Source organism: Bos taurus, unplaced genomic scaffold, assembly GCF_002263795.3.
Source record: "Bos taurus isolate L1 Dominette 01449 registration number 42190680 breed Hereford unplaced genomic scaffold, ARS-UCD2.0 Leftover_ScbfJmS_1072, whole genome shotgun sequence".
Classification (NCBI taxonomy): Eukaryota; Metazoa; Chordata; class Mammalia; order Artiodactyla; family Bovidae; genus Bos; species Bos taurus.
This window is the reverse complement of record NW_020190183.1, coordinates 16,000-84,175: the sequence shown is the minus strand read 5'-3', so window position 1 is coordinate 84,175 and position 68,176 is coordinate 16,000. Positions and strand designations below refer to the sequence as shown.

Genomic DNA, 68,176 nt, shown 5'->3' with positions numbered 1-68,176 from the left:
CATACTCAGACGTGGAAATGCTGAGTCGTACGATAGTTACAGTTGTGATATTCTGAGGAACCTCCACACTGTTTTCCATAGTGGCTGTGCCAATTTATATTCCCAGCAACTGTGTGCAAAGGTTCCCTTTTCTCAACACCCTTGCCAATGCTTCTTATCACTTGGCTTTTTGATAATAGCTCTCCCAACAGGTATGAGGCGATCTGTTATTGTGGTCTGGATTATCATCTCCCTGATGAATAGTGTTGCTGAGCCCTTTTTCACATAGCTGTTGGCCATTTGTATGTCTTTTTTGGAAAATATTTAAGTTCTTTGCTCATTTTTTAAGTTATTTTTAATTAATTATTCTGTTATTGAGTTGTATGACTTCCTTTCATGATTTAGATATTAATTTATCAGATATATGGCTTGAAAATATTTTCTGCTATTTCACCTTTTCATTTTGTTGATCGTATCCATTGCTATACAGAATCTTTTAATTTGATGTAGTCCAACTTATTTTTGTTTTTCTTCCTTGGGTTTATGCTGTCAAATTAAAAACAAATGAACAACAACAAAAAACAAAAAAACACCCAGAACTTTGCCAAGACCAATGACAAGGAGCTTTCCCCCATGTTTTCTTCTGAGAATTTTATGGTTTCTGGTCTCATTTTTAAGTCTTGAATCCATTTTGCATTTTTAAAAAAATATGATGTAAGATAAGACTCCAGTTTTACTCTTTTCATGCAGATATCCACATTTCTGCACACTCTTGGTTGAGGATGTAGGTTTTTTCAAACGTTGTGTATTCTTAGTGCCTTTGTCAAGGTTTACATGCCTATATATGCATATGTTTATTTCTAGGCTCTCTTCTGTTCCGTTAGTCTGTGTGTCTATGTTTATGCTGGTATCACACTGTTTTGTACTATAGTTCAAGTCAAGAAGTACCATGCTTCCACATTTGCTCCTCTTTGTCAAGATTACTTGGTCTATTCAAGGTCTTCTGTGGTTCCATATGAATTTTAGCTTTTTTATTTCTCTGGAAAATTCCACTGAAATTATGACACACATTACATTAAATCTGCAGATCACTTTGGGTGGTATGAATATTTTAACAGTGTGAATTCTTCTAGTCCATATACTTGGGACATCTTTTTATTTGTGTCTTTTCCACTTTCTTCCATCAATGTCTTGTTGCTTGTAGTGTACAGCTCTTTCACTTTCTTTGTTAAGTTTATTCCTAAGTATTTTACTCTTTTTGACATTTTTGAAATAGAACTGTTTTCTTAATTTCTTTTTCAGATAGTTTGTTGTTAGTGTTTACAAACACAACTCTTTTTGTGTGTTATTTTGTGTCCTGCAGCTTTCTTGAATTCATTTCTTAGTTCTAACATTTTCCTGGACACTCAACACATTCACCCCACTCTCACTTTCCCCCACCAAGAAAGGTCACAATCTCTCTTGTTACTAAGCTCGGCCATCCTGAGACAGGGCCTGATGCCAATAAAGTCAAATTGCTGTTCTTACCCATTTCAAGTGCAGCTGATCCAGGTTATATGCTTATGTGTGGTACTGCAATTTCTTAATTGCATTCTGGACGGTTACTTGTACAATTTTAAAATCTGGGTTGCTGTAGGTAAAGGGGCTGGGAATTCCTGTTCCACTGTATTGCAGATGCCACTCAGTCAAGATCCTTTTATTTTCTGATACCAACTATTTTACTCAGTGTTCTTTCACATTGGCAAGAAAACCCCAACTCTCTTGACATGTCTTGTTCTAAGCACAAAAGGAGATCCAAGGATTTCTGATTCATTATATAAAATACCAAAACTTTTATACCTATACTGAAATACAGCAATAAATGGGATATACTTTGTTCATAAACACAGATATGGATGTCAAATAAACCTTCAATTATAAGGAATAGTATTTTAAGAGTATCAGAAAGAAAGCCCTAAACAGAAAAAGATACATCCCCCAGTTACTGAGGTCAAGCAAGAACAAAAAAAGACATAGAATGTGTTCCCTTCAGCTCCACCTTGGCACTCAGCTACTTGGAATACTTACTTCTCTTTTCAATCACAAGATGAAGGATCTGCCCTGGATGTCACTATGTGGGAGGAGCTGGAGGACTTGGTTCTGGAATGTGTCCTACCCATGGCAGTAGCACTCTGTCTTTCTCAGCTCTCAAGGCCTCTATCTTCCTCATCCTATGATGGAATTCAGGACCTCCAAGGGCTGATACTGGATGCTACAGAACCCCAGTGGTTCTGGGTGGCTATTTCTTTCACTTCCTTTGAAGGGGCTTCACATATATATCTGACAATTCCTTCTGTGACCGGAGATTGCCCTCCTTAGACCTAAGGTCTCAAACCCTGACAACTATACTGTGACAACACAGCAAGGAGATATTCAGTTTGAGAGCTCTGCCTGAAGCCTCTTACACCTAATATTCTGGGGCGTTGCATTCCTCGGTCCAGGTGCACGGTGTCCTCCTATAGGCCCTTGCCCCTTAGATTAGAGGCTTCTTGGGAAATGCCGCATCCCTGAAAAGCCCTGATCAGCTTCCCTACTCCAAACCTTGCAGGGGAGTCCCTGTCCTACAAGTGATGAGAGATGGGAAAATCCATGGCATAAGTAAGGGGGTCCAGGTAGAGACCTGTGAGGGAAACAAAACGTGGTAACCTGTCCCTTCTCTCTTTCAGCCAGGCTTCTCAGGGAACCTCTATTCTAATAAACTTCATATTTTAGATCTAATAGATGTCTTTATACAAAGAAATGGCTGTGAGGTGATTTTTTTTTTTTTTCTGAATCCTGATCTTGTGAGCTTATCTGAATCTTTAAAGCTTTCAGATCTTTTAAGCTTATCTGAGACCTAATATGTATGGATAGATGATCAGCAAATAATATCTCTTTTTTTCCTCTCTTAATATGTCACATATATTTTGCTTTTATTATTGCTCTGGCTATGTATTACAATACAAGAGTTGGACATGAGAGTCCCTCTTATTATTGCTTCAGACACATTTCATAGTAATGCGAATAAAAAGGGAATTAGGAGCATAAGGTCAGCTCAGGCTTGCAGGAGTGAGAGGGTGAGCTTTAGACTAACTCAAATCAAGGGCCTATGACCATCACTGTCACTTACCAGCCATGGGAAGTTTGTCACGTTATTAAACTGAGAGTGCCTCAGCTTTTTAACTGTGAATTGAGTGTGCTAAGCCCGGTCTGGAAGGACTGGTGGCCTTGGTGCTAACTGTAAATAAAGTATCTGCCACAGTGCCTAGCAGGCACCATAACCCTCTCTTTTCATGACTGGTGGCTGCACTTTCCAACAAAGATCTGACCTTCCTTATGCCTGATACAGGGCTCAATGTATCAGGCATAAGGTGGCTCAATGGTAGAGTATCCGCCTGTGGTACAGGAACCGCAGGAGACACAGATTTGATTCCTGGGTCGGGAAGGTCCCCTGGGGGAGGAAATGGCAACCCACTTCAGAATTCTTCCCTGGAAAGTCTCATGGACAGAGGGGTCTCGTGGGCTACAGTCCATGGTGTCACAAAAGTGTCAGACATGACTTAGCAATTCAGTAATAACAAAAAGGTGTGATATAAAGAAGTTAGGGAGAGTGCTGACAGCCATGCTCTAATCTACTAGAACTGACTTCACAGGGTAGGGCATGACTCTCTTTTGTCCCCTCTATTCAAGGATGGGTAGTCTCCACTCAGGCTCCACAATTTGAATTCTGGTGGGGCCTGGGGAATCCCCTCCTTCTTGAACTCCTCTTAGTAAGACCGATACCTCCCTGTGAGCCTGAAAGAAATAAGGGTGGCCTTAACTAGCCATGCCTGCCAATAGTCTCACAACGATGAAAGCTCTGGAAGCTGCTTGAGGACGACAGATGGTTCCCCTCAGGGTCCCAAATTTGACTCTCAGCCAAGCCCAAGATTCCCTCTTGTTAACATGGGACCACCACCATCAGATCAAAACCCTAACTTTCCTGCTACTCCTCGGTCAGAACTGAAGGGCCCCTTGGCCTGATAACTCTGCCTGGGGCCTTGTAGCCTGACAGTAGGGAGGATTCTGTGTGGACATCCTGGTATGTGTGTTCCCACATTCTTTATCATCCTCAATTTGACTTGGAAATAACCTGGAAATATTCCCTGAATTGCCTTAACGCTTCCCCAATCAGGCCCACAATTCCCTGAGACTCTCAAGGTAGAAGTGCAATTTGCCTCATGGGCCACTCAGCACATGGTCTTCCAAGGCTAACAGGAGTGGAAGGAATATGTTCTGCCCTCACTGTTTTGAGGCAGGTAGTCTTTTCAGTCTTCAGTGTCCTTACCTTGACTTCTGGCACAACCTGGAAATCATCCTTCTACTGAGCTTTGGCTGCTCCCTTTGATCAGGATGAGGTTCCTTACCTCCATGTAATCCTCTGGGAGGAAGTGAGTAGGACTCACCATGTCACCAGGCCTAAGTGGCACAGTCTCAGGCCTGACAACAGGGACAGTGCCCTCTGTAGCCCCCTTCTTTCTGGGAGAGATCCTTCGCTGTCAGTCAGTATCATCAGTTGACTCCTGTTAGGAAAGGGGTACCCTTCCTCAGCTGATAGAGGCTCCCTCCATTAGCCCAAGGACTTTAAGGCACTGAAGCCATTCACCTTCAGAAAATACGGAATAAACCTAGTCTGAAAGCCCTGCCTGTTCCCTCCCAGGGCCCATTACATTTGTAGGACTTTCTAAGAATTTATCTGTAATGGCGTAGTTGGCTGACACACTCCTCATACAGGACTGTGCAAATGTCATGCCTGGGATTTCCACTCTCTGATGAAGAGCCAGCCTATAAATCAATGTCCACATCTCCTTGACACCCTCCAGGCAGAAGTCAGGGGCCCCTTGAGCTGGCCAGCACTTATGCTTCCCAGGGCTAACTGGACAGGAGGGACTAAGTGTAGCCCTGTCGGCTGTGGATTGAGGGGCTTCCATATCCACACCCTGGGTCTTCAATTTGCACCCTTCCTGGGGGTCTATGGCACCCCACTCCAGTACTCTTGCCTGGAAAATCCCATGGACGGAGGAGCCTGGTAGGCTGCAGTCCATGGGGTTGCTAAGAGTCGGACACGACTGAGCGACTTCACTTTCACTTTTCACTTTCATGCATTGGAGGAGGAAATGGCAACCCACTCCAGTGCTTTTGCCTGGAGAATCCCAGGGACGGGGGAGCCTGGTGGGCTGCCGTCTATGGGGTCACACAGAGTTGGACACGATTGAAGTGACTTAACAGTAGCAGTGGGGTTGTATTGTCTGCTGAACTGAGGCTGAGGACTCTGCTGATTCCCAGTGTCCCACCTTCCTGGGACTTGGAGTGAAGCCATTAACCACAGCAGCCTGGATTTTTCTGGACTTTTTATGGGCTTGCAAATGAGGACAGGTCTATACAGGTTGCTACCGTTGTGGCTGGGTCTTTCTATCACCCCCATTCACGTTAATCACCATCAATTCTGAGAGACTGATCGTCACTCCTATCCAACCTCAGAACTCTGCCCCAACACCAAGTTTCTTAGGTCTCTGAGAAGCCTTAAGAATAAGCGAGGCTATGCTTTGCCTAACAGTTCTGAGATCTTCTGTGTCTGAGAGCAGTCGGGAATGCTGTTCCAGTGACCACCCCCTCCTTTTCTGGGGTGCTGCTCTCCTTAATCCTCCTGCATGGGGTCCTCCCCATCTTGCTTGCTGTGTCTTGGATTAAAGGCTTCTGGGGAAATTATACATTTCTGCAAACTCTTGAGCCGTGTTTGCTCTGCAGTGCTACAGAGAATGGGTCCCTGTCCTAGGAGTGATGGGAGATGGAGAAGCTATAGCCCAAGGCAGGAGTCCCAGGACAGGTGGTCACCCATCAGGGAAAAAAGTACATTAACCTATCTCCTCATCAGACAGGTGAAGATTCTCATGTTATTTCTGATAGATATACTTTCTACCTGGAGAAGGCAATGGAACCCCACTCCAGTACTCCTGCCTGGAAAATCCCATGGATGGAGGAGCCTGGTGGGCTTCAGTCCATGGGGTCCCTGAGGGTCGGACACGACTGAGGGACTTCACTTTCACTTTTCACTTTCATGCATTGGAGAGGGAAATGGCAACCCACTCCAGTGTTCTTGCCTGGAGAATCCCAGGGATGGGGGAGCCTGGTGGGCTGCCATCTATGGGGTCACACAGAGTCGGACACGACTGAAGTGACTTAGCAGTAACAGCAGTATACTTTCTACAGGCAAGAGACTGTAAGCATGATATGGAGAGCCCTTGGTCTTCAGAGGTTATCTAACATGGCCAACATACATGCTTATGCTGGCACCAAATACTGTGTCATTAATCTGTGAATAATGAATAAGGGGTATGTATTTTTTGTTAAATATGTTTGGTATTCTTACTGCTCTGGCTACACATTCTGATCCAGTAGCTTGAGCACAAGGGCATTCCTTTTTATCACCTAGAACACATTTTGAAGTGCTGAGAAAAACCCTGAAATAAAAGATACAGGGTGGGGACTTTCCTGGTGGTCCAGGGGCTAGGACTCCAAGCTCCCAATGCAGGGGGCCCAGGTTCGATCCCTGGTCAGGGAAGTGGACCCCACGTGCCGTGCCACAACTAAGAGCCAGTACAGCCAAATCAATAAGAAAAAGGAAATGAAATATCAAATATTAAAAGTATTTTTTTAAAAAAGACAAGGGTATGTCTTGGGGTGGGGGTGAAAATAGTATGAGTGCTACAGTAGTTTATAGAGCAGGAGTCTAGCCCCAGCTCTGACATTTACCACCCAGAAGTATTTCAGCAAAAATCAAACACTGTCTCTATGCGCCTCGGGCTCTCCATCATGAACTGTGTTTGATAGGCCCTGTCCTATTGGACTGGTGGAATACATGTATTTACAGAAAGCATCTGTCATGGTGCTTGACTCTGCTGAGACATTAGGGGCAATGGCAGTTATTACTATGATTATCTTGACCTCAGATAATCAGATGGGATTACATCAGCTGTTTTTTTTTTTTTTTTTTTTATTGCATCTAAGAGATATCAGGTACTATGCAGCATTCTAACTGAAGGGGGAAAAAAAAATACCCAACCTCCTGAATCTAGCAAAAATTCTGCCTAGCAATGAAAACAAAGTAATATGCTGTTTCCAACCCCACTTAACCCTTTTTTTCTTTTTCTTCTTGAGGTAGAGAGCATCTCAGCCTCTTCCATAGGATGACAGCTTCTCTGAGAGTCTATAATTGAATGGGAAGAGGCTGGGACATTTCTGACTAAATATCACCAGTATAAGCATGAAGACTTCTTAAGAGCAGATGCTCAATTAATGTTTGTGTAAAAGAAGAACCACGAATAAATCATTTGTGATAATTTATATTCTCAAACATTCTTGAAAAACATAAGCAGATTCAGATATATAACTTTTACCTTTACAAAAGGGGAAACTAAACAGAGAGGAAAGTAAACCAAAAACTGACTAGCTTTCAGCTATATCTCTATTTATGTATCAATGTTCTGAGCCTCTCTTAGTGTGGTGTCTTTCACATTTCTAAGCATATTCTTATCCTAAAGTGATGTAATTCTCATCCTGCATCACAAGTGATTTAAGGATTTCCAATATGTATTTCAAAAAACAAAACTCTTACTCCTAAATCTAACAAACAGCAAACAATGTGTATCCAGGTAAATAATATACTTCTGTCATTAAACTAAATAAAGTTTCTCTTGAGAAAAGTAATATTGAAAATTTGGGGGGGAAGTCAACAAGTTATTGATGCATAATAGGAACACAGGTTGACAGGCTTTTCCAACCACGAAGTGACGAATGGGCTTCAGACAACACCAGGGGCGAGATGAGCGGCTGGATGTGGCCCTGGAGTGGGCACTGGACGAGGCAGAAGTGCTAGCACTGGCCAAGGCAGTAGGACCAGGCTAGGCTGAGGCAGAAACACCACGCCTGGCCATGGCAGACATGTGAGCCCTGGATGAGACCAAACTGCCAGCCTTGGCAGCAGCAGAAGTGCCAGGTGTGGCCAAGGCAGAAGGGTGAGCACTGGCCGAAGCAGAAGGGCCAGCCCTGGCTGCAGAAGTGCCAGGTCTGGCCAAGGAAGAAGGGCCACCACTGGCCGAGGCTGAAGTGCCAACCCTGGCTGCAGTAGAAGTGCCAAGTCTGGCCAAGGCAGAGGGTTCAGCAAAGGCCGAGGCTGAAGTGCCAGTCCTGGCTGGAAAGAAGTGCCAGGTCTGGCCAAGGCAGAAGGGCCTGCACTGGCCAAGGCAGAAGGGCCTGCACTGGCCAAGGCAGAAGGGCCAGCACTAGCCAAGGCAGAAGGGCCAGGCCTGCCCCTGGCAGACATGTCAGCACTGGCCAAGGCGAAAGTGCCAGCCCTGGCTGCAGCACAAATGCCAGGACTGGCCAAGGCCGAAGGGCCAGCACTGGCTGAGGCAGAAGGGCCAGGCCTGGCCCTGGCAGATATGTCAGCACTGGCCAAGGCCAACGTGCCAGCCCTGGCTGCAGCAGAAATGCCAAGACTGGCCAAGGCCGAAGGGCTAGCACTGGCTGAGGCACAAGGGCTGGGCGTGGCCCTGGCAGAAATATCAGCAGTGGCTGAGGCCAAAGTGCCTGCCCTGTTTGCAACAGATGTGCCAGGTCTGGCCAAGGCAGAAGGGTCAGCACTGGCCAAGGCAGAAGGGTCAGCACTGGCCGAGGCAGAAGGGCCAGGCCTGGCCCTGGCAGAAATGTCAGCTCTGACTGGAGCAGAAGTGCCAGGTCTGGCCAAGGCCAGAGGACCAGGCACAGGCCAGGCACTGGCAAAAGGGCCAGGCCTGGCCCTGGCAGACATGTCAGCCCTGGCTGGAGCAGAAGTGCCAGGTCTGGCCAAGGTAGAGGGGCCAGCACTGGCTCAGGCAGAAGGGCAGGGCCTGTCCCTGGCAGACATGTCAGCCTTGGGCAAGGCCGAAGTGTCAGCCCTGGCTGCAGGAGAAGTGCCAGTACTGGCTGAGGCAGAGGGGTCAGTCCTCGCCCTGGCAGACATGTCAGCCCTGGCTGAAGCAGAAGTGCCAGGTCTGGCCAAGGCAGAAGGGCCAGCACTGGATGAGGCCAAAGTGCCAGCCCTGGCTGCAGCAGAAGTGCCAGGTCTGGCCAAGGCAGAAGGGTCAGCACTGGCCAAGTCCGAAATGCCAGCCCTGGCTGCATCAGAAGTGCCAGTTCTGGCCAAGGCAGAAGGGCCAGCACTGGCTGAGGCAGAAGGGGCAGGCCTGGCCCTGGCAGATATGTCAGTGCTCGTCGGAACAGAAGTTCCAGTTCTGGCCAAGGCAGAAGGGTCAGCACTGGCTGAGACAGAAGGGCCAGCCCTGTCTGCAGCAGAAGGGCCAGGTCTGGCCAAGGCAGAAGGGCCAGGCCTGGCCCTGGCAGATATGTCAGCACTGGCCAAGGCCAAAGTGCCAGCTTTGGTTGCAGCAGAAGTGCCAAGACTGGCCAAGGCCAAAGGGCCAGCACTGGCTGAGGCAGAAGGGCCAGGCCTGGCCCTGGCAGATATGTCAGTGCTCGTCGGAGCAGAAGTTCCAGTTCTGGCCAAGGCAGAAGGGTCAGCACTGGCTGAGACAGAAGGGCCAGCCCTGTCTGCAGCAGAAGGGCCAGGTCTGGCCAAGGCAGAAGGGCCAGCACTGGCCCAGGCAGAAGGGCCAGGCCTGGCCCTGGCAGACATGTCAGCACTGGCTGCAGGAGAAGTGCCAGGACTAGCCAAGGCAGAAGGGCCAGCACTGGCTTAGCCGAAGGGCCAGGCCTGGGCCTGGCAGACATGTCAGCACTGGCCAAGGCCAACGTGCCAGCCCTGGCTGCAGCAGAAATGCCAGGACTGGCCAAGGACGAAGGGCCAGGCCTGGCCCTGGCAGATATGTCAGCACTGGCCAAGGCCAAAGTGCCAGCCTTGGTTGCAGCACAAGTGCCAAGACTGGCCAAGGCCAAAGGGCCAGCACTGGCTGAGGCAGAAGAGCCAGGCCTGGCCATGGCAGACATGTCAGCACTGGCCAAGGCCAAAGTGCCAGCCCTGGCTGCAGCAGAAATGCCAAGACTGGCCAAGGCCGAAGGGCCAGCACTGGCTGAGGCACAAGGGCTGGGCGTGGCCCTGGCAGAAATATCAGCAGTGGCTGAGGCCAAAGTGCCTGCCCTGTCTGCAACAGATGTGGCAGGTCTGGCCAAGGCAGAAGGGTCAGCACTGGCCAAAGCAGAAGGGTCAGCACTGACCGAGGCAGAAGGGCCGGCACTGGCTGAGACAGAAGGGTCAGCCCTGCCTGCAGAAAAAGTGCCAGGTCTGGCCAAGGCAGAAGGGCCAGCACTGGCTGAGGCAGAAGGGCCGGGCCTGGCCCTGGCAGACATGTCAGCCCTGGCCGAGGTCGAAGTGCCAGCCCTGGCTGGAAAGAAGTGCCAGGTCTGGCCAAGGCAGAAGGGCCTGCACTGGCCAAGGCAGAAGGGCCAGCACTAGCCGAGGCAGAAGGGCCAGGCCTGCCCCTGGCAGACATGTCAGCACTGGCCAAGGCCAAAGTGCCAGCCTTTTTTGCAGCAGAAGAGCCAAGACTGGCCAAGGCAGAAGGGCCAGCACTGGCTGAGGCAGAAGGGCCAGGCCTGGCCCTGGCAGATATGTCAGCACTGGCCAAGGCCAAAGTGCCAGCCTTTTTTGCAGCAGAAGTGCCAAGACTGGCCAAGGCAGAAGGGCCAGCACTGGCTGAGGCAGAAGGGCCAGGCCTGGCCCTGGCAGATATGTCAGTGCTCGTCGGAGCAGAAGTTCCAGTTCTGGCCAAGGCAGAAGGGTCAGCACTGGCTGAGACAGAAGGGCCAGCCCTGTCTGCAGCAGAAGGGCCAGGTCTGGCCAAGGCAGAAGGGCCAGCACTGGCCCAGGCAGAAGGGCCAGGCCTGGCCCTGGCAGACATGTCAGCACTGGCTGCAGGAGAAGTGCCAGGACTAGCCAAGGCAGAAGGGCCAGCACTGGCTTAGCCGAAGGGCCAGGCCTGGGCCTGGCAGACATGTCAGCACTGGGCAAGGCCAACGTGCCAGCCCTGGCTGCAGCAGAAATGCCAAGACTGGCCAAGGCCGAAGGGCTAGCACTGGCTGAGGCACAAGGGCTGGGTGTGGCCCTGGCAGAAATATCAGCAGTGGCTGAGGCCAAAGTGCCTGCCCTGTCTGCAACAGATGTGCCAGGTCTGGCCAAGGCGGAAGGGTCAGCACTGGCCAAGGCAGAAGGGTCAGCCCTGGCTGCAGGAGAAGTGCCAGTACTGGCTGAGGCAGAGGGGTCAGTCCTCTCCCTGGCAGACATGTCAGCCCTGGCTGAAGCAGAAGTGCCAGGTCTGGCCAAGGCAGAGGGTTCAGCACTGGCCGAGGCAGAAGGGCCGGGCCTGGCCCTGGCAGACATGTCAACCCTGGCCGAGGTCGAAGTGCCAGCCCTGGCTGGAAAGAAGTGTCAGGTCCGGCCAAGGTAGAGGGGCCAGCACTGGCTGAGGCAGAAGGGCCAGGCCTGGCTCTGGCAGACATGTCAGCCCTGGCTGTAGGAGAGGTGCCAGGACTGGCCAAGCCCGAAGGGCCAGCACTGGCTGAGGCAGAAGAGCCAGGCCTGGCCCTGGCAGACATGTCAGCACTGGCCAAGGCCAAAGTGCCAGCCTTGACTGCATCAGAAGAGCCAGGACTGGCCAAGGTAGAAGGTCCAGCAGTAGCCAAGGCAGAAAGGCCGGGCCTGGCCTTGGCCGAGGCCGAAGTACCAGCCCTGGGTGGAACAGAAGTGCCAGGTCTGGCCAAGGCAGAAGGGCCAGCATTGGCCCAGGCAGACATGTCAGCCCTGGCTGCAGCAGAAGTGCCAGATCTGGCCAAGGCAGAAGAGCCAGGCCTGGCCCTGGCAGATATGTCAGTGCTCGTCGGAGCAGAAGTTCCAGTTCTGGCCAAGGCAGAAGGGTCAGCACTGGCTGAGACAGAAGGGCCAGCCCTGTCTGCAGCAGAAGGGCCAGGTCTGGCCAAGGCAGAAGGGCCAGCACTGGCCCAGGCAGAAGGGCCAGGCCTGGCCCTGGCAGACATGTCAGCACTGGCTGCAGGAGAAGTGCCAGGACTAGCCAAGGCAGAAGGGCCAGCACTGGCTTAGCCGAAGGGCCAGGCCTGGGCCTGGCAGACATGTCAGCACTGGCCAAGGCCAACGTGCCAGCCCTGGCTGCAGCAGAAATGCCAGGACTGGCCAAGGACGAAGGGCCAGGCCTGGCCCTGGCAGATATGTCAGCACTGGCCAAGGCCAAAGTGCCAGCCTTGGTTGCAGCACAAGTGCCAAGACTGGCCAAGGCCAAAGGGCCAGCACTGGCTGAGGCAGAAGAGCCAGGCCTGGCCATGGCAGACATGTCAGCACTGGCCAAGGCCAAAGTGCCAGCCCTGGCTGCAGCAGAAATGCCAAGACTGGCCAAGGCCGAAGGGCCAGCACTGGCTGAGGCACAAGGGCTGGGCGTGGCCCTGGCAGAAATATCAGCAGTGGCTGAGGCCAAAGTGCCTGCCCTGTCTGCAACAGATGTGGCAGGTCTGGCCAAGGCAGAAGGGTCAGCACTGGCCAAGTCCGAAATGCCAGCCCTGGCTGCATCAGAAGTGCCAGTTCTGGCCAAGGCAGAAGGGCCAGCACTGGCTGAGGCAGAAGGGCCAGGCCTGGCCCTGGCAGATATGTCTGTGCTCGTCGGAGCAGAAGTTCCAGTTCTGGCCAAGGCAGAAGGGTCAGCACTGGCTGAGGCAGAAGGGCCATGCCTGGCCCTGGCAGATATGTCAGTGCTCGTCGGAGCAGAAGTTCCAGTTCTGGCCAAGGCAGAAGGGTCAGCACTGGCTGAGACAGAAGGGCCAGCCCTGTCTGCAGCAGAAGTGCCAGGTCTGGCCCAGGCAGAAGGGCCAGGCCTGGCCCTGGCAGACATGTCAGCACTGGCTGTGGGAGAAGTGTCAGGACTAGCCAAGGCAGAAGGGCCAGCACTGGCTTAGCCGAAGGGCCAGGCCTGGGCCTGGCAGACATGTCAGCACTGGCCAAGGCCAAAGTGCCAGCCCTGGCTGCAGCAGAAATGCCAGGACTGGCCAAGGACGAAGGACCAGGCCAGGCCCTGGCAGATATGTCAGCACTGGCCAAGGCCAAAGTGCCAGCCTTGGTTGCAGCAGAAGTGCCAAGACTGGCCAAGCCCAAAGGGCCAGCACTGGCTGAAGCAAAAGAGCCAGGCCTGGCCATGGCAGACATGTCAGCACTGGCCAAGGCCAAAGTGCCAGCCCTGGCTGCAGCAGAAATGCCAAGACTGGCCAAGGCCGAAGGGCCAGCACTGGCTGAGGCAGAAGGGCCAGGCCTGGCCCTGGCAGATATGTCAGTGCTCGTCGGAGCAGAAGTTCCAGTTCTGGCCAAGGCAGAAGGGTCAGCACTGGCTGAGACAGAAGGGCCAGCCCTGTCTGCAGCAGAAGGGCCAGGTCTGGCCAAGGCAGAAGGGCCAGCACTGGCCCAGGCAGAAGGGCCAGGCCTGGCCCTGGCAGACATGTCAGCACTGGCTGCAGGAGAAGTGCCAGGACTAGCCAAGGCAGAAGGGCCAGCACTGGCTTAGCCGAAGGGCCAGGCCTGGGCCTGGCAGACATGTCAGCACTGGCCAAGGCCAACGTGCCAGCCCTGGCTGCAGCAGAAATGCCAAGACTGGCCAAGGCCGAAGGGCTAGCACTGGCTGAGGCACAAGGGCTGGGCGTGGCCCTGGCAGAAATATCAGCAGTGGCTGAGGCCAAAGTGCCTGCCCTGTCTGCAACAGATGTGCCAGGTCTGGCCAAGGCAGAAGGGTCAGCACTGGCCAAGGCAGAAGGGTCAGCACTGGCCGAGGCAGAAGGGCCAGGCCTGGCCCTGGCAGAAATGTCAGCTCTGACTGGAGCAGAAGTGCCAGGTCTGGCCAAGGCCAGAGGACCAGGCACAGGCCAGGCACTGGCAAAAGGGCCAGGCCTGGCCCTGGCAGACATGTCAGCCCTGGCTGGAGCAGAAGTGCCAGGTCTGGCCAAGGTAGAGGGGCCAGCACTGGCTCAGGCAGAAGGGCAGGGCCTGTCCCTGGCAGACATGTCAGCCTTGGGCAAGGCCGAAGTGTCAGCCCTGGCTGCAGGAGAAGTGCCAGTACTGGCTGAGGCAGAGGGGTCAGTCCTCGCCCTGGCAGACATGTCAGCCCTGGCTGAAGCAGAAGTGCCAGGTCTGGCCAAGGCAGAGGGTTCAGCACTGGCCGAGGCAGAAGGGCCGGGCCTGGCCCTGGCAGACATGTCAACCCTGGCTGTAGGAGAGGTGCCAGGACTGGCCAAGCCCGAAGGGCCAGCACTGGCTGAGGCAGAAGAGCCAGACCTGGCCCTGGCAGACATGTCAGCACTGGCCAAGGCCAAAGTGCCAGCCTTGACTGCATCAGAAGAGCCAGGACTGGCCAAGGTAGAAGGTCCAGCAGTAGCCAAGGCAGAAAGGCCGGGCCTGGCCCTGGCCGAGGCCGAAGTACCAGCCCTGGGTGGAACAGAAGTGCCAGGTCTGGCCAAGGCAGAAGGGCCAGCACTGGCCCAGGCAGACATGTCAGCCCTGGCTGCAGCAGAAGTGCCAGATCTGGCCAAGGCAGAAGAGCCAGGCCTGGCCCTGGCAGACATGTCAGCACTGGCCAAGGCCAAAGGGCCAGCCCTGGCTGCAGGAGAAATGCCAGTACTGGCTGAGGCAGAAGGGCTAGGCCTGGACCTAGCAGCCATGTCAGCCCTGGCTGGAGCAGAAGTGCCAGGTCTGGCCAAGGCAGAAGGGTTAGCATTGGCCGAGGCAGAAGGACCATCACTGACCCTGGCAGACATGTCAGCCCTGGCTCAGGCCGAAATGCCAGCCCTGGCTGCAGCAGAAGTGCCAGGTCTGGCCAAGCCAGAAGGGCCAGAACTGGCCGAGGCAGAAGGGCCAGGCCTGGCCAAGGCAGAAGGGCCAGCACTGGATGAGGCCAATGTGCCAGCCCTGGCTGCAGCAGAAGTGCCAGGTCTGGCCAAGGCAGAAGGGCCAGCACTGGATGAGGCCAAAGTGCCAGCCCTGGCTGCAGCAGAAGGGCCTGGTCTGGCCAAGGCAGAAGGGCCAGCACTGGCTGAGGCAGAAGGGCCAGGCCTGGCCCTGGCAGATATGTCAGTGCTCGTCGGAACAGAAGTTCCAGTTCTGGCCAAGGCAGAAGGGTCAGCACTGGCTGAGACAGAAGGGCCAGCCCTGTCTGCAGCAGAAGGGCCAGGTCTGGCCAAGGCAGAAGGGCCAGGCCTGGCCCTGGCAGATATGTCAGCACTGGCCAAGGCCAAAGTGCCAGCCTTGGTTGCAGCAGAAGTGCCAAGACTGGCCAAGGCCAAAGGGCCAGCACTGGCTGAGGCAGAAGGGCCAGCACTGGCTGAGGCAGAAGGGCCAGCACTGGCTGAGGCAGAAGGGCCAGGCCTGGCCCTGGCAGATATGTCAGTGCTCGTCGGAGCAGAAGTTCCAGTTCTGGCCAAGGCAGAAGGGTCAGCACTGGCTGAGACAGAAGGGCCAGCCCTGTCTGCAGCAGAAGGGCCAGGTCTGGCCAAGGCAGAAGGGCCAGCACTGGCCCAGGCAGAAGGGCCAGGCCTGGCCCTGGCAGACATGTCAGCACTGGCTGCAGGAGAAGTGCCAGGACTAGCCAAGGCAGAAGGGCCAGCACTGGCTTAGCCGAAGGGCCAGGCCTGGGCCTGGCAGACATGTCAGCACTGGCCAAGGCCAACGTGCCAGCCCTGGCTGCAGCAGAAATGCCAGGACTGGCCAAGGACGAAGGGCCAGGCCTGGCCCTGGCAGATATGTCAGCACTGGCCAAGGCCAAAGTGCCAGCCTTGGTTGCAGCACAAGTGCCAAGACTGGCCAAGGCCAAAGGGCCAGCACTGGCTGAGGCAGAAGAGCCAGGCCTGGCCATGGCAGACATGTCAGCACTGGCCAAGGCCAAAGTGCCAGCCCTGGCTGCAGCAGAAATGCCAAGACTGGCCAAGGCCGAAGGGCCAGCACTGGCTGAGGCACAAGGGCTGGGCGTGGCCCTGGCAGAAATATCAGCAGTGGCTGAGGCCAAAGTGCCTGCCCTGTCTGCAACAGATGTGGCAGGTCTGGCCAAGGCAGAAGGGTCAGCACTGGCCAAGTCCGAAATGCCAGCCCTGGCTGCATCAGAAGTGCCAGTTCTGGCCAAGGCAGAAGGGCCAGCACTGGCTGAGGCAGAAGGGCCAGGCCTGGCCCTGGCAGATATGTCAGTGCTCGTCGGAGCAGAAGTTCCAGTTCTGGCCAAGGCAGAAGGGTCAGCACTGGCTGAGGCAGAAGGGCCAGGCCTGGCCCTGGCAGATATGTCAGTGCTCGTCGGAGCAGAAGTTCCAGTTCTGGCCAAGGCAGAAGGGTCAGCACTGGCTGAGACAGAAGGGCCAGCCCTGTCTGCAGCAGAAGTGCCAGGTCTGGCCCAGGCAGAAGGGCCAGGCCTGGCCCTGGCAGACATGTCAGCACTGGCTGTGGGAGAAGTGTCAGGACTAGCCAAGGCAGAAGGGCCAGAACTGGCCGAGGCAGAAGGGCCAGGCCTGGGCCTGGCAGACATGTCAGCACTGGCCAAGGCCAAAGTGCCAGCCCTGGCTGCAGCAGAAATGCCAGGACTGGCCAAGGACGAAGGACCAGGCCAGGCCCTGGCAGATATGTCAGCACTGGCCAAGGCCAAAGTGCCAGCCTTGGTTGCAGCAGAAGTGCCAAGACTGGCCAAGCCCAAAGGGCCAGCACTGGCTGAAGCAAAAGAGCCAGGCCTGGCCATGGCAGACATGTCAGCACTGGCCAAGGCCAAAGTGCCAGCCCTGGCTGCAGCAGAAATGCCAAGACTGGCCAAGGCCGAAGGGCCAGCACTGGCTGAGGCAGAAGGGCCAGGCCTGGCCCTGGCAGATATGTCAGTGCTCGTCGGAGCAGAAGTTCCAGTTCTGGCCAAGGCAGAAGGGTCAGCACTGGCTGAGACAGAAGGGCCAGCCCTGTCTGCAGCAGAAGGGCCAGGTCTGGCCAAGGCAGAAGGGCCAGCACTGGCCCAGGCAGAAGGGCCAGGCCTGGCCCTGGCAGACATGTCAGCACTGGCTGCAGGAGAAGTGCCAGGACTAGCCAAGGCAGAAGGGCCAGCACTGGCTTAGCCGAAGGGCCAGGCCTGGCCCTGGCAGACATGTCAGCACTGGCCAAGGCCAACGTGCCAGCCCTGGCTGCAGCAGAAATGCCAAGACTGGCCAAGGCCGAAGGGCTAGCACTGGCTGAGGCACAAGGGCTGGGCGTGGCCCTGGCAGAAATATCAGCAGTGGCTGAGGCCAAAGTGCCTGCCCTGTCTGCAACAGATGTGCCAGGTCTGGCCAAGGCAGAAGGGTCAGCACTGGCCAAGGCAGAAGGGTCAGCACTGGCCGAGGCAGAAGGGCCAGGCCTGGCCCTGGCAGAAATGTCAGCTCTGACTGGAGCAGAAGTGCCAGGTCTGGCCAAGGCCAGAGGACCAGGCACAGGCCAGGCACTGGCAAAAGGGCCAGGCCTGGCCCTGGCAGACATGTCAGCCCTGGCTGGAGCAGAAGTGCCAGGTCTGGCCAAGGTAGAGGGGCCAGCACTGGCTCAGGCAGAAGGGCAGGGCCTGTCCCTGGCAGACATGTCAGCCTTGGGCAAGGCCGAAGTGTCAGCCCTGGCTGCAGGAGAAGTGCCAGTACTGGCTGAGGCAGAGGGGTCAGTCCTCGCCCTGGCAGACATGTCAGCCCTGGCTGAAGCAGAAGTGCCAGGTCTGGCCAAGGCAGAGGGTTCAGCACTGGCCGAGGCAGAAGGGCCGGGCCTGGCCCTGGCAGACATGTCAACCCTGGCCGAGGTCGAAGTGCCAGCCCTGGCTGGAAAGAAGTGTCAGGTCCGGCCAAGGTAGAGGGGCCAGCACTGGCTGAGGCAGAAGGGCCAGGCCTGGCTCTGGCAGACATGTCAGCCCTGGCTGTAGGAGAGGTGCCAGGACTGGCCAAGCCCGAAGGGCCAGCACTGGCTGAGGCAGAAGAGCCAGACCTGGCCCTGGCAGACATGTCAGCACTGGCCAAGGCCAAAGTGCCAGCCTTGACTGCATCAGAAGAGCCAGGACTGGCCAAGGTAGAAGGTCCAGCAGTAGCCAAGGCAGAAAGGCCGGGCCTGGCCCTGGCCGAGGCCGAAGTACCAGCCCTGGGTGGAACAGAAGTGCCAGGTCTGGCCAAGGCAGAAGGGCCAGCACTGGCCCAGGCAGACATGTCAGCCCTGGCTGCAGCAGAAGTGCCAGATCTGGCCAAGGCAGAAGAGCCAGGCCTGGCCCTGGCAGACATGTCAGCACTGGCCAAGGCCAAAGGGCCAGCCCTGGCTGCAGGAGAAGTGCCAGTACTGGCTGAGGCAGAAGGGCTAGGCCTGGACCTAGCAGCCATGTCAGCCCTGGCTGGAGCAGAAGTGCCAGGTCTGGCCAAGGCAGAAGGGTTAGCATTGGCCGAGGCAGAAGGACCATCACTGACCCTGGCAGACATGTCAGCCCTGGCTCAGGCCGAAATGCCAGCCCTGGCTGCAGCAGAAGTGCCAGGTCTGGCCAAGCCAGAAGGGCCAGAACTGGCCGAGGCAGAAGGGCCAGGCCTGGCCAAGGCAGAAGGGCCAGCACTGGATGAGGCCAATGTGCCAGCCCTGGCTGCAGCAGAAGTGCCAGGTCTGGCCAAGGCAGAAGGGCCAGCACTGGATGAGGCCAAAGTGCCAGCCCTGGCTGCAGCAGAAGGGCCTGGTCTGGCCAAGGCAGAAGGGCCAGCACTGGCTGAGGCAGAAGGGCCAGGCCTGGCCCTGGCAGATATGTCAGTGCTCGTCGGAACAGAAGTTCCAGTTCTGGCCAAGGCAGAAGGGTCAGCACTGGCTGAGACAGAAGGGCCAGCCCTGTCTGCAGCAGAAGGGCCAGGTCTGGCCAAGGCAGAAGGGCCAGGCCTGGCCCTGGCAGATATGTCAGCACTGGCCAAGGCCAAAGTGCCAGCCTTGGTTGCAGCAGAAGTGCCAAGACTGGCCAAGGCCAAAGGGCCAGCACTGGCTGAGGCAGAAGGGCCAGCACTGGCTGAGGCAGAAGGGCCAGGCCTGGCCCTGGCAGATATGTCAGTGCTCGTCGGAGCAGAAGTTCCAGTTCTGGCCAAGGCAGAAGGGTCAGCACTGGCTGAGACAGAAGGGCCAGCCCTGTCTGCAGCAGAAGGGCCAGGTCTGGCCAAGGCAGAAGGGCCAGCACTGGCCCAGGCAGAAGGGCCAGGCCTGGCCCTGGCAGACATGTCAGCACTGGCTGCAGGAGAAGTGCCAGGACTAGCCAAGGCAGAAGGGCCAGCACTGGCTTAGCCGAAGGGCCAGGCCTGGGCCTGGCAGACATGTCAGCACTGGCCAAGGCCAACGTGCCAGCCCTGGCTGCAGCAGAAATGCCAGGACTGGCCAAGGACGAAGGGCCAGGCCTGGCCCTGGCAGATATGTCAGCACTGGCCAAGGCCAAAGTGCCAGCCTTGGTTGCAGCACAAGTGCCAAGACTGGCCAAGGCCAAAGGGCCAGCACTGGCTGAGGCAGAAGAGCCAGGCCTGGCCATGGCAGACATGTCAGCACTGGCCAAGGCCAAAGTGCCAGCCCTGGCTGCAGCAGAAATGCCAAGACTGGCCAAGGCCGAAGGGCCAGCACTGGCTGAGGCACAAGGGCTGGGCGTGGCCCTGGCAGAAATATCAGCAGTGGCTGAGGCCAAAGTGCCTGCCCTGTCTGCAACAGATGTGGCAGGTCTGGCCAAGGCAGAAGGGTCAGCACTGGCCAAGTCCGAAATGCCAGCCCTGGCTGCATCAGAAGTGCCAGTTCTGGCCAAGGCAGAAGGGCCAGCACTGGCTGAGGCAGAAGGGCCAGGCCTGGCCCTGGCAGATATGTCAGTGCTCGTCGGAGCAGAAGTTCCAGTTCTGGCCAAGGCAGAAGGGTCAGCACTGGCTGAGGCAGAAGGGCCAGGCCTGGCCCTGGCAGATATGTCAGTGCTCGTCGGAGCAGAAGTTCCAGTTCTGGCCAAGGCAGAAGGGTCAGCACTGGCTGAGACAGAAGGGCCAGCCCTGTCTGCAGCAGAAGTGCCAGGTCTGGCCCAGGCAGAAGGGCCAGGCCTGGCCCTGGCAGACATGTCAGCACTGGCTGTGGGAGAAGTGTCAGGACTAGCCAAGGCAGAAGGGCCAGCACTGGCTTAGCCGAAGGGCCAGGCCTGGGCCTGGCAGACATGTCAGCACTGGCCAAGGCCAAAGTGCCAGCCCTGGCTGCAGCAGAAATGCCAGGACTGGCCAAGGACGAAGGACCAGGCCAGGCCCTGGCAGATATGTCAGCACTGGCCAAGGCCAAAGTGCCAGCCTTGGTTGCAGCAGAAGTGCCAAGACTGGCCAAGCCCAAAGGGCCAGCACTGGCTGAAGCAAAAGAGCCAGGCCTGGCCATGGCAGACATGTCAGCACTGGCCAAGGCCAAAGTGCCAGCCCTGGCTGCAGCAGAAATGCCAAGACTGGCCAAGGCCGAAGGGCCAGCACTGGCTGAGGCAGAAGGGCCAGGCCTGGCCCTGGCAGATATGTCAGTGCTCGTCGGAGCAGAAGTTCCAGTTCTGGCCAAGGCAGAAGGGTCAGCACTGGCTGAGACAGAAGGGCCAGCCCTGTCTGCAGCAGAAGGGCCAGGTCTGGCCAAGGCAGAAGGGCCAGCACTGGCCCAGGCAGAAGGGCCAGGCCTGGCCCTGGCAGACATGTCAGCACTGGCTGCAGGAGAAGTGCCAGGACTAGCCAAGGCAGAAGGGCCAGCACTGGCTTAGCCGAAGGGCCAGGCCTGGCCCTGGCAGACATGTCAGCACTGGCCAAGGCCAACGTGCCAGCCCTGGCTGCAGCAGAAATGCCAAGACTGGCCAAGGCCGAAGGGCTAGCACTGGCTGAGGCACAAGGGCTGGGCGTGGCCCTGGCAGAAATATCAGCAGTGGCTGAGGCCAAAGTGCCTGCCCTGTCTGCAACAGATGTGCCAGGTCTGGCCAAGGCAGAAGGGTCGGCACTGGCCAAGGCAGAAGGGTCAGCACTGGCCGAGGCAGAAGGGCCAGGCCTGGCCCTGGCAGAAATGTCAGCTCTGACTGGAGCAGAAGTGCCAGGTCTGGCCAAGGCCAGAGGACCAGGCACAGGCCAGGCACTGGCAAAAGGGCCAGGCCTGGCCCTGGCAGACATGTCAGCCCTGGCTGGAGCAGAAGTGCCAGGTCTGGCCAAGGTAGAGGGGCCAGCACTGGCTCAGGCAGAAGGGCAGGGCCTGTCCCTGGCAGACATGTCAGCCTTGGGCAAGGCCGAAGTGTCAGCCCTGGCTGCAGGAGAAGTGCCAGTACTGGCTGAGGCAGAGGGGTCAGTCCTCGCCCTGGCAGACATGTCAGCCCTGGCTGAAGCAGAAGTGCCAGGTCTGGCCAAGGCAGAGGGTTCAGCACTGGCCGAGGCAGAAGGGCCGGGCCTGGCCCTGGCAGACATGTCAACCCTGGCCGAGGTCGAAGTGCCAGCCCTGGCTGGAAAGAAGTGTCAGGTCCGGCCAAGGTAGAGGGGCCAGCACTGGCTGAGGCAGAAGGGCCAGGCCTGGCTCTGGCAGACATGTCAGCCCTGGCTGTAGGAGAGGTGCCAGGACTGGCCAAGCCCGAAGGGCCAGCACTGGCTGAGGCAGAAGAGCCAGACCTGGCCCTGGCAGACATGTCAGCACTGGCCAAGGCCAAAGTGCCAGCCTTGACTGCATCAGAAGAGCCAGGACTGGCCAAGGTAGAAGGTCCAGCAGTAGCCAAGGCAGAAAGGCCGGGCCTGGCCCTGGCCGAGGCCGAAGTACCAGCCTGGGTGGAACAGAAGTGCCAGGTCTGGCCAAGGCAGAAGGGCCAGCACTGGCCCAGGCAGACATGTCAGCCCTGGCTGCAGCAGAAGTGCCAGATCTGGCCAAGGCAGAAGAGCCAGGCCTGGCCCTGGCAGACATGTCAGCACTGGCCAAGGCCAAAGGGCCAGCCCTGGCTGCAGGAGAAATGCCAGTACTGGCTGAGGCAGAAGGGCTAGGCCTGGACCTAGCAGCCATGTCAGCCCTGGCTGGAGCAGAAGTGCCAGGTCTGGCCAAGGCAGAAGGGTTAGCATTGGCCGAGGCAGAAGGACCATCACTGACCCTGGCAGACATGTCAGCCCTGGCTCAGGCCGAAATGCCAGCCCTGGCTGCAGCAGAAGTGCCAGGTCTGGCCAAGCCAGAAGGGCCAGAACTGGCCGAGGCAGAAGGGCCAGGCCTGGCCAAGGCAGAAGGGCCAGCACTGGATGAGGCCAATGTGCCAGCCCTGGCTGCAGCAGAAGTGCCAGGTCTGGCCAAGGCAGAAGGGCCAGCACTGGATGAGGCCAAAGTGCCAGCCCTGGCTGCAGCAGAAGGGCCTGGTCTGGCCAAGGCAGAAGGGCCAGCACTGGCTGAGGCAGAAGGGCCAGGCCTGGCCCTGGCAGATATGTCAGTGCTCGTCGGAACAGAAGTTCCAGTTCTGGCCAAGGCAGAAGGGTCAGCACTGGCTGAGACAGAAGGGCCAGCCCTGTCTGCAGCAGAAGGGCCAGGTCTGGCCAAGGCAGAAGGGCCAGGCCTGGCCCTGGCAGATATGTCAGCACTGGCCAAGGCCAAAGTGCCAGCCTTGGTTGCAGCAGAAGTGCCAAGACTGGCCAAGGCCAAAGGGCCAGCACTGGCTGAGGCAGAAGGGCCAGCACTGGCTGAGGCAGAAGGGCCAGCACTGGCTGAGGCAGAAGGGCCAGGCCTGGCCCTGGCAGATATGTCAGTGCTCGTCGGAGCAGAAGTTCCAGTTCTGGCCAAGGCAGAAGGGTCAGCACTGGCTGAGACAGAAGGGCCAGCCCTGTCTGCAGCAGAAGGGCCAGGTCTGGCCAAGGCAGAAGGGCCAGCACTGGCCCAGGCAGAAGGGCCAGGCCTGGCCCTGGCAGACATGTCAGCACTGGCTGCAGGAGAAGTGCCAGGACTAGCCAAGGCAGAAGGGCCAGCACTGGCTTAGCCGAAGGGCCAGGCCTGGGCCTGGCAGACATGTCAGCACTGGCCAAGGCCAACGTGCCAGCCCTGGCTGCAGCAGAAATGCCAGGACTGGCCAAGGACGAAGGGCCAGGCCTGGCCCTGGCAGATATGTCAGCACTGGCCAAGGCCAAAGTGCCAGCCTTGGTTGCAGCACAAGTGCCAAGACTGGCCAAGGCCAAAGGGCCAGCACTGGCTGAGGCAGAAGAGCCAGGCCTGGCCATGGCAGACATGTCAGCACTGGCCAAGGCCAAAGTGCCAGCCCTGGCTGCAGCAGAAATGCCAAGACTGGCCAAGGCCGAAGGGCCAGCACTGGCTGAGGCACAAGGGCTGGGCGTGGCCCTGGCAGAAATATCAGCAGTGGCTGAGGCCAAAGTGCCTGCCCTGTCTGCAACAGATGTGGCAGGTCTGGCCAAGGCAGAAGGGTCAGCACTGGCCAAGTCCGAAATGCCAGCCCTGGCTGCATCAGAAGTGCCAGTTCTGGCCAAGGCAGAAGGGCCAGCACTGGCTGAGGCAGAAGGGCCAGGCCTGGCCCTGGCAGATATGTCAGTGCTCGTCGGAGCAGAAGTTCCAGTTCTGGCCAAGGCAGAAGGGTCAGCACTGGCTGAGGCAGAAGGGCCAGGCCTGGCCCTGGCAGATATGTCAGTGCTCGTCGGAGCAGAAGTTCCAGTTCTGGCCAAGGCAGAAGGGTCAGCACTGGCTGAGACAGAAGGGCCAGCCCTGTCTGCAGCAGAAGTGCCAGGTCTGGCCCAGGCAGAAGGGCCAGGCCTGGCCCTGGCAGACATGTCAGCACTGGCTGTGGGAGAAGTGTCAGGACTAGCCAAGGCAGAAGGGCCAGCACTGGCTTAGCCGAAGGGCCAGGCCTGGGCCTGGTAGACATGTCAGCACTGGCCAAGGCCAAAGTGCCAGCCCTGGCTGCAGCAGAAATGCCAGGACTGGCCAAGGACGAAGGACCAGGCCAGGCCCTGGCAGATATGTCAGCACTGGCCAAGGCCAAAGTGCCAGCCTTGGTTGCAGCAGAAGTGCCAAGACTGGCCAAGCCCAAAGGGCCAGCACTGGCTGAAGCAAAAGAGCCAGGCCTGGCCATGGCAGACATGTCAGCACTGGCCAAGGCCAAAGTGCCAGCCCTGGCTGCAGCAGAAATGCCAAGACTGGCCAAGGCCGAAGGGCCAGCACTGGCTGAGGCAGAAGGGCCAGGCCTGGCCCTGGCAGATATGTCAGTGCTCGTCGGAGCAGAAGTTCCAGTTCTGGCCAAGGCAGAAGGGTCAGCACTGGCTGAGACAGAAGGGCCAGCCCTGTCTGCAGCAGAAGGGCCAGGTCTGGCCAAGGCAGAAGGGCCAGCACTGGCCCAGGCAGAAGGGCCAGGCCTGGCCCTGGCAGACATGTCAGCACTGGCTGCAGGAGAAGTGCCAGGACTAGCCAAGGCAGAAGGGCCAGCACTGGCTTAGCCGAAGGGCCAGGCCTGGCCCTGGCAGACATGTCAGCACTGGCCAAGGCCAACGTGCCAGCCCTGGCTGCAGCAGAAATGCCAAGACTGGCCAAGGCCGAAGGGCTAGCACTGGCTGAGGCACAAGGGCTGGGCGTGGCCCTGGCAGAAATATCAGCAGTGGCTGAGGCCAAAGTGCCTGCCCTGTCTGCAACAGATGTGCCAGGTCTGGCCAAGGCAGAAGGGTCAGCACTGGCCAAGGCAGAAGGGTCAGCACTGGCCGAGGCAGAAGGGCCAGGCCTGGCCCTGGCAGAAATGTCAGCTCTGACTGGAGCAGAAGTGCCAGGTCTGGCCAAGGCCAGAGGACCAGGCACAGGCCAGGCACTGGCAAAAGGGCCAGGCCTGGCCCTGGCAGACATGTCAGCCCTGGCTGGAGCAGAAGTGCCAGGTCTGGCCAAGGTAGAGGGGCCAGCACTGGCTCAGGCAGAAGGGCAGGGCCTGTCCCTGGCAGACATGTCAGCCTTGGGCAAGGCCGAAGTGTCAGCCCTGGCTGCAGGAGAAGTGCCAGTACTGGCTGAGGCAGAGGGGTCAGTCCTCGCCCTGGCAGACATGTCAGCCCTGGCTGAAGCAGAAGTGCCAGGTCTGGCCAAGGCAGAGGGTTCAGCACTGGCCGAGGCAGAAGGGCCGGGCCTGGCCCTGGCAGACATGTCAACCCTGGCCGAGGTCGAAGTGCCAGCCCTGGCTGGAAAGAAGTGTCAGGTCCGGCCAAGGTAGAGGGGCCAGCACTGGCTGAGGCAGAAGGGCCAGGCCTGGCTCTGGCAGACATGTCAGCCCTGGCTGTAGGAGAGGTGCCAGGACTGGCCAAGCCCGAAGGGCCAGCACTGGCTGAGGCAGAAGAGCCAGACCTGGCCCTGGCAGACATGTCAGCACTGGCCAAGGCCAAAGTGCCAGCCTTGACTGCATCAGAAGAGCCAGGACTGGCCAAGGTAGAAGGTCCAGCAGTAGCCAAGGCAGAAAGGCCGGGCCTGGCCCTGGCCGAGGCCGAAGTACCAGCCCTGGGTGGAACAGAAGTGCCAGGTCTGGCCAAGGCAGAAGGGCCAGCACTGGCCCAGGCAGACATGTCAGCCCTGGCTGCAGCAGAAGTGCCAGATCTGGCCAAGGCAGAAGAGCCAGGCCTGGCCCTGGCAGACATGTCAGCACTGGCCAAGGCCAAAGGGCCAGCCCTGGCTGCAGGAGAAGTGCCAGTACTGGCTGAGGCAGAAGGGCTAGGCCTGGACCTAGCAGCCATGTCAGCCCTGGCTGGAGCAGAAGTGCCAGGTCTGGCCAAGGCAGAAGGGTTAGCATTGGCCGAGGCAGAAGGACCATCACTGACCCTGGCAGACATGTCAGCCCTGGCTCAGGCCGAAATGCCAGCCCTGGCTGCAGCAGAAGTGCCAGGTCTGGCCAAGCCAGAAGGGCCAGAACTGGCCGAGGCAGAAGGGCCAGGCCTGGCCAAGGCAGAAGGGCCAGCACTGGATGAGGCCAATGTGCCAGCCCTGGCTGCAGCAGAAGTGCCAGGTCTGGCCAAGGCAGAAGGGCCAGCACTGGATGAGGCCAAAGTGCCAGCCCTGGCTGCAGCAGAAGGGCCTGGTCTGGCCAAGGCAGAAGGGCCAGCACTGGCTGAGGCAGAAGGGCCAGGCCTGGCCCTGGCAGATATGTCAGTGCTCGTCGGAACAGAAGTTCCAGTTCTGGCCAAGGCAGAAGGGTCAGCACTGGCTGAGACAGAAGGGCCAGCCCTGTCTGCAGCAGAAGGGCCAGGTCTGGCCAAGGCAGAAGGGCCAGGCCTGGCCCTGGCAGATATGTCAGCACTGGCCAAGGCCAAAGTGCCAGCCTTGGTTGCAGCAGAAGTGCCAAGACTGGCCAAGGCCAAAGGGCCAGCACTGGCTGAGGCAGAAGGGCCAGCACTGGCTGAGGCAGAAGGGCCAGGCCTGGCCCTGGCAGATATGTCAGTGCTCGTCGGAGCAGAAGTTCCAGTTCTGGCCAAGGCAGAAGGGTCAGCACTGGCTGAGACAGAAGGGCCAGCCCTGTCTGCAGCAGAAGGGCCAGGTCTGGCCAAGGCAGAAGGGCCAGCACTGGCCCAGGCAGAAGGGCCAGGCCTGGCCCTGGCAGACATGTCAGCACTGGCTGCAGGAGAAGTGCCAGGACTAGCCAAGGCAGAAGGGCCAGCACTGGCTTAGCCGAAGGGCCAGGCCTGGGCCTGGCAGACATGTCAGCACTGGCCAAGGCCAACGTGCCAGCCCTGGCTGCAGCAGAAATGCCAGGACTGGCCAAGGACGAAGGGCCAGGCCTGGCCCTGGCAGATATGTCAGCACTGGCCAAGGCCAAAGTGCCAGCCTTGGTTGCAGCACAAGTGCCAAGACTGGCCAAGGCCAAAGGGCCAGCACTGGCTGAGGCAGAAGAGCCAGGCCTGGCCATGGCAGACATGTCAGCACTGGCCAAGGCCAAAGTGCCAGCCCTGGCTGCAGCAGAAATGCCAAGACTGGCCAAGGCCGAAGGGCCAGCACTGGCTGAGGCACAAGGGCTGGGCGTGGCCCTGGCAGAAATATCAGCAGTGGCTGAGGCCAAAGTGCCTGCCCTGTCTGCAACAGATGTGGCAGGTCTGGCCAAGGCAGAAGGGTCAGCACTGGCCAAGTCCGAAATGCCAGCCCTGGCTGCATCAGAAGTGCCAGTTCTGGCCAAGGCAGAAGGGCCAGCACTGGCTGAGGCAGAAGGGCCAGGCCTGGCCCTGGCAGATATGTCAGTGCTCGTCGGAGCAGAAGTTCCAGTTCTGGCCAAGGCAGAAGGGTCAGCACTGGCTGAGGCAGAAGGGCCAGGCCTGGCCCTGGCAGATATGTCAGTGCTCGTCGGAGCAGAAGTTCCAGTTCTGGCCAAGGCAGAAGGGTCAGCACTGGCTGAGACAGAAGGGCCAGCCCTGTCTGCAGCAGAAGTGCCAGGTCTGGCCCAGGCAGAAAGGCCAGGCCTGGCCCTGGCAGACATGTCAGCACTGGCTGTGGGAGAAGTGTCAGGACTAGCCAAGGCAGAAGGGCCAGCACTGGCTTAGCCGAAGGGCCAGGCCTGGGCCTGGCAGACATGTCAGCACTGGCCAAGGCCAAAGTGCCAGCCCTGGCTGCAGCAGAAATGCCAGGACTGGCCAAGGACGAAGGACCAGGCCAGGCCCTGGCAGATATGTCAGCACTGGCCAAGGCCAAAGTGCCAGCCTTGGTTGCAGCAGAAGTGCCAAGACTGGCCAAGCCCAAAGGGCCAGCACTGGCTGAAGCAAAAGAGCCAGGCCTGGCCATGGCAGACATGTCAGCACTGGCCAAGGCCAAAGTGCCAGCCCTGGCTGCAGCAGAAATGCCAAGACTGGCCAAGGCCGAAGGGCCAGCACTGGCTGAGGCAGAAGGGCCAGGCCTGGCCCTGGCAGATATGTCAGTGCTCGTCGGAGCAGAAGTTCCAGTTCTGGCCAAGGCAGAAGGGTCAGCACTGGCTGAGACAGAAGGGCCAGCCCTGTCTGCAGCAGAAGGGCCAGGTCTGGCCAAGGCAGAAGGGCCAGCACTGGCCCAGGCAGAAGGGCCAGGCCTGGCCCTGGCAGACATGTCAGCACTGGCTGCAGGAGAAGTGCCAGGACTAGCCAAGGCAGAAGGGCCAGCACTGGCTTAGCCGAAGGGCCAGGCCTGGCCCTGGCAGACATGTCAGCACTGGCCAAGGCCAACGTGCCAGCCCTGGCTGCAGCAGAAATGCCAAGACTGGCCAAGGCCGAAGGGCTAGCACTGGCTGAGGCACAAGGGCTGGGCGTGGCCCTGGCAGAAATATCAGCAGTGGCTGAGGCCAAAGTGCCTGCCCTGTCTGCAACAGATGTGCCAGGTCTGGCCAAGGCAGAAGGGTCGGCACTGGCCAAGGCAGAAGGGTCAGCACTGGCCGAGGCAGAAGGGCCAGGCCTGGCCCTGGCAGAAATGTCAGCTCTGACTGGAGCAGAAGTGCCAGGTCTGGCCAAGGCCAGAGGACCAGGCACAGGCCAGGCACTGGCAAAAGGGCCAGGCCTGGCCCTGGCAGACATGTCAGCCCTGGCTGGAGCAGAAGTGCCAGGTCTGGCCAAGGTAGAGGGGCCAGCACTGGCTCAGGCAGAAGGGCAGGGCCTGTCCCTGGCAGACATGTCAGCCTTGGGCAAGGCCGAAGTGTCAGCCCTGGCTGCAGGAGAAGTGCCAGTACTGGCTGAGGCAGAGGGGTCAGTCCTCGCCCTGGCAGACATGTCAGCCCTGGCTGAAGCAGAAGTGCCAGGTCTGGCCAAGGCAGAGGGTTCAGCACTGGCCGAGGCAGAAGGGCCGGGCCTGGCCCTGGCAGACATGTCAACCCTGGCCGAGGTCGAAGTGCCAGCCCTGGCTGGAAAGAAGTGTCAGGTCCGGCCAAGGTAGAGGGGCCAGCACTGGCTGAGGCAGAAGGGCCAGGCCTGGCTCTGGCAGACATGTCAGCCCTGGCTGTAGGAGAGGTGCCAGGACTGGCCAAGCCCGAAGGGCCAGCACTGGCTGAGGCAGAAGAGCCAGACCTGGCCCTGGCAGACATGTCAGCACTGGCCAAGGCCAAAGTGCCAGCCTTGACTGCATCAGAAGAGCCAGGACTGGCCAAGGTAGAAGGTCCAGCAGTAGCCAAGGCAGAAAGGCCGGGCCTGGCCCTGGCCGAGGCCGAAGTACCAGCCCTGGGTGGAACAGAAGTGCCAGGTCTGGCCAAGGCAGAAGGGCCAGCACTGGCCCAGGCAGACATGTCAGCCCTGGCTGCAGCAGAAGTGCCAGATCTGGCCAAGGCAGAAGAGCCAGGCCTGGCCCTGGCAGACATGTCAGCACTGGCCAAGGCCAAAGAGCCAGCCCTGGCTGCAGGAGAAATGCCAGTACTGGCTGAGGCAGAAGGGCTAGGCCTGGACCTAGCAGCCATGTCAGCCCTGGCTGGAGCAGAAGTGCCAGGTCTGGCCAAGGCAGAAGGGTTAGCATTGGCCGAGGCAGAAGGACCATCACTGACCCTGGCAGACATGTCAGCCCTGGCTCAGGCCGAAATGCCAGCCCTGGCTGCAGCAGAAGTGCCAGGTCTGGCCAAGCCAGAAGGGCCAGAACTGGCCGAGGCAGAAGGGCCAGGCCTGGCCAAGGCAGAAGGGCCAGCACCGGATGAGGCCAATGTGCCAGCCCTGGCTGCAGCAGAAGTGCCAGGTCTGGCCAAGGCAGAAGGGCCAGCACTGGATGAGGCCAAAGTGCCAGCCCTGGCTGCAGCAGAAGTGCCAAGACTGGCCAAGGCCAAAGGGCCAGCACTGGCTGAGGCAGAAGGGCCAGCACTGGCTGAGGCAGAAGGGCCAGCACTGGCTGAGGCAGAAGGGCCAGGCCTGGCCCTGGCAGATATGTCAGTGCTCGTCGGAGCAGAAGTTCCAGTTCTGGCCAAGGCAGAAGGGTCAGCACTGGCTGAGACAGAAGGGCCAGCCCTGTCTGCAGCAGAAGGGCCAGGTCTGGCCAAGGCAGAAGGGCCAGCACTGGCCCAGGCAGAAGGGCCAGGCCTGGCCCTGGCAGACATGTCAGCACTGGCTGCAGGAGAAGTGCCAGGACTAGCCAAGGCAGAAGGGCCAGCACTGGCTTAGCCGAAGGGCCAGGCCTGGGCCTGGCAGACATGTCAGCACTGGCCAAGGCCAACGTGCCAGCCCTGGCTGCAGCAGAAATGCCAGGACTGGCCAAGGACGAAGGGCCAGGCCTGGCCCTGGCAGATATGTCAGCACTGGCCAAGGCCAAAGTGCCAGCCTTGGTTGCAGCACAAGTGCCAAGACTGGCCAAGGCCAAAGGGCCAGCACTGGCTGAGGCAGAAGAGCCAGGCCTGGCCATGGCAGACATGTCAGCACTGGCCAAGGCCAAAGTGCCAGCCCTGGCTGCAGCAGAAATGCCAAGACTGGCCAAGGCCGAAGGGCCAGCACTGGCTGAGGCACAAGGGCTGGGCGTGGCCCTGGCAGAAATATCAGCAGTGGCTGAGGCCAAAGTGCCTGCCCTGTCTGCAACAGATGTGGCAGGTCTGGCCAAGGCAGAAGGGTCAGCACTGGCCAAGTCCGAAATGCCAGCCCTGGCTGCATCAGAAGTGCCAGTTCTGGCCAAGGCAGAAGGGCCAGCACTGGCTGAGGCAGAAGGGCCAGGCCTGGCCCTGGCAGATATGTCAGTGCTCGTCGGAGCAGAAGTTCCAGTTCTGGCCAAGGCAGAAGGGTCAGCACTGGCTGAGGCAGAAGGGCCAGGCCTGGCCCTGGCAGATATGTCAGTGCTCGTCGGAGCAGAAGTTCCAGTTCTGGCCAAGGCAGAAGGGTCAGCACTGGCTGAGACAGAAGGGCCAGCCCTGTCTGCAGCAGAAGTGCCAGGTCTGGCCCAGGCAGAAGGGCCAGGCCTGGCCCTGGCAGACATGTCAGCACTGGCTGTGGGAGAAGTGTCAGGACTAGCCAAGGCAGAAGGGCCAGCACTGGCTTAGCCGAAGGGCCAGGCCTGGGCCTGGCAGACATGTCAGCACTGGCCAAGGCCAAAGTGCCAGCCCTGGCTGCAGCAGAAATGCCAGGACTGGCCAAGGACGAAGGACCAGGCCAGGCCCTGGCAGATATGTCAGCACTGGCCAAGGCCAAAGTGCCAGCCTTGGTTGCAGCAGAAGTGCCAAGACTGGCCAAGCCCAAAGGGCCAGCACTGGCTGAAGCAAAAGAGCCAGGCCTGGCCATGGCAGACATGTCAGCACTGGCCAAGGCCAAAGTGCCAGCCCTGGCTGCAGCAGAAATGCCAAGACTGGCCAAGGCCGAAGGGCCAGCACTGGCTGAGGCAGAAGGGCCAGGCCTGGCCCTGGCAGATATGTCAGTGCTCGTCGGAGCAGAAGTTCCAGTTCTGGCCAAGGCAGAAGGGTCAGCACTGGCTGAGACAGAAGGGCCAGCCCTGTCTGCAGCAGAAGGGCCAGGTCTGGCCAAGGCAGAAGGGCCAGCACTGGCCCAGGCAGAAGGGCCAGGCCTGGCCCTGGCAGACATGTCAGCACTGGCTGCAGGAGAAGTGCCAGGACTAGCCAAGGCAGAAGGGCCAGCACTGGCTTAGCCGAAGGGCCAGGCCTGGCCCTGGCAGACATGTCAGCACTGGCCAAGGCCAACGTGCCAGCCCTGGCTGCAGCAGAAATGCCAAGACTGGCCAAGGCCGAAGGGCTAGCACTGGCTGAGGCACAAGGGCTGGGCGTGGCCCTGGCAGAAATATCAGCAGTGGCTGAGGCCAAAGTGCCTGCCCTGTCTGCAACAGATGTGCCAGGTCTGGCCAAGGCAGAAGGGTCAGCACTGGCCAAGGCAGAAGGGTCAGCACTGGCCGAGGCAGAAGGGCCAGGCCTGGCCCTGGCAGAAATGTCAGCTCTGACTGGAGCAGAAGTGCCAGGTCTGGCCAAGGCCAGAGGACCAGGCACAGGCCAGGCACTGGCAAAAGGGCCAGGCCTGGCCCTGGCAGACATGTCAGCCCTGGCTGGAGCAGAAGTGCCAGGTCTGGCCAAGGTAGAGGGGCCAGCACTGGCTCAGGCAGAAGGGCAGGGCCTGTCCCTGGCAGACATGTCAGCCTTGGGCAAGGCCGAAGTGTCAGCCCTGGCTGCAGGAGAAGTGCCAGTACTGGCTGAGGCAGAGGGGTCAGTCCTCGCCCTGGCAGACATGTCAGCCCTGGCTGAAGCAGAAGTGCCAGGTCTGGCCAAGGCAGAGGGTTCAGCACTGGCCGAGGCAGAAGGGCCGGGCCTGGCCCTGGCAGACATGTCAACCCTGGCCGAGGTCGAAGTGCCAGCCCTGGCTGGAAAGAAGTGTCAGGTCCGGCCAAGGTAGAGGGGCCAGCACTGGCTGAGGCAGAAGGGCCAGGCCTGGCTCTGGCAGACATGTCAGCCCTGGCTGTAGGAGAGGTGCCAGGACTGGCCAAGCCCGAAGGGCCAGCACTGGCTGAGGCAGAAGAGCCAGACCTGGCCCTGGCAGACATGTCAGCACTGGCCAAGGCCAAAGTGCCAGCCTTGACTGCATCAGAAGAGCCAGGACTGGCCAAGGTAGAAGGTCCAGCAGTAGCCAAGGCAGAAAGGCCGGGCCTGGCCCTGGCCGAGGCCGAAGTACCAGCCCTGGGTGGAACAGAAGTGCCAGGTCTGGCCAAGGCAGAAGGGCCAGCACTGGCCCAGGCAGACATGTCAGCCCTGGCTGCAGCAGAAGTGCCAGATCTGGCCAAGGCAGAAGAGCCAGGCCTGGCCCTGGCAGACATGTCAGCACTGGCCAAGGCCAAAGGGCCAGCCCTGGCTGCAGGAGAAGTGCCAGTACTGGCTGAGGCAGAAGGGCTAGGCCTGGACCTAGCAGCCATGTCAGCCCTGGCTGGAGCAGAAGTGCCAGGTCTGGCCAAGGCAGAAGGGTTAGCATTGGCCGAGGCAGAAGGACCATCACTGACCCTGGCAGACATGTCAGCCCTGGCTCAGGCCGAAATGCCAGCCCTGGCTGCAGCAGAAGTGCCAGGTCTGGCCAAGCCAGAAGGGCCAGAACTGGCCGAGGCAGAAGGGCCAGGCCTGGCCAAGGCAGAAGGGCCAGCACTGGATGAGGCCAATGTGCCAGCCCTGGCTGCAGCAGAAGTGCCAGGTCTGGCCAAGGCAGAAGGGCCAGCACTGGATGAGGCCAAAGTGCCAGCCCTGGCTGCAGCAGAAGGGCCTGGTCTGGCCAAGGCAGAAGGGCCAGCACTGGCTGAGGCAGAAGGGCCAGGCCTGGCCCTGGCAGATATGTCAGTGCTCGTCGGAACAGAAGTTCCAGTTCTGGCCAAGGCAGAAGGGTCAGCACTGGCTGAGACAGAAGGGCCAGCCCTGTCTGCAGCAGAAGGGCCAGGTCTGGCCAAGGCAGAAGGGCCAGGCCTGGCCCTGGCAGATATGTCAGCACTGGCCAAGGCCAAAGTGCCAGCCTTGGTTGCAGCAGAAGTGCCAAGACTGGCCAAGGCCAAAGGGCCAGCACTGGCTGAGGCAGAAGGGCCAGCACTGGCTGAGGCAGAAGGGCCAGGCCTGGCCCTGGCAGATATGTCAGTGCTCGTCGGAGCAGAAGTTCCAGTTCTGGCCAAGGCAGAAGGGTCAGCACTGGCTGAGACAGAAGGGCCAGCCCTGTCTGCAGCAGAAGGGCCAGGTCTGGCCAAGGCAGAAGGGCCAGCACTGGCCCAGGCAGAAGGGCCAGGCCTGGCCCTGGCAGACATGTCAGCACTGGCTGCAGGAGAAGTGCCAGGACTAGCCAAGGCAGAAGGGCCAGCACTGGCTTAGCCGAAGGGCCAGGCCTGGGCCTGGCAGACATGTCAGCACTGGCCAAGGCCAACGTGCCAGCCCTGGCTGCAGCAGAAATGCCAGGACTGGCCAAGGACGAAGGGCCAGGCCTGGCCCTGGCAGATATGTCAGCACTGGCCAAGGCCAAAGTGCCAGCCTTGGTTGCAGCACAAGTGCCAAGACTGGCCAAGGCCAAAGGGCCAGCACTGGCTGAGGCAGAAGAGCCAGGCCTGGCCATGGCAGACATGTCAGCACTGGCCAAGGCCAAAGTGCCAGCCCTGGCTGCAGCAGAAATGCCAAGACTGGCCAAGGCCGAAGGGCCAGCACTGGCTGAGGCACAAGGGCTGGGCGTGGCCCTGGCAGAAATATCAGCAGTGGCTGAGGCCAAAGTGCCTGCCCTGTCTGCAACAGATGTGGCAGGTCTGGCCAAGGCAGAAGGGTCAGCACTGGCCAAGTCCGAAATGCCAGCCCTGGCTGCATCAGAAGTGCCAGTTCTGGCCAAGGCAGAAGGGCCAGCACTGGCTGAGGCAGAAGGGCCAGGCCTGGCCCTGGCAGATATGTCAGTGCTCGTCGGAGCAGAAGTTCCAGTTCTGGCCAAGGCAGAAGGGTCAGCACTGGCTGAGGCAGAAGGGCCAGGCCTGGCCCTGGCAGATATGTCAGTGCTCGTCGGAGCAGAAGTTCCAGTTCTGGCCAAGGCAGAAGGGTCAGCACTGGCTGAGACAGAAGGGCCAGCCCTGTCTGCAGCAGAAGTGCCAGGTCTGGCCCAGGCAGAAGGGCCAGGCCTGGCCCTGGCAGACATGTCAGCACTGGCTGTGGGAGAAGTGTCAGGACTAGCCAAGGCAGAAGGGCCAGCACTGGCTTAGCCGAAGGGCCAGGCCTGGGCCTGGCAGACATGTCAGCACTGGCCAAGGCCAAAGTGCCAGCCCTGGCTGCAGCAGAAATGCCAGGACTGGCCAAGGACGAAGGACCAGGCCAGGCCCTGGCAGATATGTCAGCACTGGCCAAGGCCAAAGTGCCAGCCTTGGTTGCAGCAGAAGTGCCAAGACTGGCCAAGCCCAAAGGGCCAGCACTGGCTGAAGCAAAAGAGCCAGGCCTGGCCATGGCAGACATGTCAGCACTGGCCAAGGCCAAAGTGCCAGCCCTGGCTGCAGCAGAAATGCCAAGACTGGCCAAGGCCGAAGGGCCAGCACTGGCTGAGGCAGAAGGGCCAGGCCTGGCCCTGGCAGATATGTCAGTGCTCGTCGGAGCAGAAGTTCCAGTTCTGGCCAAGGCAGAAGGGTCAGCACTGGCTGAGACAGAAGGGCCAGCCCTGTCTGCAGCAGAAGGGCCAGGTCTGGCCAAGGCAGAAGGGCCAGCACTGGCCCAGGCAGAAGGGCCAGGCCTGGCCCTGGCAGACATGTCAGCACTGGCTGCAGGAGAAGTGCCAGGACTAGCCAAGGCAGAAGGGCCAGCACTGGCTTAGCCGAAGGGCCAGGCCTGGCCCTGGCAGACATGTCAGCACTGGCCAAGGCCAACGTGCCAGCCCTGGCTGCAGCAGAAATGCCAAGACTGGCCAAGGCCGAAGGGCTAGCACTGGCTGAGGCACAAGGGCTGGGCGTGGCCCTGGCAGAAATATCAGCAGTGGCTGAGGCCAAAGTGCCTGCCCTGTCTGCAACAGATGTGCCAGGTCTGGCCAAGGCAGAAGGGTCAGCACTGGCCAAGGCAGAAGGGTCAGCACTGGCCGAGGCAGAAGGGCCAGGCCTGGCCCTGGCAGAAATGTCAGCTCTGACTGGAGCAGAAGTGCCAGGTCTGGCCAAGGCCAGAGGACCAGGCACAGGCCAGGCACTGGCAAAAGGGCCAGGCCTGGCCCTGGCAGACATGTCAGCCCTGGCTGGAGCAGAAGTGCCAGGTCTGGCCAAGGTAGAGGGGCCAGCACTGGCTCAGGCAGAAGGGCAGGGCCTGTCCCTGGCAGACATGTCAGCCTTGGGCAAGGCCGAAGTGTCAGCCCTGGCTGCAGGAGAAGTGCCAGTACTGGCTGAGGCAGAGGGGTCAGTCCTCGCCCTGGCAGACATGTCAGCCCTGGCTGAAGCAGAAGTGCCAGGTCTGGCCAAGGCAGAGGGTTCAGCACTGGCCGAGGCAGAAGGGCCGGGCCTGGCCCTGGCAGACATGTCAACCCTGGCCGAGGTCGAAGTGCCAGCCCTGGCTGGAAAGAAGTGTCAGGTCCGGCCAAGGTAGAGGGGCCAGCACTGGCTGAGGCAGAAGGGCCAGGCCTGGCTCTGGCAGACATGTCAGCCCTGGCTGTAGGAGAGGTGCCAGGACTGGCCAAGCCCGAAGGGCCAGCACTGGCTGAGGCAGAAGAGCCAGACCTGGCCCTGGCAGACATGTCAGCACTGGCCAAGGCCAAAGTGCCAGCCTTGACTGCATCAGAAGAGCCAGGACTGGCCAAGGTAGAAGGTCCAGCAGTAGCCAAGGCAGAAAGGCCGGGCCTGGCCCTGGCCGAGGCCGAAGTACCAGCCCTGGGTGGAACAGAAGTGCCAGGTCTGGCCAAGGCAGAAGGGCCAGCACTGGCCCAGGCAGACATGTCAGCCCTGGCTGCAGCAGAAGTGCCAGATCTGGCCAAGGCAGAAGAGCCAGGCCTGGCCCTGGCAGACATGTCAGCACTGGCCAAGGCCAAAGGGCCAGCCCTGGCTGCAGGAGAAGTGCCAGTACTGGCTGAGGCAGAAGGGCTAGGCCTGGACCTAGCAGCCATATCAGCCCTGGCTGGAGCAGAAGTGCCAGGTCTGGCCAAGGCAGAAGGGTTAGCATTGGCCGAGGCAGAAGGACCATCACTGACCCTGGCAGACATGTCAGCCCTGGCTCAGGCCGAAATGCCAGCCCTGGCTGCAGCAGAAGTGCCAGGTCTGGCCAAGCCAGAAGGGCCAGAACTGGCCGAGGCAGAAGGGCCAGGCCTGGCCAAGGCAGAAGGGCCAGCACTGGATGAGGCCAATGTGCCAGCCCTGGCTGCAGCAGAAGTGCCAGGTCTGGCCAAGGCAGAAGGGCCAGCACTGGATGAGGCCAAAGTGCCAGCCCTGGCTGCAGCAGAAGGGCCTAGTCTGGCCAAGGCAGAAGGGCCAGCACTGGCTGAGGCAGAAGGGCCAGGCCTGGCCCTGGCAGATATGTCAGTGCTCGTCGGAACAGAAGTTCCAGTTCTGGCCAAGGCAGAAGGGTCAGCACTGGCTGAGACAGAAGGGCCAGCCCTGTCTGCAGCAGAAGGGCCAGGTCTGGCCAAGGCAGAAGGGCCAGGCCTGGCCCTGGCAGATATGTCAGCACTGGCCAAGGCCAAAGTGCCAGCCTTGGTTGCAGCAGAAGTGCCAAGACTGGCCAAGCCCAAAGGGCCAGCACTGGCTGAGGCAGAAGGGCCAGCACTGGCTGAGGCAGAAGGGCCAGGCCTGGCCCTGGCAGATATGTCAGTGCTCGTCGGAGCAGAAGTTCCAGTTCTGGCCAAGGCAGAAGGGTCAGCACTGGCTGAGACAGAAGGGCCAGCCCTGTCTGCAGCAGAAGGGCCAGGTCTGGCCAAGGCAGAAGGGCCAGCACTGGCCCAGGCAGAAGGGCCAGGCCTGGCCCTGGCAGACATGTCAGCACTGGCTGCAGGAGAAGTGCCAGGACTAGCCAAGGCAGAAGGGCCAGCACTGGCTTAGCCGAAGGGCCAGGCCTGGGCCTGGCAGACATGTCAGCACTGGCCAAGGCCAACGTGCCAGCCCTGGCTGCAGCAGAAATGCCAGGACTGGCCAAGGACGAAGGGCCAGGCCTGGCCCTGGCAGATATGTCAGCACTGGCCAAGGCCAAAGTGCCAGCCTTGGTTGCAGCACAAGTGCCAAGACTGGCCAAGGCCAAAGGGCCAGCACTGGCTGAGGCAGAAGAGCCAGGCCTGGCCATGGCAGACATGTCAGCACTGGCCAAGGCCAAAGTGCCAGCCCTGGCTGCAGCAGAAATGCCAAGACTGGCCAAGGCCGAAGGGCCAGCACTGGCTGAGGCACAAGGGCTGGGCGTGGCCCTGGCAGAAATATCAGCAGTGGCTGAGGCCAAAGTGCCTGCCCTGTCTGCAACAGATGTGGCAGGTCTGGCCAAGGCAGAAGGGTCAGCACTGGCCAAGTCCGAAATGCCAGCCCTGGCTGCATCAGAAGTGCCAGTTCTGGCCAAGGCAGAAGGGCCAGCACTGGCTGAGGCAGAAGGGCCAGGCCTGGCCCTGGCAGATATGTCAGTGCTCGTCGGAGCAGAAGTTCCAGTTCTGGCCAAGGCAGAAGGGTCAGCACTGGCTGAGGCAGAAGGGCCAGGCCTGGCCCTGGCAGATATGTCAGTGCTCGTCGGAGCAGAAGTTCCAGTTCTGGCCAAGGCAGAAGGGTCAGCACTGGCTGAGACAGAAGGGCCAGCCCTGTCTGCAGCAGAAGTGCCAGGTCTGGCCCAGGCAGAAGGGCCAGGCCTGGCCCTGGCAGACATGTCAGCACTGGCTGTGGGAGAAGTGTCAGGACTAGCCAAGGCAGAAGGGCCAGCACTGGCTTAGCCGAAGGGCCAGGCCTGGGCCTGGTAGACATGTCAGCACTGGCCAAGGCCAAAGTGCCAGCCCTGGCTGCAGCAGAAATGCCAGGACTGGCCAAGGACGAAGGACCAGGCCAGGCCCTGGCAGATATGTCAGCACTGGCCAAGGCCAAAGTGCCAGCCTTGGTTGCAGCAGAAGTGCCAAGACTGGCCAAGCCCAAAGGGCCAGCACTGGCTGAAGCAAAAGAGCCAGGCCTGGCCATGGCAGACATGTCAGCACTGGCCAAGGCCAAAGTGCCAGCCCTGGCTGCAGCAGAAATGCCAAGACTGGCCAAGGCCGAAGGGCCAGAACTGGCTGAGGCAGAAGGGCCAGGCCTGGCCCTGGCAGATATGTCAGTGCTCGTCGGAGCAGAAGTTCCAGTTCTGGCCAAGGCAGAAGGGTCAGCACTGGCTGAGACAGAAGGGCCAGCCCTGTCTGCAGCAGAAGGGCCAGGTCTGGCCAAGGCAGAAGGGCCAGCACTGGCCCAGGCAGAAGGGCCAGGCCTGGCCCTGGCAGACATGTCAACCCTGGCCGAGGTCGAAGTGCCAGCCCTGGCTGGAAAGAAGTGTCAGGTCCGGCCAAGGTAGAGGGGCCAGCACTGGCTGAGGCAGAAGGGCCAGGCCTGGCTCTGGCAGACATGTCAGCCCTGGCTGTAGGAGAGGTGCCAGGACTGGCCAAGCCCGAAGGGCCAGCACTGGCTGAGGCAGAAGAGCCAGGCCTGGCCCTGGCAGACATGTCAGCACTGGCCAAGGCCAAAGTGCCAGCCCTGACTGCATCAGAAGAGCCAGGACTGGCCAAGGTAGAAGGTCCAGCAGTAGCCAAGGCAGAAGGGCCGGGCCTGGCCCTGGCCGAGGCCGAAGTACCAGCCCTGGGTGGAACAGAAGTGCCAGGTCTGGCCAAGGCAGAAGGGCCAGCACTGGCCCAGGCAGACATGTCAGCCCTGGCTGCAGCAGAAGTGCCAGTACTGGCTGAGGCAGAAGGGCCAGGCTTGGCCCTGGCAGACATGTCAGCCCTGGCTGGAGCACAAGTGCCAGGTCTGGCCAAGGCAGAAGGGCCAGCACTGGCCCAGGCAGACATGTCAGCACTGGCCGAGCCCGAAGTACCAGCCCTGGGTGGAACAGAAGTGCCAGATCTGGCCAAGCCAGAAGAGCCAGGCCTGGCCCTGGCAGATATGTCAGTGCTCGTCGGAGCAGAAGTTCCAGTTCTGGCCAAGGCAGAAGGGTCAGCACTGGCTGAGACAGAAGGGCCAGCCCTGTCTGCAGCAGAAGGGCCAGGTCTGGCCAAGGCAGAAGGGCCAGCACTGGCCCAGGCAGAAGGGCCAGGCCTGGCCCTGGCAGACATGTCAGCACTGGCTGCAGGAGAAGTGCCAGGACTAGCCAAGGCAGAAGGGCCAGCACTGGCTTAGCCGAAGGGCCAGGCCTGGGCCTGGCAGACATGTCAGCACTGGCCAAGGCCAACGTGCCAGCCCTGGCTGCAGCAGAAATGCCAGGACTGGCCAAGGACGAAGGGCCAGGCCTGGCCCTGGCAGATATGTCAGCACTGGCCAAGGCCAAAGTGCCAGCCTTGGTTGCAGCAGAAGTGCCAAGACTGGCCAAGCCCAAAGGGCCAGCACTGGCTGAAGCAAAAGAGCCAGGCCTGGCCATGGCAGACATGTCAGCACTGGCCAAGGCCAAAGTGCCAGCCCTGGCTGCAGCAGAAATGCCAAGACTGGCCAAGGCCGAAGGGCCAGCACTGGCTGAGGCAGAAGGGCCAGGCCTGGCCCTGGCAGATATGTCAGTGCTCGTCGGAGCAGAAGTTCCAGTTCTGGCCAAGGCAGAAGGGTCAGCACTGGCTGAGACAGAAGGGCCAGCCCTGTCTGCAGCAGAAGGGCCAGGTCTGGCCAAGGCAGAAGGGCCAGCACTGGCCCAGGCAGAAGGGCCAGGCCTGGCCCTGGCAGACATGTCAGCACTGGCTGCAGGAGAAGTGCCAGGACTAGCCAAGGCAGAAGGGCCAGCACTGGCTTAGCCGAAGGGCCAGGCCTGGGCCTGGCAGACATGTCAGCACTGGCCAAGGCCAACGTGCCAGCCCTGGCTGCAGCAGAAATGCCAAGACTGGCCAAGGCCGAAGGGCTAGCACTGGCTGAGGCACAAGGGCTGGGCGTGGCCCTGGCAGAAATATCAGCAGTGGCTGAGGCCAAAGTGCCTGCCCTGTCTGCAACAGATGTGCCAGGTCTGGCCAAGGCAGAAGGGTCAGCACTGGCCAAGGCAGAAGGGTCAGCACTGGCCGAGGCAGAAGGGCCAGGCCTGGCCCTGGCAGAAATGTCAGCTCTGACTGGAGCAGAAGTGCCAGGTCTGGCCAAGGCCAGAGGACCAGGCACAGGCCAGGCACTGGCAAAAGGGCCAGGCCTGGCCCTGGCAGACATGTCAGCCCTGGCTGGAGCAGAAGTGCCAGGTCTGGCCAAGGTAGAGGGGCCAGCACTGGCTCAGGCAGAAGGGCAGGGCCTGTCCCTGGCAGACATGTCAGCCTTGGGCAAGGCCGAAGTGTCAGCCCTGGCTGCAGGAGAAGTGCCAGTACTGGCTGAGGCAGAGGGGTCAGTCCTCGCCCTGGCAGACATGTCAGCCCTGGCTGAAGCAGAAGTGCCAGGTCTGGCCAAGGCAGAGGGTTCAGCACTGGCCGAGGCAGAAGGGCCGGGCCTGGCCCTGGCAGACATGTCAACCCTGGCCGAGGTCGAAGTGCCAGCCCTGGCTGGAAAGAAGTGTCAGGTCCGGCCAAGGTAGAGGGGCCAGCACTGGCTGAGGCAGAAGGGCCAGGCCTGGCTCTGGCAGACATGTCAGCCCTGGCTGTAGGAGAGGTGCCAGGACTGGCCAAGCCCGAAGGGCCAGCACTGGCTGAGGCAGAAGAGCCAGACCTGGCCCTGGCAGACATGTCAGCACTGGCCAAGGCCAAAGTGCCAGCCTTGACTGCATCAGAAGAGCCAGGACTGGCCAAGGTAGAAGGTCCAGCAGTAGCCAAGGCAGAAAGGCCGGGCCTGGCCCTGGCCGAGGCCGAAGTACCAGCCCTGGGTGGAACAGAAGTGCCAGGTCTGGCCAAGGCAGAAGGGCCAGCACTGGCCCAGGCAGACATGTCAGCCCTGGCTGCAGCAGAAGTGCCAGATCTGGCCAAGGCAGAAGAGCCAGGCCTGGCCCTGGCAGACATGTCAGCACTGGCCAAGGCCAAAGGGCCAGCCCTGGCTGCAGGAGAAGTGCCAGTACTGGCTGAGGCAGAAGGGCTAGGCCTGGACCTAGCAGCCATGTCAGCCCTGGCTGGAGCAGAAGTGCCAGGTCTGGCCAAGGCAGAAGGGTTGGCATTGGCCGAGGCAGAAGGACCATCACTGACCCTGGCAGACATGTCAGCCCTGGCTCAGGCCGAAATGCCAGCCCTGGCTGCAGCAGAAGTGCCAGGTCTGGCCAAGCCAGAAGGGCCAGAACTGGCCGAGGCAGAAGGGCCAGGCCTGGCCAAGGCAGAAGGGCCAGCACTGGATGAGGCCAATGTGCCAGCTCTGGCTGCAGCAGAAGTGCCAGGTCTGGCCAAGGCAGAAGGGCCAGCACTGGATGAGGCCAAAGTGCCAGCCCTGGCTGCAGCAGAAGGGCCTAGTCTGGCCAAGGCAGAAGGGCCAGCACTGGCTGAGGCAGAAGGGCCAGGCCTGGCCCTGGCAGATATGTCAGTGCTCGTCGGAACAGAAGTTCCAGTTCTGGCCAAGGCAGAAGGGTCAGCACTGGCTGAGACAGAAGGGCCAGCCCTGTCTGCAGCAGAAGGGCCAGGTCTGGCCAAGGCAGAAGGGCCAGGCCTGGCCCTGGCAGATATGTCAGCACTGGCCAAGGCCAAAGTGCCAGCCTTGGTTGCAGCAGAAGTGCCAAGACTGGCCAAGGCCAAAGGGCCAGCACTGGCTGAGGCAGAAGGGCCAGCACTGGCTGAGGCAGAAGGGCCAGGCCTGGCCCTGGCAGATATGTCAGTGCTCGTCGGAGCAGAAGTTCCAGTTCTGGCCAAGGCAGAAGGGTCAGCACTGGCTGAGACAGAAGGGCCAGCCCTGTCTGCAGCAGAAGGGCCAGGTCTGGCCAAGGCAGAAGGGCCAGCACTGGCCCAGGCAGAAGGGCCAGGCCTGGCCCTGGCAGACATGTCAGCACTGGCTGCAGGAGAAGTGCCAGGACTAGCCAAGGCAGAAGGGCCAGCACTGGCTTAGCCGAAGGGCCAGGCCTGGGCCTGGCAGACATGTCAGCACTGGCCAAGGCCAACGTGCCAGCCCTGGCTGCAGCAGAAATGCCAGGACTGGCCAAGGACGAAGGGCCAGGCCTGGCCCTGGCAGATATGTCAGCACTGGCCAAGGCCAAAGTGCCAGCCTTGGTTGCAGCACAAGTGCCAAGACTGGCCAAGGCCAAAGGGCCAGCACTGGCTGAGGCAGAAGAGCCAGGCCTGGCCATGGCAGACATGTCAGCACTGGCCAAGGCCAAAGTGCCAGCCCTGGCTGCAGCAGAAATGCCAAGACTGGCCAAGGCCGAAGGGCCAGCACTGGCTGAGGCACAAGGGCTGGGCGTGGCCCTGGCAGAAATATCAGCAGTGGCTGAGGCCAAAGTGCCTGCCCTGTCTGCAACAGATGTGGCAGGTCTGGCCAAGGCAGAAGGGTCAGCACTGGCCAAGTCCGAAATGCCAGCCCTGGCTGCATCAGAAGTGCCAGTTCTGGCCAAGGCAGAAGGGCCAGCACTGGCTGAGGCAGAAGGGCCAGGCCTGGCCCTGGCAGATATGTCAGTGCTCGTCGGAGCAGAAGTTCCAGTTCTGGCCAAGGCAGAAGGGTCAGCACTGGCTGAGGCAGAAGGGCCAGGCCTGGCCCTGGCAGATATGTCAGTGCTCGTCGGAGCAGAAGTTCCAGTTCTGGCCAAGGCAGAAGGGTCAGCACTGGCTGAGACAGAAGGGCCAGCCCTGTCTGCAGCAGAAGTGCCAGGTCTGGCCCAGGCAGAAGGGCCAGGCCTGGCCCTGGCAGACATGTCAGCACTGGCTGTGGGAGAAGTGTCAGGACTAGCCAAGGCAGAAGGGCCAGCACTGGCTTAGCCGAAGGGCCAGGCCTGGGCCTGGCAGACATGTCAGCACTGGCCAAGGCCAAAGTGCCAGCCCTGGCTGCAGCAGAAATGCCAGGACTGGCCAAGGACGAAGGACCAGGCCAGGCCCTGGCAGATATGTCAGCACTGGCCAAGGCCAAAGTGCCAGCCTTGGTTGCAGCAGAAGTGCCAAGACTGGCCAAGCCCAAAGGGCCAGCACTGGCTGAAGCAAAAGAGCCAGGCCTGGCCATGGCAGACATGTCAGCACTGGCCAAGGCCAAAGTGCCAGCCCTGGCTGCAGCAGAAATGCCAAGACTGGCCAAGGCCGAAGGGCCAGCACTGGCTGAGGCAGAAGGGCCAGGCCTGGCCCTGGCAGATATGTCAGTGCTCGTCGGAGCAGAAGTTCCAGTTCTGGCCAAGGCAGAAGGGTCAGCACTGGCTGAGACAGAAGGGCCAGCCCTGTCTGCAGCAGAAGGGCCAGGTCTGGCCAAGGCAGAAGGGCCAGCACTGGCCCAGGCAGAAGGGCCAGGCCTGGCCCTGGCAGACATGTCAGCACTGGCTGCAGGAGAAGTGCCAGGACTAGCCAAGGCAGAAGGGCCAGCACTGGCTTAGCCGAAGGGCCAGGCCTGGCCCTGGCAGACATGTCAGCACTGGCCAAGGCCAACGTGCCAGCCCTGGCTGCAGCAGAAATGCCAAGACTGGCCAAGGCCGAAGGGCTAGCACTGGCTGAGGCACAAGGGCTGGGCGTGGCCCTGGCAGAAATATCAGCAGTGGCTGAGGCCAAAGTGCCTGCCCTGTCTGCAACAGATGTGGCAGGTCTGGCCAAGGCAGAGGGTTCAGCACTGGCCGAGGCAGAAGGGCCGGGCCTGGCCCTGGCAGACATGTCAACCCTGGCCGAGGTCGAAGTGCCAGCCCTGGCTGGAAAGAAGTGTCAGGTCCGGCCAAGGTAGAGGGGCCAGCACTGGCTGAGGCAGAAGGGCCAGGCCTGGCTCTGGCAGACATGTCAGCCCTGGCTGTAGGAGAGGTGCCAGGACTGGCCAAGCCCGAAGGGCCAGCACTGGCTGAGGCAGAAGAGCCAGGCCTGGCCCTGGCAGACATGTCAGCACTGGCCAAGGCCAAAGTGCCAGCCCTGACTGCATCAGAAGAGCCAGGACTGGCCAAGGTAGAAGGTCCAGCAGTAGCCAAGGCAGAAGGGCCGGGCCTGGCCCTGGCCGAGGCCGAAGTACCAGCCCTGGGTGGAACAGAAGTGCCAGGTCTGGCCAAGGCAGAAGGGCCAGCACTGGCCCAGGCAGACATGTCAGCCCTGGCTGCAGCAGAAGTGCCAGTACTGGCTGAGGCAGAAGGGCCAGGCTTGGCCCTGGCAGACATGTCAGCCCTGGCTGGAGCACAAGTGCCAGGTCTGGCCAAGGCAGAAGGGCCAGCACTGGCCCAGGCAGACATGTCAGCACTGGCCGAGCCCGAAGTACCAGCCCTGGGTGGAACAGAAGTGCCAGATCTGGCCAAGCCAGAAGAGCCAGGCCTGGCCCTGGCAGATATGTCAGTGCTCGTCGGAGCAGAAGTTCCAGTTCTGGCCAAGGCAGAAGGGTCAGCACTGGCTGAGACAGAAGGGCCAGCCCTGTCTGCAGCAGAAGGGCCAGGTCTGGCCAAGGCAGAAGGGCCAGCACTGGCCCAGGCAGAAGGGCCAGGCCTGGCCCTGGCAGACATGTCAGCACTGGCTGCAGGAGAAGTGCCAGGACTAGCCAAGGCAGAAGGGCCAGCACTGGCTTAGCCGAAGGGCCAGGCCTGGGCCTGGCAGACATGTCAGCACTGGCCAAGGCCAACGTGCCAGCCCTGGCTGCAGCAGAAATGCCAGGACTGGCCAAAGACGAAGGGCCAGGCCTGGCCCTGGCAGATATGTCAGCACTGGCCAAGGCCAAAGTGCCAGCCTTGGTTGCAGCACAAGTGCCAAGACTGGCCAAGGCCAAAGGGCCAGCACTGGCTGAGGCAGAAGAGCCAGGCCTGGCCATGGCAGACATGTCAGCACTGGCCAAGGCCAAAGTGCCAGCCCTGGCTGCAGCAGAAATGCCAAGACTGGCCAAGGCCGAAGGGCCAGCACTGGCTGAGGCAGAAGGGCCAGGCCTGGCCCTGGCAGATATGTCAGTGCTCGTCGGAGCAGAAGTTCCAGTTCTGGCCAAGGCAGAAGGGTCAGCACTGGCTGAGACAGAAGGGCCAGCCCTGTCTGCAGCAGAAGGGCCAGGTCTGGCCAAGGCAGAAGGGCCAGCACTGGCCCAGGCAGAAGGGCCAGGCCTGGCCCTGGCAGACATGTCAGCACTGGCTGCAGGAGAAGTGCCAGGACTAGCCAAGGCAGAAGGGCCAGCACTGGCTTAGCCGAAGGGCCAGGCCTGGGCCTGGCAGACATGTCAGCACTGGCCAAGGCCAACGTGCCAGCCCTGGCTGCAGCAGAAATGCCAGGACTGGCCAAGGACGAAGGGCCAGGCCTGGCCCTGGCAGATATGTCAGCACTGGCCAAGGCCAAAGTGCCAGCCTTGGTTGCAGCACAAGTGCCAAGACTGGCCAAGGCCAAAGGGCCAGCACTGGCTGAGGCAGAAGAGCCAGGCCTGGCCATGGCAGACATGTCAGCACTGGCCAAGGCCAAAGTGCCAGCCCTGGCTGCAGCAGAAATGCCAAGACTGGCCAAGGCCGAAGGGCCAGCACTGGCTGAGGCACAAGGGCTGGGCGTGGCCCTGGCAGAAATATCAGCAGTGGCTGAGGCCAAAGTGCCTGCCCTGTCTGCAACAGATGTGGCAGGTCTGGCCAAGGCAGAAGGGTCAGCACTGGCCAAGTCCGAAATGCCAGCCCTGGCTGCATCAGAAGTGCCAGTTCTGGCCAAGGCAGAAGGGCCAGCACTGGCTGAGGCAGAAGGGCCAGGCCTGGCCCTGGCAGATATGTCAGTGCTCGTCGGAGCAGAAGTTCCAGTTCTGGCCAAGGCAGAAGGGTCAGCACTGGCTGAGGCAGAAGGGCCAGGCCTGGCCCTGGCAGATATGTCAGTGCTCGTCGGAGCAGAAGTTCCAGTTCTGGCCAAGGCAGAAGGGTCAGCACTGGCTGAGACAGAAGGGCCAGCCCTGTCTGCAGCAGAAGTGCCAGGTCTGGCCCAGGCAGAAGGGCCAGGCCTGGCCCTGGCAGACATGTCAGCACTGGCTGTGGGAGAAGTGTCAGGACTAGCCAAGGCAGAAGGGCCAGCACTGGCTTAGCCGAAGGGCCAGGCCTGGGCCTGGTAGACATGTCAGCACTGGCCAAGGCCAAAGTGCCAGCCCTGGCTGCAGCAGAAATGCCAGGACTGGCCAAGGACGAAGGACCAGGCCAGGCCCTGGCAGATATGTCAGCACTGGCCAAGGCCAAAGTGCCAGCCTTGGTTGCAGCAGAAGTGCCAAGACTGGCCAAGCCCAAAGGGCCAGCACTGGCTGAAGCAAAAGAGCCAGGCCTGGCCATGGCAGACATGTCAGCACTGGCCAAGGCCAAAGTGCCAGCCCTGGCTGCAGCAGAAATGCCAAGACTGGCCAAGGCCGAAGGGCCAGCACTGGCTGAGGCAGAAGGGCCAGGCCTGGCCCTGGCAGATATGTCAGTGCTCGTCGGAGCAGAAGTTCCAGTTCTGGCCAAGGCAGAAGGGTCAGCACTGGCTGAGACAGAAGGGCCAGCCCTGTCTGCAGCAGAAGGGCCAGGTCTGGCCAAGGCAGAAGGGCCAGCACTGGCCCAGGCAGAAGGGCCAGGCCTGGCCCTGGCAGACATGTCAGCACTGGCTGCAGGAGAAGTGCCAGGACTAGCCAAGGCAGAAGGGCCAGCACTGGCTTAGCCGAAGGGCCAGGCCTGGGCCTGGCAGACATGTCAGCACTGGCCAAGGCCAACGTGCCAGCCCTGGCTGCAGCAGAAATGCCAAGACTGGCCAAGGCCGAAGGGCTAGCACTGGCTGAGGCACAAGGGCTGGGCGTGGCCCTGGCAGAAATATCAGCAGTGGCTGAGGCCAAAGTGCCTGCCCTGTCTGCAACAGATGTGGCAGGTCTGGCCAAGGCAGAGGGTTCAGCACTGGCCGAGGCAGAAGGGCCGGGCCTGGCCCTGGCAGACATGTCAACCCTGGCCGAGGTCGAAGTGCCAGCCCTGGCTGGAAAGAAGTGTCAGGTCCGGCCAAGGTAGAGGGGCCAGCACTGGCTGAGGCAGAAGGGCCAGGCCTGGCTCTGGCAGACATGTCAGCCCTGGCTGTAGGAGAGGTGACAGGACTGGCCAAGCCCGAAGGGCCAGCACTGGCTGAGGCAGAAGAGCCAGGCCTGGCCCTGGCAGACATGTCAGCACTGGCCAAGGCCAAAGTGCCAGCCCTGACTGCATCAGAAGAGCCAGGACTGGCCAAGGTAGAAGGTCCAGCAGTAGCCAAGGCAGAAGGGCCGGGCCTGGCCCTGGCCGAGGCCGAAGTACCAGCCCTGGGTGGAACAGAAGTGCCAGGTCTGGCCAAGGCAGAAGGGCCAGCACTGGCCCAGGCAGACATGTCAGCCCTGGCTGCAGCAGAAGTGCCAGTACTGGCTGAGGCAGAAGGGCCAGGCTTGGCCCTGGCAGACATGTCAGCCCTGGCTGGAGCACAAGTGCCAGGTCTGGCCAAGGCAGAAGGGCCAGCACTGGCCCAGGCAGACATGTCAGCACTGGCCGAGCCCGAAGTACCAGCCCTGGGTGGAACAGAAGTGCCAGATCTGGCCAAGGCAGAAGAGCCAGGCCTGGCCCTGGCAGATATGTCAGTGCTCGTCGGAGCAGAAGTTCCAGTTCTGGCCAAGGCAGAAGGGTCAGCACTGGCTGAGACAGAAGGGCCAGCCCTGTCTGCAGCAGAAGGGCCAGGTCTGGCCAAGGCAGAAGGGCCAGCACTGGCCCAGGCAGAAGGGCCAGGCCTGGCCCTGGCAGACATGTCAGCACTGGCTGCAGGAGAAGTGCCAGGACTAGCCAAGGCAGAAGGGCCAGCACTGGCTTAGCCGAAGGGCCAGGCCTGGGCCTGGCAGACATGTCAGCACTGGCCAAGGCCAACGTGCCAGCCCTGGCTGCAGCAGAAATGCCAGGACTGGCCAAGGACGAAGGGCCAGGCCTGGCCCTGGCAGATATGTCAGCACTGGCCAAGGCCAAAGTGCCAGCCTTGGTTGCAGCACAAGTGCCAAGACTGGCCAAGGCCAAAGGGCCAGCACTGGCTGAGGCAGAAGAGCCAGGCCTGGCCATGGCAGACATGTCAGCACTGGCCAAGGCCAAAGTGCCAGCCCTGGCTGCAGCAGAAATGCCAAGACTGGCCAAGGCCGAAGGGCCAGCACTGGCTGAGGCACAAGGGCTGGGCGTGGCCCTGGCAGAAATATCAGCAGTGGCTGAGGCCAAAGTGCCTGCCCTGTCTGCAACAGATGTGGCAGGTCTGGCCAAGGCAGAAGGGTCAGCACTGGCCAAGTCCGAAATGCCAGCCCTGGCTGCATCAGAAGTGCCAGTTCTGGCCAAGGCAGAAGGGCCAGCACTGGCTGAGGCAGAAGGGCCAGGCCTGGCCCTGGCAGATATGTCAGTGCTCGTCGGAGCAGAAGTTCCAGTTCTGGCCAAGGCAGAAGGGTCAGCACTGGCTGAGGCAGAAGGGCCAGGCCTGGCCCTGGCAGATATGTCAGTGCTCGTCGGAGCAGAAGTTCCAGTTCTGGCCAAGGCAGAAGGGTCAGCACTGGCTGAGACAGAAGGGCCAGCCCTGTCTGCAGCAGAAGTGCCAGGTCTGGCCCAGGCAGAAGGGCCAGGCCTGGCCCTGGCAGACATGTCAGCACTGGCTGTGGGAGAAGTGTCAGGACTAGCCAAGGCAGAAGGGCCAGCACTGGCTTAGCCGAAGGGCCAAGCCTGGGCCTGGTAGACGTGTCAGCACTGGCCAAGGCCAAAGTGCCAGCCCTGGCTGCAGCAGAAATGCCAGGACTGGCCAAGGACGAAGGACCAGGCCAGGCCCTGGCAGATATGTCAGCACTGGCCAAGGCCAAAGTGCCAGCCTTGGTTGCAGCAGAAGTGCCAAGACTGGCCAAGCCCAAAGGGCCAGCACTGGCTGAAGCAAAAGAGCCAGGCCTGGCCATGGCAGACATGTCAGCACTGGCCAAGGCCAAAGTGCCAGCCCTGGCTGCAGCAGAAATGCCAAGACTGGCCAAGGCCGAAGGGCCAGCACTGGCTGAGGCAGAAGGGCCAGGCCTGGCCCTGGCAGATATGTCAGTGCTCGTCGGAGCAGAAGTTCCAGTTCTGGCCAAGGCAGAAGGGTCAGCACTGGCTGAGACAGAAGGGCCAGCCCTGTCTGCAGCAGAAGGGCCAGGTCTGGCCAAGGCAGAAGGGCCAGCACTGGCCCAGGCAGAAGGGCCAGGCCTGGCCCTGGCAGACATGTCAGCACTGGCTGCAGGAGAAGTGCCAGGACTAGCCAAGGCAGAAGGGCCAGCACTGGCTTAGCCGAAGGGCCAGGCCTGGGCCTGGCAGACATGTCAGCACTGGCCAAGGCCAACGTGCCAGCCCTGGCTGCAGCAGAAATGCCAGGACTGGCCAAGGACGAAGGGCCAGGCCTGGCCCTGGCAGATATGTCAGCACTGGCCAAGGCCAAAGTGCCAGCCTTGGTTGCAGCACAAGTGCCAAGACTGGCCAAGGCCAAAGGGCCAGCACTGGCTGAGGCAGAAGAGCCAGGCCTGGCCATGGCAGACATGTCAGCACTGGCCAAGGCCAAAGTGCCAGCCCTGGCTGCAGCAGAAATGCCAAGACTGGCCAAGGCCGAAGGGCCAGCACTGGCTGAGGCACAAGGGCTGGGCGTGGCCCTGGCAGAAATATCAGCAGTGGCTGAGGCCAAAGTGCCTGCCCTGTCTGCAACAGATGTGGCAGGTCTGGCCAAGGCAGAAGGGTCAGCACTGGCCAAGTCCGAAATGCCAGCCCTGGCTGCATCAGAAGTGCCAGTTCTGGCCAAGGCAGAAGGGCCAGCACTGGCTGAGGCAGAAGGGCCAGGCCTGGCCCTGGCAGATATGTCAGTGCTCGTCGGAGCAGAAGTTCCAGTTCTGGCCAAGGCAGAAGGGTCAGCACTGGCTGAGGCAGAAGGGCCAGGCCTGGCCCTGGCAGATATGTCAGTGCTCGTCGGAGCAGAAGTTCCAGTTCTGGCCAAGGCAGAAGGGTCAGCACTGGCTGAGACAGAAGGGCCAGCCCTGTCTGCAGCAGAAGTGCCAGGTCTGGCCCAGGCAGAAGGGCCAGGCCTGGCCCTGGCAGACATGTCAGCACTGGCTGTGGGAGAAGTGTCAGGACTAGCCAAGGCAGAAGGGCCAGCACTGGCTTAGCCGAAGGGCCAGGCCTGGGCCTGGTAGACGTGTCAGCACTGGCCAAGGCCAAAGTGCCAGCCCTGGCTGCAGCAGAAATGCCAGGACTGGCCAAGGACGAAGGACCAGGCCAGGCCCTGGCAGATATGTCAGCACTGGCCAAGGCCAAAGTGCCAGCCTTGGTTGCAGCAGAAGTGCCAAGACTGGCCAAGCCCAAAGGGCCAGCACTGGCTGAAGCAAAAGAGCCAGGCCTGGCCATGGCAGACATGTCAGCACTGGCCAAGGCCAAAGTGCCAGCCCTGGCTGCAGCAGAAATGCCAAGACTGGCCAAGGCCGAAGGGCCAGCACTGGCTGAGGCAGAAGGGCCAGGCCTGGCCCTGGCAGATATGTCAGTGCTCGTCGGAGCAGAAGTTCCAGTTCTGGCCAAGGCAGAAGGGTCAGCACTGGCTGAGACAGAAGGGCCAGCCCTGTCTGCAGCAGAAGGGCCAGGTCTGGCCAAGGCAGAAGGGCCAGCACTGGCCCAGGCAGAAGGGCCAGGCCTGGCCCTGGCAGACATGTCAGCACTGGCTGCAGGAGAAGTGCCAGGACTAGCCAAGGCAGAAGGGCCAGCACTGGCTTAGCCGAAGGGCCAGGCCTGGGCCTGGCAGACATGTCAGCACTGGCCAAGGCCAACGTGCCAGCCCTGGCTGCAGCAGAAATGCCAAGACTGGCCAAGGCCGAAGGGCTAGCACTGGCTGAGGCACAAGGGCTGGGCGTGGCCCTGGCAGAAATATCAGCAGTGGCTGAGGCCAAAGTGCCTGCCCTGTCTGCAACAGATATGCCAGGTCTGGCCAAGGCAGAAGGGTCAGCACTGGCCAAGGCAGAAGGGTCAGCACTGGCCGAGGCAGAAGGGCCAGGCCTGGCCCTGGCAGAAATGTCAGCTCTGACTGGAGCAGAAGTGCCAGGTCTGGCCAAGGCCAGAGGACCAGGCACAGGCCAGGCACTGGCAAAAGGGCCAGGCCTGGCCCTGGCAGACATGTCAGCCCTGGCTGGAGCAGAAGTGCCAGGTCTGGCCAAGGTAGAGGGGCCAGCACTGGCTCAGGCAGAAGGGCAGGGCCTGTCCCTGGCAGACATGTCAGCCTTGGGCAAGGCCGAAGTGTCAGCCCTGGCTGCAGGAGAAGTGCCAGTACTGGCTGAGGCAGAGGGGTCAGTCCTCGCCCTGGCAGACATGTCAGCCCTGGCTGAAGCAGAAGTGCCAGGTCTGGCCAAGGCAGAGGGTTCAGCACTGGCCGAGGCAGAAGGGCCGGGCCTGGCCCTGGCAGACATGTCAACCCTGGCCGAGGTCGAAGTGCCAGCCCTGGCTGGAAAGAAGTGTCAGGTCCGGCCAAGGTAGAGGGGCCAGCACTGGCTGAGGCAGAAGGGCCAGGCCTGGCTCTGGCAGACATGTCAGCCCTGGCTGTAGGAGAGGTGCCAGGACTGGCCAAGCCCGAAGGGCCAGCACTGGCTGAGGCAGAAGGGCCAGCCCTGTCTGCAGCAGAAGGGCCAGGTCTGGCCAAGGCAGAAGGGCCAGCACTGGCCCAGGCAGAAGGGCCAGGCCTGGCCCTGGCAGACATGTCAGCACTGGCTGCAGGAGAAGTGCCAGGACTAGCCAAGGCAGAAGGGCCAGCACTGGCTTAGCCGAAGGGCCAGGCCTGGCCCTGGCAGACATGTCAGCACTGGCCAAGGCCAACGTGCCAGCCCTGGCTGCAGCAGAAATGCCAAGACTGGCCAAGGCCGAAGGGCTAGCACTGGCTGAGGCACAAGGGCTGGGCGTGGCCCTGGCAGAAATATCAGCAGTGGCTGAGGCCAAAGTGCCTGCCCTGTCTGCAACAGATGTGGCAGGTCTGGCCAAGGCAGAGGGTTCAGCACTGGCCGAGGCAGAAGGGCCGGGCCTGGCCCTGGCAGACATGTCAACCCTGGCCGAGGTCGAAGTGCCAGCCCTGGCTGGAAAGAAGTGTCAGGTCCGGCCAAGGTAGAGGGGCCAGCACTGGCTGAGGCAGAAGGGCCAGGCCTGGCTCTGGCAGACATGTCAGCCCTGGCTGTAGGAGAGGTGCCAGGACTGGCCAAGCCCGAAGGGCCAGCACTGGCTGAGGCAGAAGAGCCAGGCCTGGCCCTGGCAGACATGTCAGCACTGGCCAAGGCCAAAGTGCCAGCCCTGACTGCATCAGAAGAGCCAGGACTGGCCAAGGTAGAAGGTCCAGCAGTAGCCAAGGCAGAAGGGCCGGGCCTGGCCCTGGCCGAGGCCGAAGTACCAGCCCTGGGTGGAACAGAAGTGCCAGGTCTGGCCAAGGCAGAAGGGCCAGCACTGGTCCAGGCAGACATGTCAGCCCTGGCTGCAGCAGAAGTGCCAGTACTGGCTGAGGCAGAGGGGTCAGTCCTCGCCCTGGCAGACATGTCAGCCCTGGCTGGAGCACAAGTGCCAGGTCTGGCCAAGGCAGAAGGGCCAGCACTGGCCCAGGCAGACATGTCAGCACTGGCCGAGCCCGAAGTACCAGCCCTGGGTGGAACAGAAGTGCCAGATCTGGCCAAGGCAGAAGAGCCAGGCCTGGCCCTGGCAGATATGTCAGTGCTCGTCGGAGCAGAAGTTCCAGTTCTGGCCAAGGCAGAAGGGTCAGCACTGGCTGAGACAGAAGGGCCAGCCCTGTCTGCAGCAGAAGGGCCAGGTCTGGCCAAGGCAGAAGGGCCAGCACTGGCCCAGGCAGAAGGGCCAGGCCTGGCCCTGGCAGACATGTCAGCACTGGCTGCAGGAGAAGTGCCAGGACTAGCCAAGGCAGAAGGGCCAGCACTGGCTTAGCCGAAGGGCCAGGCCTGGGCCTGGCAGACATGTCAGCACTGGCCAAGGCCAACGTGCCAGCCCTGGCTGCAGCAGAAATGCCAGGACTGGCCAAGGACGAAGGGCCAGGCCTGGCCCTGGCAGATATGTCAGCACTGGCCAAGGCCAAAGTGCCAGCCTTGGTTGCAGCACAAGTGCCAAGACTGGCCAAGGCCAAAGGGCCAGCACTGGCTGAGGCAGAAGAGCCAGGCCTGGCCATGGCAGACATGTCAGCACTGGCCAAGGCCAAAGTGCCAGCCCTGGCTGCAGCAGAAATGCCAAGACTGGCCAAGGCCGAAGGGCCAGCACTGGCTGAGGCAGAAGGGCCAGGCCTGGCCCTGGCAGATATGTCAGTGCTCGTCGGAGCAGAAGTTCCAGTTCTGGCCAAGGCAGAAGGGTCAGCACTGGCTGAGACAGAAGGGCCAGCCCTGTCTGCAGCAGAAGGGCCAGGTCTGGCCAAGGCAGAAGGGCCAGCACTGGCCCAGGCAGAAGGGCCAGGCCTGGCCCTGGCAGACATGTCAGCACTGGCTGCAGGAGAAGTGCCAGGACTAGCCAAGGCAGAAGGGCCAGCACTGGCTTAGCCGAAGGGCCAGGCCTGGGCCTGGCAGACATGTCAGCACTGGCCAAGGCCAACGTGCCAGCCCTGGCTGCAGCAGAAATGCCAGGACTGGCCAAGGACGAAGGGCCAGGCCTGGCCCTGGCAGATATGTCAGCACTGGCCAAGGCCAAAGTGCCAGCCTTGGTTGCAGCACAAGTGCCAAGACTGGCCAAGGCCAAAGGGCCAGCACTGGCTGAGGCAGAAGAGCCAGGCCTGGCCATGGCAGACATGTCAGCACTGGCCAAGGCCAAAGTGCCAGCCCTGGCTGCAGCAGAAATGCCAAGACTGGCCAAGGCCGAAGGGCCAGCACTGGCTGAGGCACAAGGGCTGGGCGTGGCCCTGGCAGAAATATCAGCAGTGGCTGAGGCCAAAGTGCCTGCCCTGTCTGCAACAGATGTGGCAGGTCTGGCCAAGGCAGAAGGGTCAGCACTGGCCAAGTCCGAAATGCCAGCCCTGGCTGCATCAGAAGTGCCAGTTCTGGCCAAGGCAGAAGGGCCAGCACTGGCTGAGGCAGAAGGGCCAGGCCTGGCCCTGGCAGATATGTCAGTGCTCGTCGGAGCAGAAGTTCCAGTTCTGGCCAAGGCAGAAGGGTCAGCACTGGCTGAGGCAGAAGGGCCAGGCCTGGCCCTGGCAGATATGTCAGTGCTCGTCGGAGCAGAAGTTCCAGTTCTGGCCAAGGCAGAAGGGTCAGCACTGGCTGAGACAGAAGGGCCAGCCCTGTCTGCAGCAGAAGTGCCAGGTCTGGCCCAGGCAGAAGGGCCAGGCCTGGCCCTGGCAGACATGTCAGCACTGGCTGTGGGAGAAGTGTCAGGACTAGCCAAGGCAGAAGGGCCAGCACTGGCTTAGCCGAAGGGCCAGGCCTGGGCCTGGTAGACATGTCAGCACTGGCCAAGGCCAAAGTGCCAGCCCTGGCTGCAGCAGAAATGCCAGGACTGGCCAAGGACGAAGGACCAGGCCAGGCCCTGGCAGATATGTCAGCACTGGCCAAGGCCAAAGTGCCAGCCTTGGTTGCAGCAGAAGTGCCAAGACTGGCCAAGCCCAAAGGGCCAGCACTGGCTGAAGCAAAAGAGCCAGGCCTGGCCATGGCAGACATGTCAGCACTGGCCAAGGCCAAAGTGCCAGCCCTGGCTGCAGCAGAAATGCCAAGACTGGCCAAGGCCGAAGGGCCAGCACTGGCTGAGGCAGAAGGGCCAGGCCTGGCCCTGGCAGATATGTCAGTGCTCGTCGGAGCAGAAGTTCCAGTTCTGGCCAAGGCAGAAGGGTCAGCACTGGCTGAGACAGAAGGGCCAGCCCTGTCTGCAGCAGAAGGGCCAGGTCTGGCCAAGGCAGAAGGGCCAGCACTGGCCCAGGCAGAAGGGCCAGGCCTGGCCCTGGCAGACATGTCAGCACTGGCTGCAGGAGAAGTGCCAGGACTAGCCAAGGCAGAAGGGCCAGCACTGGCTTAGCCGAAGGGCCAGGCCTGGGCCTGGCAGACATGTCAGCACTGGCCAAGGCCAACGTGCCAGCCCTGGCTGCAGCAGAAATGCCAAGACTGGCCAAGGCCGAAGGGCTAGCACTGGCTGAGGCACAAGGGCTGGGCGTGGCCCTGGCAGAAATATCAGCAGTGGCTGAGGCCAAAGTGCCTGCCCTGTCTGCAACAGATGTGCCAGGTCTGGCCAAGGCAGAAGGGTCAGCACTGGCCAAGGCAGAAGGGTCAGCACTGGCCGAGGCAGAAGGGCCAGGCCTGGCCCTGGCAGAAATGTCAGCTCTGACTGGAGCAGAAGTGCCAGGTCTGGCCAAGGCCAGAGGACCAGGCACAGGCCAGGCACTGGCAAAAGGGCCAGGCCTGGCCCTGGCAGACATGTCAGCCCTGGCTGGAGCAGAAGTGCCAGGTCTGGCCAAGGTAGAGGGGCCAGCACTGGCTCAGGCAGAAGGGCAGGGCCTGTCCCTGGCAGACATGTCAGCCTTGGGCAAGGCCGAAGTGTCAGCCCTGGCTGCAGGAGAAGTGCCAGTACTGGCTGAGGCAGAGGGGTCAGTCCTCGCCCTGGCAGACATGTCAGCCCTGGCTGAAGCAGAAGTGCCAGGTCTGGCCAAGGCAGAGGGTTCAGCACTGGCCGAGGCAGAAGGGCCGGGCCTGGCCCTGGCAGACATGTCAACCCTGGCCGAGGTCGAAGTGCCAGCCCTGGCTGGAAAGAAGTGTCAGGTCCGGCCAAGGTAGAGGGGCCAGCACTGGCTGAGGCAGAAGGGCCAGGCCTGGCTCTGGCAGACATGTCAGCCCTGGCTGTAGGAGAGGTGCCAGGACTGGCCAAGCCCGAAGGGCCAGCACTGGCTGAGGCAGAAGAGCCAGGCCTGGCCCTGGCAGACATGTCAGCACTGGCCAAGGCCAAAGTGCCAGCCTTGACTGCATCAGAAGAGCCAGGACTGGCCAAGGTAGAAGGTCCAGCAGTAGCCAAGGCAGAAGGGCCGGGCCTGGCCCTGGCCGAGGCCGAAGTACCAGCCCTGGGTGGAACAGAAGTGCCAGGTCTGGCCAAGGCAGAAGGGCCAGCACTGGCCCAGGCAGACATGTCAGCCCTGGCTGCAGCAGAAGTGCCAGATCTGGCCAAGGCAGAAGAGCCAGGCCTGGCCCTGGCAGACATGTCAGCACTGGCCAAGGCCAAAGGGCCAGCCCTGGCTGCAGGAGAAGTGCCAGTACTGGCTGAGGCAGAAGGGCTAGGCCTGGACCTAGCAGCCATGTCAGCCCTGGCTGGAGCAGAAGTGCCAGGTCTGGCCAAGGCAGAAGGGTTGGCATTGGCCGAGGCAGAAGGACCATCACTGACCCTGGCAGACATGTCAGCCCTGGCTCAGGCCGAAATGCCAGCCCTGGCTGCAGCAGAAGTGCCAGGTCTGGCCAAGCCAGAAGGGCCAGAACTGGCCGAGGCAGAAGGGCCAGGCCTGGCCAAGGCAGAAGGGCCAGCACTGGATGAGGCCAATGTGCCAGCCCTGGCTGCAGCAGAAGTGCCAGGTCTGGCCAAGGCAGAAGGGCCAGCACTGGATGAGACAGAAGGGCCAGCCCTGTCTGCAGCAGAAGGGCCAGGTCTGGCCAAGGCAGAAGGGCCAGGCCTGGCCCTGGCAGATATGTCAGCACTGGCCAAGGCCAAAGTGCCAGCCTTGGTTGCAGCAGAAGTGCCAAGCCTGGCCAAGGCCAAAGGGCCAGCACTGGCTGAGGCAGAAGGGCCAGCACTGGCTGAGGCAGAAGGGCCAGGCCTGGCCCTGGCAGATATGTCAGTGCTCGTCGGAGCAGAAGTTCCAGTTCTGGCCAAGGCAGAAGGGTCAGCACTGGCTGAGACAGAAGGGCCAGCCCTGTCTGCAGCAGAAGGGCCAGGTCTGGCCAAGGCAGAAGGGCCAGCACTGGCCCAGGCAGAAGGGCCAGGCCTGGCCCTGGCAGACATGTCAGCACTGGCTGCAGGAGAAGTGCCAGGACTAGCCAAGGCAGAAGGGCCAGCACTGGCTTAGCCGAAGGGCCAGGCCTGGGCCTGGCAGACATGTCAGCACTGGCCAAGGCCAACGTGCCAGCCCTGGCTGCAGCAGAAATGCCAGGACTGGCCAAGGACGAAGGGCCAGGCCTGGCCCTGGCAGATATGTCAGCACTGGCCAAGGCCAAAGTGCCAGCCTTGGTTGCAGCACAAGTGCCAAGACTGGCCAAGGCCAAAGGGCCAGCACTGGCTGAGGCAGAAGAGCCAGGCCTGGCCATGGCAGACATGTCAGCACTGGCCAAGGCCAAAGTGCCAGCCCTGGCTGCAGCAGAAATGCCAAGACTGGCCAAGGCCGAAGGGCCAGCACTGGCTGAGGCACAAGGGCTGGGCGTGGCCCTGGCAGAAAATATCAGCAGTGGCTGAGGCCAAAGTGCCTGCCCTGTCTGCAACAGATGTGGCAGGTCTGGCCAAGGCAGAAGGGTCAGCACTGGCCAAGTCCGAAATGCCAGCCCTGGCTGCATCAGAAGTGCCAGTTCTGGCCAAGGCAGAAGGGCCAGCACTGGCTGAGGCAGAAGGGCCAGGCCTGGCCCTGGCAGATATGTCAGTGCTCGTCGGAGCAGAAGTTCCAGTTCTGGCCAAGGCAGAAGGGTCAGCACTGGCTGAGGCAGAAGGGCCAGGCCTGGCCCTGGCAGATATGTCAGTGCTCGTCGGAGCAGAAGTTCCAGTTCTGGCCAAGGCAGAAGGGTCAGCACTGGCTGAGACAGAAGGGCCAGCCCTGTCTGCAGCAGAAGTGCCAGGTCTGGCCCAGGCAGAAGGGCCAGGCCTGGCCCTGGCAGACATGTCAGCACTGGCTGTGGGAGAAGTGTCAGGACTAGCCAAGGCAGAAGGGCCAGCACTGGCTTAGCCGAAGGGCCAGGCCTGGGCCTGGCAGACATGTCAGCACTGGCCAAGGCCAAAGTGCCAGCCCTGGCTGCAGCAGAAATGCCAGGACTGGCCAAGGACGAAGGACCAGGCCAGGCCCTGGCAGATATGTCAGCACTGGCCAAGGCCAAAGTGCCAGCCTTGGTTGCAGCAGAAGTGCCAAGACTGGCCAAGCCCAAAGGGCCAGCACTGGCTGAAGCAAAAGAGCCAGGCCTGGCCATGGCAGACATGTCAGCACTGGCCAAGGCCAAAGTGCCAGCCCTGGCTGCAGCAGAAATGCCAAGACTGGCCAAGGCCGAAGGGCCAGCACTGGCTGAGGCAGAAGGGCCAGGCCTGGCCCTGGCAGATATGTCAGCACTGGCCAAGGCGAAAGTGCCAGCCTTTTTGCAGCAGAAGTGCCAGACTGGCCAAGCAGAAGGGCCAGCACTGGCGAGGCAGAAGGGCCAGGCCTGGCCCTGGCAGAAATGTCAGCACTGCAGAGTGCAGTGCCAGCTGGCCAAGGCAGAGAGCCAGGCACTGGCAAAAGGGCAGCTGGCTGAGGCAGAAAGTGCCAGGCCTGAGGCCCTGGCCAGAGCATGTCAGCACTGGGCAAGGCCAAGTCCAGCCCTGGCTGCAGGAGAAGTGCCAGTGACTGGCTGAGGCAGAGGGGTCAGTCCTCGCCCTGGCAGACATGTCAGCCCTGGCTGAAGCAAGAAGTGCCAAGGTCTGGCCCAAGGCAGAGGGTTCAGCACTGGCCGAGGCAGAAAGGGCCGGGCCTGGCCCTGGCCAGACATGTCAACCCTGGCCGAGGTCGAAGTGCCAGCCCTGGCTGGAAAGAAGTGTCAGGTCCGGCCAAGGTAGAGGGGCCAGCACTGGCTGAGGCAGAAGGGCCAGGCCTGGCTCTGGCAGACATGTCAGCCCTGGCTGTAGGAGAGGTGCCAGGACTGGCCAAGCCCGAAGGGCCAGCACTGGCTGAGGCAGAAGAGCCAGGCCTGGCCCTGGCAGACATGTCAGCACTGGCCAAGGCCAAAGTGCCAGCCCTGACTGCATCAGAAGAGCCAGGACTGGCCAAGGTAGAAGGTCCAGCAGTAGCCAAGGCAGAAGGGCCGGGCCTGGCCCTGGCCGAGGCCGAAGTACCAGCCCTGGGTGGAACAGAAGTGCCAGGTCTGGCCAAGGCAGAAGGGCCAGCACTGGCCCAGGCAGACATGTCAGCCCTGGCTGCAGCAGAAGTGCCAGTACTGGCTGAGGCAGAAGGGCCAGGCTTGGCCCTGGCAGACATGTCAGCCCTGGCTGGAGCACAAGTGCCAGGTCTGGCCAAGGCAGAAGGGCCAGCACTGGCCCAGGCAGACATGTCAGCACTGGCCGAGCCCGAAGTACCAGCCCTGGGTGGAACAGAAGTGCCAGATCTGGCCAAGGCAGAAGAGCCAGGCCTGGCCCTGGCAGACATGTAAGCCCTGGCCAAGGCCAAAGGGCCAGCCCTGGCTGCAGGAGAAGTGCCAGTACTGGCTGAGGCAGAAGGGCCAGGCCTGGCCCTGGCAGCCATGTCAGCCCTGGCTGGAGCAGAAGTGCCAGGTCTGGGCAAGGCCGAAGGGTTAGCATTGGCCAAGGCAGAAGGACCATCACTGACCCTGGCAGACATGTCAGCCCTGGCTCAGGCCGAAATGCCAGCCCTGGCTGCAGCAGAAGTGCCAGGTCTGGCCAAGCCAGAAGGGCCAGAACTGGCCGAGGCAGAAGGGCCAGGCCTGGCCAAGGCAGAAGGGCCAGCACTGGATGAGGCCAATGTGCCAGCCCTGGCTGCAGCAGAAGGGCCAGGCCTGGCCAAGGCAGAAGGGCCAGCACTGGATGAGGCCAAAGTGCCAGCCCTGTCTGCAGCAGAAGTGCCAGGTCTGGCCAAGGCAGAAGGGTCAGCACTGGCCAAGTCCGAAATGCCAGCCCTGGCTGCATCAGAAGTGCCAGTTCTGGCCAAGGCAGAAGGGCCAGCACTGGCTGAGGCAGAAGGGCCAGGCCTGGCCCTGGCAGATATGTCAGTGCTCGTAGGAGCAGAAGTTCCAGTTCTGGCCAAGGCAGAAGGGTCAGCACTGGCTGAGACAGAAGGGCCAGCCCTGTCTGCAGCAGAAGTGCCAGGTCTGGCCAAGGCAGAAGGGCCAGCACTGGCCCAGGCAGAATGGCCAGGCCTGGCCCTGGCAGACATGTCAGCACTGGCTGTGGGAGAAGTGCCAGGACTAACCAAGGCAGAAGGGCCAGCACTGGCTTAGCCGAAGGGCCAGGCCTGGGCCTGGCAGACATGTCAGCACTGGCCAAGGCCAAAGTGCCAGCCCTGGCTGCAGCAGAAATGCCAGGACTGGCCAAGGACGAAGGGTCAGCACCGGTCAAAGCAGAAGGGTCAGCACTGACCGAGGCAGAAGGGCCGACACTGGCTAAGACAGAAGGGTCAGCCCTGCCTGCAGAAAAAGTGCCAGGTCTGGCCAAGGCAGAAGGGCCAGCACTGGCTGAGGCAGAAGGGCCGGGCCTGGCCCTGGCAGACATGTCAGCCCTGGCCGAGGTTAGGTTCCAGCCATGGCTGGAAAGAAGTGCCGGGTCTGGCCAAGGCCAAAGTGCCAGCCCTGGCTGCAGTACAAATGCCAGGACTGGCCAAGGCCGAAGGGCCAGCACTGGCTGAGGCAGAAGGGCCAGGCCTGGCCCTGGCAGATATGTAAGCACTGGCCAAGGCCAAAGTGCCAGCGTTTTTTGCAGCAGAAGTGCCAAGACTGGCCAAGGCTGAAGGGCCAGCACTGGCTGAGGCAGAAGGGCCAGGCCTGGCCCTGGCAGACATGTCAGCACTGGCCAAGGCCAACGTGCCAGCCCTGGCTGCAGCAGAAATGCCAAGACTGGCCAAGGCCGAAGGGCTAGCACTGGCTGAGGCACAAGGGCTGGGCGTGGCCCTGGCAGAAATATCAGCAGTGGCTGAGGCCAAAGTGCCTGCCCTGTCTGCAACAGATGTGCCAGGTCTGGCCAAGGCAGAAGGGTCAGCACTGGCCAAGGCAGAAGGGTCAGCACTGGCCGAGGCAGAAGGGCCAGGCCTGGCCCTGGCAGAAATGTCAGCTCTGACTGGAGCAGAAGTGCCAGGTCTGGCCAAGGCCAGAGTATCAGGCACAGGCCAGGCACTGGCAAAAGGGCCAGGCCTGGCCCTGGCAGACATGTCAGCCCTGGCTGGAGCAGAAGTGCCAGGTCTGGCCAAGGTAGAGGGGCCAGCACTGGCTCAGGCAGAAGGGCAGGGCCTGTCCCTGGCAGACATGTCAGCCTTGGGCAAGGCCGAAGTGTCAGCCCTGGCTGCAGGAGAAGTGCCAGTACTGGCTGAGGCAGAGGGGTCAGTCCTCGCCCTGGCAGACATGTCAGCCCTGGCTGAAGCAGAAGTGCCAGGTCTGGCCAAGGCAGAGGGTTCAGCACTGGCCGAGGCAGAAGGGCCGGGCCTGGCCCTGGCAGACATGTCAACCCTGGCCGAGGTCGAAGTGCCAGCCCTGGCTGGAAAGAAGTGTCAGGTCCGGCCAAGGTAGAGGGGCCAGCACTGGCTGAGGCAGAAGGGCCAGGCCAGGCTCTGGCAGACATGTCAGCCCTGGCTGTAGGAGAGGTGCCAGGACTGGCCAAGCCCGAAGGGCCAGCACTGGCTGAGGCAGAAGAGCCAGGCCTGGCCCTGGCAGACATGTCAGCACTGGCCAAGGCCAAAGTGCCAGCCCTGACTGCATCAGAAGAGCCAGGACTGGCCAAGGTAGAAGGTCCAGCAGTAGCCAAGGCAGAAAGGCCGGGCCTGGACCTGGCCGAGGCCGAAGTACCAGCCCTGGGTGGAACAGAAGTGCCAGGTCTGGCCAAGGCAGAAGGGCCAGCACTGGCCCAGGCAGACATGTCAGCCCTGGCTGCAGCAGAAGTGCCAGTACTGGCTGAGGCAGAAGGGCCAGGCTTGGCCCTGGCAGACATGTCAGCCCTGGCTGGAGCACAAGTGCCAGGTCTGGCCAAGGCAGAAGGGCCAGCACTGGCCCAGGCAGACATGTCAGCACTGGCCGAGCCCGAAGTACCAGCCCTGGGTGGAACAGAAGTGCCAAGACTGGCCAAGGCAGAAGGGCCAGCACTGGCTGAGGCAGAAGGGCCAGGCCTGGCCCTGGCAGACATGTCTGCACTGGGCAAGGCCAACGTGCCAGCCCTGGCTGCAGCAGAAATGCCAAGACTGGCCAAGGCCGAAGGGCTAGCACTGGCTGAGGCACAAGGGCTGGGCGTGGCCCTGGCAGAAATATCAGCAGTGGCTGAGGCCAAAGTGCCTGCCCTGTCTGCAACAGATGTGCCAGGTCTGGCCAAGGCAGAAGAGCCAGGCCTGGCCCTGGCAGACATGTCAGCACTGGCCAAGGCCAAAGTGCCAGCCCTGGCTGCAGGAGAAGTGCCAGTACTGGCTGAGGCAGAAGGGCCAGGCCTGGTCCTGGCAGACATGTCAGCCCTGGCTGCAGCAGAAGTGCCAGATCTGGCCAAGGCAGAAGGGCCAGCGCTGGCTGAGGCAGAAGGGTCGGTCCCGTCTGCAGCCCTGGCTCCGGAGCTCTCTACCTCCTGTCTCCAAGAGTCCTCATAACGTGGCTGTAAGGTGTCTGGGGCTGAATCATTGACCTTGATCAAAAGCTGCAGGACTTTTGTCTTGCTGTTTTGTGTGAGCGTGTTAGGACCCCACAGGAACTCATAGCGAGGGGGATCGCTGCTGGGCACCTGGCGGTACTCCAGGTACACTTCCTGCACCAGATCTTATGTGATGAGCTTCCTGGTGTCTCCAAAGATGAAGTGTCTTCTTCCATCATAGATGCTCAACATATTCAGGAACTTCCAGATCTCCTCCTCAGAGGCGCGATGACCATTCAGGTAGGTGACACCCAGCAGAGGCATCAGAAGACCATTCTTCGGCAGCCCCCAGTCACCTCTCATAGACCCACTGTCGCTGAGGTCTAGGTTGCTCACCAGGGTATAGCAGTGACTGTTGGGCCTGACTTCCTTCAGCACCAGGCCAAACTCCAGCTCCATGCACTCAGAGTCCCTGCTGGGGATCTCAGGGAATTGCTCCCTGTAACTTCTGTGGATAACCTTCAGCATTTCTGACCTCTTAATGAGCTCCCTCATCATATACTTAAACAGCATGTACCACAGCAAACTCTCTGCCTCCCTGGTCAGAAGATCTGTGTGAGAGCTCTCAGCAGCAGCTGAGGCCTGGGAGGAATTTTCACCTCCCTGAACTTGGCCCTCGGCACCTACACCAGATCTCGAGCGTGCTGCGCCACCACCACCAGATCTTTTGCATATAGCACCTGCAGCAGCACTGGTGGTGCCTTGGGCTCCCTGACGACCCTTCAGGGTGCCAGCAGCAGACGAGCTTGAGGGAGCACTCTCTGAATCAGGAGGGGAGGAGGAGGTGGTTTCTTCTTCCCCAGATGTGGTAGCATGATCATGAAGACCCTGAGTCTCAGCCCGGTCCTGGTGACATTTCTCATGAGCACAGTGCTTAGTCTTCTGTCCACGAGGCATGATGGCTGTGGTCAGGGACTGCAGGCAGGGGTCTGGGCCAATAGACAGGAGACTGGGGCACCTGGAGGATGGAGAATGAGGTGACATGAGCACCTTAAAACAGGGAGATTCTACCTTGGCTTCATCAAAGGCCGCCTCTGCAGGTTTCCTTGAGGACACTGCTCTAGGAACTCACAAGGCTCCTGTTTTCTGGGTCAGCCTGTCCCCTGAGAATCCCAGAAGAAGAACAGAGGCTTACTTTTCCTCTGCGTCCTCTCAGCCCTGCTTTGGACTTACTGAGGTGACAGCAGGGGCTGGCAGTGGGGTCCTCTCAGCTCATCTTCAGTATTATCACATCAAGTCCTAGTGGAGCCTGGGCACCCTTCTCTCTGCTACTCTGATGCAGACACTTCAGACCTCCACATGATCCAGAAGCAAGTGAAGGGATGCCTCAGTCCACCTCCCTCCCAGGGGATACCCAGTGCTGAGAGCTCAGTAGGGTCTTTTCTACCCTGAGTTCACTGGGATCATCATTCATGGTCCTTACCTTGGATCCTTAAAATGCTGGGCACTATTCTCCACTTGCTGATTGGTGGTTGCACCTTCAGACTAGACATTTCCCCTCCCCTAGACTTGGTATAAAACAGTAAAGCAGATGTTCAACCTCACAGCCCATCCCTGAGATTTCCTGGGCTGAAATCCAAGGGTTGGGATGCATGCTCTGAGTCTTCACTCAGATTCCTCAACTGAGCTCCTGGCAGAGAACCTCCTCTTTCTCCTGAACTGATACCTGTCTGATAGTAAAAGCCAATCACCCTGTGTCCCCATAGGAGGAAGTGAAGATGATCTCATCTTCCCAAACACGGTCTCCTAAGAATGGAAGCTGTTGCAGGCAGGTTGACGTCCCTGTGGTCCCATCCAAGATCCCAATTCAAAGTTAATTTTTTTTTTTTTGCTCCTCTTTTCTTCAATATGTCTTTTTTAAAACAAATTTATTTATTTTTAATGGAAGGATAATATATTTACAATATTGTGTTATTTTCTGCCCTCCCTGTCCATCTCCAACTCCCAGAGTTCACTGAGACTCACGTCCATCGAGTCAGTGATGTCATCCAGCCATCTCATCCTGTGTCGTCCCCTTCTCCTCTTGCCCCCAATCCCTCCCAGCATCAGAGTCTTTTCCAATGAGTCAACTCTTCACATGAGGTGGCCAAAGTACTAGAGTTTCAGCTTTAGCATCATTCCTTCCAAAGAAATCCCAGGGCTGATCTCCTTCAGAATGGACTGGTTGGATCTCCTTGCAGTCCAAGGGACTCTGAGTCAAGAGTCTTCTCCAGCACTACAGTTCAAAAGCATCAATTTTTCGGCACTCAGCCTCCTTCACAGTCCAACTCTCACATCCATCCATGACCACAGGAAAAACCATAGCCTTGACTAGACAGACCTTTGTTGGCAAAGTAATGTCTCTGCTTTTGAATATGCTATCTAGGTTGGTCATAACTTTCCTTCCAAGGAGTAAGCGTCCTTTAATTTCATGGCTGCAGTCACCATCTGCAGTGATTTTGGAGCCCAGAAAAATAAAGTCTGACACTGTTTCCACTGTTTCCCCATCTATTTCCCATGAAGTGATGGGACCAGAGGCCATGATCTTCATTTTCTGAATGTTGAGCTTTAAGCCAACTTTTTCAGTCTCCACTTTCACTTTCATCAAGAGGCTTTTTAGTTCCTCTTCACTCTCTGCCTTAAGGGTGGTGTCATCTGCATATCTGAGGTTATTGATATTTCTCCTGGCAATCTTGATTCCAGCTTGTGTTTCTTCCAGTCCAGCGTTTCTCATGATGTACTCTGCATAGAAGTTAAATAAACAGGGTGACAATATAAAGCCTTGCCGAACTCCTTTTCCTATTTGGAACCAGTCTGCTGTTCCATGTCCAGTTCTAACTGTTGCTTCCTGACCTGCATACAAATTTCTCAAGAGGCAGATCAGGTGTTCTGGTATTCCCATCTCTTTCAGAATTTTCCACAGTTTATTGTGATCCACACAGTCAAAGGCTTTGGCATAGTCAATAAAGCAGAAATAGATGTTTTTCTGGAACGCTCTTGCTTTTTCCATGATCCAGCAGATGTTGGCAATTTGATCTCTGGTTCCTCTGCCTTTTCTAAAACCAGCTTGAACATCAGGAAGTTCACGGTTCACATATTGCTAAAGCCTGGCTTGGAGAATTTTGAGCATTACTATACTAGCATGTGAGATAAGTGCAATTGTGCGGTAGTTTGAGCATTCTTTGGCATTTGCCTTTCTTTGGGATTGCCCCACTTATGGGGGCCCAAATTTTGTCTAGCTCTTGGATTAAAAGATTCCTGGAGAACACCACATGCCAGCAACCTCTTGAGGAGTGTCCCTAATACAAACCTTACAGTTTCATGTCCCAGACTTGACCTGAGATGGGGAAAATAACACAGAAGGCAGGGGGCAGAATGGGGTGTGCTCCCAGAGAAAAATGCTGCTCCATCCTTTTCAAAAGCCAGAGTCAGTCTCTACTCATGACTTGTTTTAATTGATTGACAGGCATACTTTTCAAACATTCTACTGCATGTAATCATGCTTCACAAATACTGTGTTTCGTTACAAACTGAAAGTTTATGGTAACCATGCTTTGAACCTGTCTATGGCATGGTTTTCCCAACATCATGTATTCACTTGGGATCCTTTTTCCACATATTGTTAATTCTTTAAATATTTTAAACTCTTTCCTTATTTTATTTCTTATGGTGCTCTGATTAGTTATCTTTGTTACTATTATAACACATTTGTAAATTAAGCTATGTGCATTTTTTAGACATCTTCTAGTAAGTGTACAATAGGATTAACAACTTTTATAGCACTGGGAATCCCCCAAATTCCTAATGATGTACTCTAAGGCCATTTTCACTTTACGGCAGTGATCTAGAACCCAAGTCACCATATCTGAGATATGAGTACACTTCTAAAGGAAAAAAGCCATCCAAGATGGTTTTGTGCTATTCTGATTGAGGTTATCGGACATTGCACAGAGAGACGATCTTACTGTCCCTATCATCTCTTTATCTTCGTTATTCCTGTCATTTATTGATGTAGCCTTCAAGGCTTTCTGCCTAAAGAAGTGTATTGGAATATATCCAGAGTCCTTACTTTTATCCCAGGATACATTTGAGTGTTAAGGAACACAAGCTCTGCTTTAGGGCAAGAGGAATATAACAGCGTCGGATCTAGAGGAATTCAGAGAGGAATCTAATTCCAGGCCTATCAGTCACTAGTGTTCCCCAGCAAGGGCTCACTGCCTGATGCACATAGAAGCCAAACTATGGAATGGGCTTTTGAGAGACAAACTTTAATCCAAGGTGGAGTAGCAAGAAGGCAAGAAGTAGGGCTCTCAAATCTGTCTCCTCAATCCAGAGTTTGAGGTAAAATGAAAGGGTTTAGGGGAACTGCAAACTTGGAACCTAATTGGCTAGTCTTAAATTAATTCATGTGCGCTATTCACGCTGCTAGAAGCCAGATTTTCCGTATTGAAGGACTTCATACATTTCTCCCCTGGCAACATTGCTACTCTGAGAGTTCCACAGACTGAACCCTCTTGGTTCTGCAGTCATCCTGGAAATGGAGGCTCCTTTTTGGCACATGCATAGTCCTGCCTCTAAAAATAACTCAAGGTTTGGTTAATCAACAACCTGTTTTAAGGAGGCAAAACCACTTTAAACTGGTCAATGCTTTATGCTTCAATCCCCCCATTTCTCTTTGTACATTCTTCAAGCTTGTGGGAAATCATCCTCAATTTGGTTAACGAGTCTCAAATTCTGTAGAAAATGATAATCCCAGGTCCCAAATTTTTGTACCAACAGGACTGGAGTGTTATATAAGGATTGACAAGGTTGGATTAATTGGTATTTAAGAAAGGTGATTATCAGAGGCTTTGTTTCCTTCACATGTCTCTTTACAGGCTATTGCTTTAACGTTGGGGTTTTGGTGACTGGATGGAATTTATTACTATTGGGTCATCTGTCTTGGCTCTTCCTGGCCACTCATCAGCCCAAACTGAGCTCTGCAGTTGACTGACCAATTTTTTCCACTGTGGTGCTCAAAAATTACAGAGGAAGGAACACTCCCAAGCTCATTCTTTGAGGCCACCATCACACTGAGAGCAAAACGAGATAGATAAGCACACACACACACACACACACACACACAAAAAGAAAAGTAAATGACAGGCCAATATCACTGAAGACCACAGATGCAAAAATCCTGA

At 59.8% G+C, this 68,176-nt stretch overlaps 1 protein-coding gene across 1 annotated transcript; it reads right to left on the bottom strand.

The window, feature by feature from the left end:
* Positions 1-11,665: 11,665 nt before the first annotated feature.
* LOC112445393 (melanoma-associated antigen B4-like) lies at positions 11,666-64,401 on the bottom strand. The gene is given in 4 exon segments (XM_059884366.1): positions 11,666-11,758; positions 60,729-60,891; positions 62,173-62,200; positions 62,921-64,401. Coding segments are annotated over 4 exon segments (1,362 nt in total). The 5' UTR covers positions 63,999-64,401.
* Positions 64,402-68,176: the final 3,775 nt, after the last annotated feature.